Below are 72,089 nucleotides of genomic sequence, written 5' to 3'. Positions count from 1 at the left end.
CCGAGATCTCTCTCTCTCTCTCTCTCTCTCTCTCTCTCTCTCTCTCAACCCCGCCATGGGTGACTCATGCACAGAGAATGCAAGAGCTTGCAAACTTCAAAGCCGTAAAGAAGTGGAATGATGAGACTCCGCAACCCTAGACACGTGTTATCACTCTCTCCACAAATGATAAGCTCTACACATGGCCAATCCTTATCCCCACTTCTACCAACCTCCTAGGATACCCATCTTGTCTGGAGATCGGCCACATTCCCAACCACTTTAATCATACCAAATAGTGGTTCTTCATATAAACCCACAAAATGAACAAACCCACGTTCTTTTCATTAGAGGCAGCCCAAAATCTTTAATATTTCAACACTCGAGACATGTCATTATTAGAGTTACACACTCTTCATTTAAATGAGTACCCACTATCTTAATTCAACCAATCAACATTTTTGGCTTGAAAAAAATACTTAAAAATGCAACTCAATTATTTTTTCTATTTTAGTAAGCAAAAAGACATTGCATCACTATAACCTTTGCCCTTTGGGCAGGCCAAAAAATAGAAAGTCCTCTCCCACTCCAATTCTACAAATTGAAGGAGCACTCTGGGCTCAGCATTGACCAAGATTCTATACAAACACAACTCCATAATGTGGGTGCCCTATTTAACGGCGGGGCTATTAGAGGTCATTGACCGATGATATTGAGCACTGTACGCTGGACCTCTGCTGCGACCGGAAATAAGGAATCAGGATGTAACCGACGAGGAACCAGACATCTCTGACATCGTACGGCATAGCTAAATATTCTCTCTCCCAGACTCTCTCTCTCTCACAAGTCAAGGTGGAGACTTCGACGGGTGGGATTGGGCGATGGCATGGAGAGCACACCTACAAGCACCACCAAGCCAATCCTTAGAAGGCCACAAGCATGACATTAGCTGTGGGAGGCGCCATGCCCAGGCGTGCTCGAGTCCACAAGGTGAGGGCTATATTCGCAGCTCCTGCTTTGCCTCTTCTCTGCGGATCCATGCTCGCCTTGCTTGCCCTGGTAGCCCTCGTCAGCGGCCCTCTTCTTGACCTCGATAGTGCCTATCATTCTCCTGTTGCTCATGTAAGTAAAGGAAAACCTTCTGTGGATTGATGGTTGTGTTTATGTTCTCTTTCTGAAAGCTTCCTTTGTCTAGATGCTGGAGTCTCCTTCAGTTCTTTCCATATTGTCTCCTTCTCATGCTAGGAATGTGACGGTACGCCAATTTCCTTTCTATATCTAATAGATTTGCCGACGTGACAAGAAATGTGCATGTTAGCCAGGATGCGTTGTTTTGTGTCACTTCATAAATCTGTTTTCCTCGCCAGTAAAGGTCCGTCCCAAGTCTCCACAGGAATTTCATCACTTTGATTTCAAGCGTTGTAAAATTACATAGCAGGAATCATTGCCATATCTAGCGAAGGGCTCTCAATCGGAATTCACTCTCTGTCAGCATCGTATGAAATTGCTGTCTAAAGCTCATCATCTGGTTTAAGATTATTTGTGGCAAAACTATGCCTTGCTTGGCTTCTCTTGGTTGAGTTTTCCTCTAGCCAGCGTGTTTAAAGCTCATCATCTGGTTGAAGAATATTTGTGGCAAAACTTTGCCTTGCTTGACCTCACTTGGTCGAGTTTGTCTCTGGCCAGCGTGTCTACTCAAAACGGGCAACTGCTGAAGCTGTATGGGCATCAAAGCTAGCACCCTACTTTTATGGTTGCAGCTCCCCCAAGAGCCAATCTTCAAGTAAGTAGAAGATTAAGTGCTCTGTTTTCCACCAAAATTGGGTTATGAGTTCGAAATTCATTTCGTATCCTTTTGTTAGATTGAGGATGCTCATAAACATCAATTTAATACCCAGTAAATTTGGCAGGTTTGAGTGCAAGATATTCTGAAAAACAAAATGACAGGCGGTATTGCCTGAAAGTTTATTTATTTTGAAGGCTACATAACTTGAAATTTACATTGCCCTTTAAAGGAAGAATTTTGCTTTCAGGAGAGAGGGAAGAGTTGTGTGATCTTTGGATTCCATCCTTCTGGTTTACAAGTGTTCATTTATTTCCAAGCTTACATTGACCATTTAGGAATTTAGGTTTGTTGCTCGGGTTGTGTATGCTGGAGATGATACTTTGTGTTTGACTGGATAATGCTGAGAAGCTCTTATGGTTCATGAAGGTGTAAAGTTTGAGTGTTCCACTGGTCCTTAGGGGACTAGAACATAGTGATCTGTCGTGGATGTTGGCAGTCCAGCTCATGGAGAAGAGACCAAGTCCCTGCAGTTCTAGAAATTGGTTGACTCTCTAGGTAATTTGTGACAAAGGAGTGGGGTGGCTCCCTTCTTGTGCAGCACGCATTGCACAAGATTCAAGCAGCAGATTCGACATACACTTTTGGAATAGTCGCAGCTAAACCAAAACTCTCAGGGTTGCTCCTCCGGCTCCTTGTCCTTTGTCACTTGACCTTTGAAAGGTCTCAATAGACTCACATGAAATGCATTGTGAATCTTTCAAGTATCTGCCAACTTTAGGTGGAAGGATAGATCATTGATCCTTTCTAAAATCTGGAAGGGTCCATAGTGTTGCCCACTTAGCTTTAGGAAAAGCTTCTCCTTACCCTTCTTCTTCCTGAGGTGTGTCTTTAACCCAATCGACACCCAACCATCTTTCTTAAATTGCAAGTCGCGGTGATGCTTGTCTTCTGCCTTCTTATGCCGTTCTTGAGACTTTTGCGAAGCCTCCTCAACGTTGGCAGAAGTAGTTTGTACAAATGATGTGCCTAGAATATCTTGTCCTTGGTGTACAAGATATGCAGAACCTTCTTGCCACCCGCGACGATCTCAAATGTGGCTTCCCTGTTGATACAATTAATGGCAAATATTTCTCCCAGTGAGACTTATTTTAAGAGATAGAACACTTCAACAAGTCTTCCACTAAGTTGGTTATTTATGACTGTCCATCGGTCTACAGATGGAGAATTTAAATAAAGTACCCTGGACATACTGCGCTCCAAACAAACTTAAAATCTGGGGTCTTTTTTTGAAACACTAGCTTTAGACATTCCATGTAGTTGAAAAATGTGTGACAAAACAGCTTTGCCAAATGATTAGCCTTCATTGTCCTCTTCTCTAGTACAAAGTGAGTCCGCTTACTGAATTTATTTACGATAGTTCAAATGTCATCATGCCCACCTGGCAGCCCGAGTCTTGGGAATAAATCCATAGCTATAGTCTCTTATGGTCGGTCTGGAATAGGTACAGTGTAATATTTTTAGCTACGACTATATGTGAATAAAAATGATATTTGTGCACACAGAATAGATTTGTGAATCTATTGGTACCAATTAATAAGTTAATAGACGGGTAAATTTTCCGGTGCAATGTGTCATCTGGAAATTTATTGGTGCCCGGATAGTATGATAAGTAGCCGGACGTAGTGCTGAACACATCTGAATAAGCACATGAATAAGATGGTGTCCCTAGTTTGCTCACAAAAGTCACTATTTAACATTTTTACTATGGCCGCCCAAGAAATTGGCCAGCTGCATACAGTACAATACGTCTTGGTGGGAGCAGGTAGTTTGGGCCGGGAGGAGCATGGAAAAAGCAGGGAAAACTTGTTGCAAATGGGGTAGAGACTTCGCCTAACACTTATTTTTAAAGTCTTAAGGATTAAAAAGCTTATAAAAAAGTGGTTGGGTCAGTGTGAAAGGGGTCAAAGTTAATAACATAAAAAAAATGAACGCGTAGCATGGAGTTTTAGGAGACGAGCACGTCGGCTAATTTTCGAACTCTCTCTCTCTCTCTCTCTCTCTCTCTCTCTCTCTCTCTCTCCAAGTGCAAAGCCAGATGTAATAGACTTGGGCACTCCAAGTTGAGAATTTACCGCGAAACCACAAATAATCACCTCAAAACAGTTCACAGTTCACAATTGATTAGACACTGGCCCGACGGAGTTCGTGCCTAGAGATATTGGCCCCAAAGACCGGCGCCCCTTTCGGTATTTCTTTTTGTATTAATCTGCAACTCAAAGTACAAGCAAGTCGTCGGGACTCACTCTCAGACTCTGCGTCCAAATGCTCTGAGCAGTGAGAGCCCAGACTACAAATATGAAGGTTTTCAAGGGATGCTAAAAGCAGAGCCCCAAAAGCTTTAAAAACTGTCCATAAAAAACTGCCCCTAAAATAAAGCAAGGCTTAATAAAAATCTCTCTCTCTCTCTCTCTCTCTCTCTATCCTTGCGTAAATTAAAGTAGCAAAGCTGTGTAGACTTTTTATTTCAGGCCCTGCGTAGAAAAAGCCAGCCCAAAAGCTGTTCGCAAATTGGAGATCTGCCACGTGGCTGTTGCTCGCATTTTGCACCGCAATTTCCGGGTTTGCAGGACTGCATTTCTGCCACCATTGAGAAAGGATGTGTGTGAATCCGCTGCTCCCTTGCAGGCTACCACGTCACAGATTTGTGACATAACCCCCTCTTGAAAGCATTGTAATCGCACTCAATTACGCCTGCAAAACAGACAAAAGCCATAAATTGTCTTAGCAAACATTGACTATTAGTACCGACGCACTAGGAACACACATCTAGTATATGTACCAATCGACAGTCACATCACACGACATCAGAGGACATCACTAGACATCACAAGACATCACATGACAAATTACATTCAACATTCATTCGAATCTCAGACCATGATTTATCGGCAATGTAATTAGCAATCGCATCTAGATCCACTCAAGACCTCATAGATGCCCGATTGACTAATCCCTATTGCAACCATGTCTATCGAGATGATTCATACCAAAATGCTGCAGTCATTTCGTCTCAGTTCCTGCACTTAAACAAGTCAAGAACAAATCAGTTTCATATTATCCGGAATTCCATTTCATAAAATCATATAGTAGAATATTGTGAGCTCTCAGTATCTTTGAAGCTCAAAGAGACATAAATGACTCTAGTATTCAAAAATCGAGGCATCTGTTGACAAAGGAGCGGAGTAACTCCCCTCTTGTGCAAACCCACTGCACCAGATCTCCGATCAAGTTGAATTCGGGGTTCCATTTGGAGTAGACTATGCTAAACCAAAAGCTTCAAGGTAAAGTCTCACAATCTGAGGAGTACCTGCTAGGTCCTCCTCCTCCATCCACTTCGCATCCAATGCAGGATAGTTCTTGAATTTAACCAAGAACCGCCTTCTCACTTTACCCTTATTCGTTCTATCCTTATGTGCCAATATCTGTTCAGGACCAAGGATCTCCTCGTTTTCTTCCACTTCGGGTTGCTCATCAGGCTCCCCGTCTTTAGGCACATCACCTTTAAAAGGTTTCAAGAGACTCACATGAAATGCATTGTGAATCCTCCAAGTGTCGGGTAGTTTCAGTCGGAAGGAGACATCATTGATCTTTTGGGAGATCTGGAAAGGTTTGTAGTATCTCATACTAAGCTTTGGAAAAAGTGTCTCCTTTCCCTTTTTCTTTCGCAGGCTATGCCTTCTCAAAACGTAAGAGCACCCAATCATTCTTCTTTAATTTCAAATTGCGACAATGGCGATCTGCTGCCTTTTTCTGTCTTGCCTGAGATCTCTGCAAAGCCTCGCGGACCTTGGCAAAAGCCATGTCCAAGTAGCGCGTGTACTCATCAGCTTCAAAAATCTTATCTTTCGTGGGTAGGAAGGGTGGAACCTTCGTAGCACCTTCAATAATCTCAAATGGCTCCTTCCCCGTCGAAGAGTGTATCGTGTTATTGTACGCAAATTCCACCAAAGGTAGATACTTTTTCCATTGAGTCTTCTGATTCGAGATATAAGACTTCAATAAATCTAAAACCACTGAATTGGCAATCTCAGATTGCTCGTCAATCTGCGGGTGGAAAGATGACGAGAACTGCAACCGCGTGCCAATGTTCTCCCAAAATGCCTTCCAAAACAAACTCATAAATCTGGGGTCCCTGTCAGAGACAATCGTCTCAGGCATGCCATGTAATCTGAAAATCTGGGCCACAAACAATCTCGCTAAGTGATCCGGCTTGACTGTTTTCTTCACTGGAATGAAATGAGCCTGCTTGCTAAATCTGTCAATAATAGTCCAAATACCATCGTGACCACTCTGTGTTCTCGGGAGAGAAAAAATGAAATCCATTGCAATACTTTCCCAGGGGCGGGTGGGTATGGGCAAAGGCTGTAACAATCCCTGTGCTTTATGCTTGTCAAACTTGACCTTTTGGCATACCAAGCAACTGCGCACAAACTTGTCCACATCCTTCTTGAGTCTTGGCCAAAAGAAGTATCTCTCTACCCCTTTCAAGGTGGTAGCAATGCCCCGTAAAAGGCGGACAGTGGCATTCGATCATAACCTTTTCCCTCAATGGCTGTGTAACGCACAACATGGTTTTCCTCATCAAGTAGCCATCCCGAATGGAATATCCCGCTACTTTCTGAGGTTCAGACAATACCAAAACATCATTTCTCACTACTCCACCCAGGAGTAAATTACCAATTAATGAAACTAGTATTCAAAACCAGAGTCAAACTATTTAAATCGGCACCATACCATCCATTTCAAACAAATTTCAAACAATACCTCCTCAAACAGAGTCCAAAAGTATCTAACTACAAAACAACTCGAAAATTCATTCAGTTTTTTTGTTTGTATAGCCAAACTTTGAGGACAATTGGCTTGTCCTTCTGCATGAGGGTAATGGTTCGGTTCCTAATGTGGAGAATCGCATCATTCTTGTCATGCCAAGGCATGCCCAAGAGAACATCGCAATTGCCCAACTTCATAATATGGAAATCGGCTTTTCCATGATAATCTTCGATAGTCACTGGAAGAGCACCAATGAGCGGTACCACTTTCTGAGTTGGCCTCGTGACTAGCTCGGATTCTACTTCTTTACCCTCTGCATCATAATCAAAGTGCATCTGCTTTAAGAATTCTGGATGGATGAAGTTCTCATAAGCTCCGGGGTCAAAGAAAATAAGGGTGTTCAAGCCGTTGAATTTGCCATATATGGCGACATAATTCATTTGTACTTTCAAGGCGTATGCCATAGATATCAGGGACTAGTCCAATAGCGGGTCTAGCTCTCTTAGCTGGAGGTGGCCCTGGGGATCGTTTTGTCGAGGGAGCAGAACGTTGCTCTGTAGACGTCGAGGCTCGCTCAGGACATGTAGTGAATGTATGCCTTGTTTGAAAACATTCAAAGCATTGGGCTTCTTGTAAAAGAGTATCTCATTGATGCTGTGTCAGATGAGGCTTTTGAGGTTGGGTTTCTCGAGACTCCTGAGAATTTGTTCGTTGTTGCTGAGAGGTTTGATTGGTGGCCGGAGTTAATTCTGTGGAAAACTTCAACTTTCCCTTCATCAGTTTGTAGCCGACTGTGGCATGGTCCATAAGCTTTTGCATAGTTGAAACTTGCTTGGATAGGCAATATTCTTGCCATGGTGATGGTAATTTAATGGTGTATCGCTTGCATTGGGCCTCCAAGGGAATGAACCTAAAGAAGGACACCGGAAGGTACACATCGAGAAACCTTTGGTTATAGTCGTTCATGGTTTCTATGGCAAGCATTTTCAAGTTGCCCCACTTTGCCAAAATCCGGACTTCAAAGAGAGAAGTCATATAATTGCGTGCAAAGACTATCTTGAAAGCTTGCCAAGTCCTTGGAGCATGCGGTTGTTTCGCGATTGAACTCCACCAGTTCATTGCATTATCTTTAAGAAATCCCGCTGCACGAGAAATCTTGGATTCTTATCTATAGTTCGCCAAAGCATAGATGTTGTCGAATTGTTGTAGGAACTGCAATGCTTTCTTCCGATCTTTCACCCCGGAAAAAGTGGAAACTTTGACAGTCGTGCCGCCATTCTTAAAATCTTTCGGTTGGTTAGGCGCGTATTTCGGTATGGATAATAAGGGTATCCATATGGGTTCCAACCATTGTAGCCTGGTGGCGGTGGTGGTGGGGGCAAAGGCGGTGGCAAAGGATTAGGGTTAGATGGCTGCACCCATATTCCTGAAGACTCCCCTAATCGGAATAGATGGCTGGGAACGTTGCCGGTTGGAAGCTCTCGTACTTTCTGGTGGCGGAGGAGGAGGTACCACTTGGGGCATCAGAGGGGGTAACATGTAATTCAAAAACTGTTGAAAACTTTGCAGCATCGGAAGATTCTATTGAGGATGCCACGAAAGAATGCCGTGAAGCTCGTCGAGGAGAAACTGCAAGTATTCTGCTGAATCCATGAACGCCATGTCTTGGGTTCTTTATATGGCTTATGCCCTGTAAGACAGAACGATGAAGACGGGAGCGCACCCGATGTGCGAGGAAGGGTGGCAGTGGCTAATAAGTCCGCGGTTGGGACACAAAGATTCTTCAAATAAAATTCCAGTAGACTTTGGAAGCGCCGGTTTGCTGTGTCTGCTCTTCGATGGGATCAGTATGCTTTAAAAAAAGTACATGCCTAAAGCTTTGTTACCACTGTCACGAGACGAGCACCACGCGCCAATAGAAAAGAACAGATTGAATAGACTTTTAACACTTCAATAACAACTGAATTGAAAGGGGGACATCACACGCGACACGGAGTGGCGGAATTCCACCCCAGAGAGTACTGGCCCCAAACCTTGGCGCCCCTTTCGGTATTTCTTTATATTACTTGAACTCAGTATAATGCCGGTACTCGTGCTCTGCACCTTCACATTGAAGCGTGTCAGAGACTGAGCCCTCTGCACATATTTAAAGGCCCTTGGTCTCAAAAGCAGTTACATAAAAAGCACTAAACTCAAAAGCATCTGGTTTAAAAGCGTTGCACTGAAAAAGCTGCCAGCGTGTTTTACGGAAATTCGTACAGGCTGCCACGTCAACACAGTCAGCGCAATTGCAGAATTCTGTACTGTTTGCCACATCATCAACTTTGACACAAGAAATTGTGTGCGTGCTGGTCCTGCTTTATTTTGAGTCACTTGGGCCCCATCGCAGTTGTTGGGCCCCATCTCACGGGGTCCCATAAGTTGGTGGGAACTTCTACTGGTTCTTCTTCTTCTGCTGATGGTTGGCTTCGTTCTTCAGTGAATTGACATGTCTGCAGTTTGTGACATTTTGCCCCACCCTTTCCCCACCCTAAACCTCCTCCTTTTCTATTGATCTCTCGCCTGTGATGTTTTTTGTTTTCTATTTTCTTTCTCACGCAAGCTTTTTCTTTCGTTTGCCTTTCTTGTTTGCTTGCTCTGTGTTGTGCATACTTGTGATTTCTTTTCTTTGTGTGTGCTGGGTGTTTTGTTTGCTTGCTATGCATGTGTCTACTTGTCTGCTTGTGGGTGGTGTGTGTGTGTGGATGATTGCGTGATGTCTGCTTTTGCCTGCTCTTTTGTTTAATTCTCTTGTTTTTGATCACTAGGCTGAGGTGTTTAGGGGTTGGGTGGTCAAGGAAGGCTGTATGGTTGAGCCCTTAGCCTCTTCTACAGCTTGTTCCATCCTTTGTCTTTGCTTATGCAGGTTGCTGAGAGTTTGTGAGGCTCTCTCTCTCCCAGAGTTTTGATGCAAGGTTTTTGGCGGTGATGGTGCTTATTCTGCTTGGATGCACCGTTGCTTACGGCCTTGGAGACGTGGAGCTGTGATGGCTGTGAGGCTCTCTCTCTCCTGGAGTTTTGATGCAAAGTTTTTGGCGGTGGTGGTGCTTATTCTACTTGGATACACCGTTGCTTACGGCCTTGGAGACCTGGAGCTGGCTTTAGGAGATTCTTTTGAGTTTTCGGCCTGATTGTAGTGTTTCTTCTTCAACTCTCTGCAACCTTCTTCCCTTACTTCCCTGCTCCTCGCATTTGTCGTATCAGCCATCTTTTGTAACTTGTATCATTGGTAGTTTTTCCCCTATAGTGCGTGGATGCTGAATAGCTCGGGGTTTTTTTCACTATCAGATCCATTATATTCTGTGTGCCTTCGGGCTGATGATGTCACAAATTGTTGACATGTCAAGCCACTGAAGAACAGAGCCAACCTAGAGATCTCGGCTGAGGGGCCTAAACCCTAAGAAGTAGCAGCAGCAGCAGCAGCAGAAGAAGAAGTCCTATCAACTTATGGGACCCCGTCCAATGGGGCCCAAGTGACATAAAGGCGTTAAAATTAAAGCAAGGCCCCCCACACACACGCGTAGAAAACCTGATGATGTGGTAGCAGCCTGTATGGATTTCCGCAATCTGCGCTAACATGCTGACGTGGTAGTATGTACGGAATTTCGCGTTTCTCGTTGACTGTTGATGTGGCACATGTACGGATTTCCGCAAAACGCGCTGGCAGCTTTTGGGCGCTAGTGCTTTTGGGGCCAGATGATTTTGAGTTTGTCTGCTTATCATGTAACTTCTTTTTAAGGCCAAGGGCCTTTATTTATGTGCAGAGGGCTCATTCTCTGGCACACTTCAGTACGGAGGTGCAGAAGGTGGAGTTCTGGCATTGTATTGAGTTCAAGCATTATAAATATATACCGAAAGGGGCGCCAAGGTTTGGGGCGAGTGCTCTCTGGGGTGGAACTCCACCTCGTGTGTCATGCATCTCTTTCAATTTAGTTGTTATTTGAAGTGCTTAAAGTTGTTCAATTTGTTCTTTTCCGTTGGCATGTGGTGCTCGTCTTGTGACAGTGGTATCTGAGCTTCAGGCGTGTGCTTTTCTGAAAGCATACCGATTCTACCAAAGAGCAGACAACAAGATGGCGTGAATTTTATATAAAGAATCTTCGTGTCCAGACCCTGGACTAAGTAGCCACTCCCACCCTTACTTCATCGTACATCGGGTGCGCTCCCGTCTTCATCGCTTTGTGCTACAGGGCATAAGCCATAAAGATCACTTGCAAAGAAGGATCAAGGATTGTTTTCAAGCCGTTGTTTTTCTCAGAGGCAGTGCCATGCAGTGGTGGATGTTTATAGCTACCAAGCCGTACACTCCAAGGACTTGGCAAGCTTTCAAGAAAATTTTTGCCCAAGGTTACATGCCTTCAAACATCTTTTTTCGGATTGCGGCTTCTGGCAAAGTGGGGTATCTTGAAATGCTTGCCACAGAAACCCTAGCATATTAAAACTTGAAATTTCTCGACATCTCTCAGTAGGTGTCTCTTCTCGAGTTGCTAACCTTGGAGGTCCAGTGTGATTGCTATGTCTTGGGACTACCATCACTGCTAGAGAAACACTGTCTGTCCAACAGCTCATGGACCATGTTGTGGTCAGCTACGACCTTATGGAAGAAATCTAATCCTAATCTTGGTGCAGGTTTCAGGGTGGAAAGTCAGTCGACTTTTCGAGCTCGATTGATGTCGAGATTGCTTTTTAAGTTTGAGTTCTGTTTGAGAACTTGTTGGTGATCCTGTTTGGAATTTGTTTGAAATGGATGGTATCCGTTTTGAACCTGTCTTGGTGTCGATTTGAATTGTTTGACTGTGGTTTAATACTAGTTTCAATATTTGGTGATGTTTACTACCGGGTGTAGTAGTGAGAAATGATGTTTGAGAATGTTTGTTCATACTCATGGCCTGGACACTCGTGGTTATTTGCGAGGAGAGTATTAAATGTTTGAAAAGTTTTATTTTTACTCATGGCCCGGACGTGGATGGTTATTACGAGGGGAGTACTAAGAAGTCTGAGCAGTGGTTACTCTCAACACCTCCAAACGACGCAGGGTGCAGTCTGAGGGGCGTTTGGTTGTAAAAGGCCTCTATGTCTCCTGGCTCGGACCTTTTTAGGTTATTTGGGAGGAGTGATGAGGGAGTCATTGAATATCTCCCAGCCCGGACCTTGTTAGGTTATGTGGGAGGAGATCGGCGACTTTATGTTTCTATGTCTTGTAACGTGCATATGTGAGCATTTGTGTTGCATTGTGATGTGTCAACCATTGAATATTCCTTATTGGATGAGATACTTCTGGGAAGTCAACGACCCAAGATATCAAGAGTTCCGATCTGGAATGAGACTTCTTATTAGATGAGATAATTTTGGGAAACCAACGACCCAAGATATCAAGAGCTCAGATTTGGAATGAGAAAACTGATTGTCCCTCGGAATTTAATGAGCTAACTTGAGTTGTTTTGCAGATATGCTGTAATCGGAAGCGATTACTTTCTTTTAAGAAGGGGAGATCTCACAAATTGCTGACGTGTCAAGCCACTGAATAACGGAGCCAACCTACAGATAATGGAGCCCACTGAATAACGGAGCCCCCCCCCCCCCCCCCCCCCCCCCCCCCCCCCCCCCCCCCCCCCCCCCCCCCCACGCGCACGCGCACGCCGCGCGCACACATAGAACTTGATGAGGTGGCAGCAGCTTGTACGGATTTTTGCAATCTACGCTGACATGTTGACGTGGCAATATGTACGGAATTCCGTTGATTGTTGACGCGCCACCTGTAGGGGTTTCCACAAAACGAGCTGGCAGCTTTTGGGCGCTAGTGCTTTTGGGCCAGATGGTTTTGAGTTTGACTACTTTTCATGTAACTGCTTTTCAAGGCCAAGGGCCTTGAAATATGTGCAGAGGGCTCATTCTAGTATGAAGGTGCAGAGGGTGGTGGAGTACTCGGTACCGGCATTGTACCGAGTTCAAGCAATTTAAAGAAATACCGAAAGGGGTGCCAAGGTTTGGGGCCAGTGCTCTCTGGGGTGGAACTCGGCCACTCCCCATCTCGTGTGTCATGCATCTCTTTCAGTTCAGTTGTTATTTGAAGTGCTTAAGTTGTTTAGTCTGTTCTTTTCCATTGGTATGATGGTGCCCGTCCCGTGACTGATGTAATACCTTCTTGCTTGTTATTTGGTTACATAATACAAAAGGGTATCAAGCCCCCTTCTTTATATATATATATATATATATATATATATATATATATATATATAGAGAGAGAGAGAGAGAGAGAGAGAGAGAGAGAGAGAGAGAGAGAGAGAGAGAGAGAGCAGAAGATAGTAGAGGTAGACATGAGGCAGGCCTCCTTGGCCTTTATGACACATTTGTAAATATGTAACATATTTCCACACACACACACACACACACACACACACACACACACACACACACACAGAGAGAGAGAGAGAGAGAGAGAGAGAGAGAGAGAGAGAGAGAGAGAGAGAGAGAGAGAGAGAGAGAAATGTTATATTAACGTCTTCAAAATCTGTTACAAAACAATGAATCTGATACCATGTTTGGGTATAAAAGAACTAAAAGAAAAATGCTACTACTACTAGAATCCATTCTCATTTGCACTCTGGATGTCGAGAGAGTATGGCTCGAATCCTCTGCTGTAGTCTCCGTCGATGTTGTGTAGCCCCTCTCCTCAATCGTGGCCGTCTGGATCTCCGTAGCTCCAGTGCTCGGTCGATGAGAGTGCCTGTAGTGGTCGAATGAGTGTGGGCCGAGCTCTGCAGTGATAGTTGCTCCTCTGGCTGTCCCATATCTAGTGAAAAGAAATCTGTAATCTGTCTCTGGAACTGTCTCTCTCTAGCTCTCCCAAGTAAAGTGTGTCTATATCTGTGTAACTCAAGTAGATATAGCCCAAGACATCTCTGATCCTTATAACTCATGACCCAGAGAAAGGACCGAAACCTCTCTGAATAAGCAGTGGAAATGGCCCCAAATCTCATAGTTAACTGCGCAATGACATATGTAATGTAGCTCTGTCTCTGGCTCTAGCTGGCATAAGCGGCATATCCTGCTGTCTGCTGGTATCCCTCTGAATCTACCAGTCTCAATCTCGAGCTGATGTGAGGATGTGCGTATCTGACCAATGGCAAACCGCAAACCATGAGACATATGTGTGTCCATGTAGCTGGGTCGAATCACAAACCCATCTCTTGTGAGGTGGAGAAGTTGCTCTCTATAGAAAGCCATCTTCGTGCCCAACTCTTGTGGCGGCTCTATCCATGTCCTCCTGGTATCCAGCTGGATCAGGTCCTGACTAATGAGTCTAGTAATCTCCACCCGTGTAAGAGACATCGAGGGTGTCTGAAGAGAGTACTGGAAAAGGGGCAGCCTGTCCATGGTGAAGCCATGCATTTGAAACCATGACGTCATCTGTGCATACCAGCATGAAGTGTCCCCCTGAAGAGCTAACGGTCTGGAAGACTCAAGGGCCAGTCTAGCAAATCTGTCTCTAGTAGTATCTCACAAGCTGTGCACTAAGGAGACTGATCTAGTAAGCGCCTCAATCTCCATAGGAGGGGCAGCTAGCTCTGCTCGAATGATAGCGTGGGGTACACAGGTCTTGGCTTTGATTAGTCGAGAGATCATAGATACCAAGGGCCTCTCCATACGTCTCCAACGATCCTGGCCTATAGAAGGTCCACCCCATACAACATAGCTGAGAAGAAGAAGAAGAAGAAGAAGAAGAAGAAGAGAGTTTTAACGTCGTAGGAAACCATCCTAAGAGACCTTAAAGATATATTTGACGAGGAGAGTTGAACTCAAGACCTGTTATTCAAGAGGGAAATGGCATAACCAATCTACCACACTTTAGAGAGAGAGAGAGAGAGAGAGAGAGAGGGCCAAACAGATCATGTAAGGTTTTGAAAAATTCTATTTGTTTGAATCATATTTGTATGAATGATACTATGAACGTATTCTTGAATGAGGTATAAGATTTCATTGTATGCTGGATAAGTGTATGCAAACGAGAATTGAGTACATCTGATAGACCTCTAGCAACTGTTTAGTCGTTCTCTGGATGCTGGAACTTGGCAGCATGTTGCTATGATTGACCAAACAAGTACCTTGGCAAGTATCACTTGTTGGGGTTACGGATAACTTGATCATCATGATGATAGTCAGGTTTCTAGCCACTGACATCTTGATGTCTCCGAGCTTTCAGGACAGCTATCAAAAGTTCAATCGAATGGTTATCTGTTAATCCAGACAAGTGGAGGACTCAATCAGCAGAGGACTGGGGTAGGTTTTTCTTTCAGTTCTGTTTTTGACGGCAGCATCATGACATCTTGTTGATGGCTACTTCCATCATGAGCTGATACATAGGTTCTTCTTCCCGCCATGAGTACACAGATTATTGATGCAGTGGTCGTTGCTCGAATTTTGAATGTGACCTTGGTAGTTCCTCAATTAGATCACAAATCATTTTGGAAAGATAGTAGGTACTATCTGGGTGTTTTTTTATGAATTATAGACGGTAATCATGAAGCAAGCTCCTTTTCATCATGCCCCTCCCAAAGCGTGGCTTTGCAGGCCCTTATTGACAGGCAGTTTCTTTTTGTCCAGCAACTTCAGTGATATTTTTTATGAAGACTGGTTTATCAATACTCTTGCACAAGATGTGAAGATTATCAAGGAATTGCCACCAAAGTTCAACAATAAGGTTTACTCCATGCGTGTTCCTAGGAGGTGTAAGCCGGAGTATTTTCTTTCCAAAATCCTACCCATCTTACGAAAAAAGAAGGTTCCTTTTGAGTTGCTTGTCACTTTTCCATCGTCTTAAATATGGAAGGGCTCTAATTGTTAGACTAACCCACTTCTGCAGGCCGTTCGTCTTGGAAAGTTTGACTATAGACTCTCCAACAGGCTTGAAGAGGATCTGCAAAAGCTTCGCTGCCGTGTGAACTATCATGCTCTTCGTTTCACACCCGATGTAGAGACAATGGGCCAGAGATTAGTAGAGAGACTAAGGCAAAATAGTGGTAGATACATTGCTCTTCATTTGAGGTATAGACATTAATTTAAGCTTTTTGCTCAAGATTTAGAAGCTTTTGCATCAAAGTTTAAACTCTGGTTAAAAATTCTTTTATCAGTTGAGTTGATTCATTATAATTTACATTGTAGGGTGATTCCTGATAATGCTGTAGTGCACATATGTAGGGTGATCTGTTGAATTGCTCATTGAATTTGCAGGTTTGAGCCTGACATGTTAGCCTTTTCTGGCTGCTACTATGGAGGTGGAGAGAGAGAAATAAGGGAGTTGGGTATGATGCGAAAACGCTGGAAAACACTACATGTATGTGCATGATTCACAACTTATGCATGCTTTAAGAAGTTTCTCTTAAAGACACATTAATGATTTAAAAACCAAACAGAAACGGAATCCTGATAAAGAAAGAAGAAATGGAAAGTGCCCTCTCACTCCTGAAGAAGTAGGAGTTATGTTAAAGGCTTTGGGATTCCAAAGTGATTCTCATCTTTATGTGGCTTCGGGAGACGTTTATGGTGGGGACAGCACATTAGCTCCTTTGAAGAAAATGTTTCCCAACTATGACACAAAAGAAACTCTAGCTTTGGATGGAGAGCTGGAGCCTTTCACTCAGTACTCATCACGGATGGCAGCTATTGATTATATTGTATGTGATGAAAGCAATGTCTTCATCACCAATAACAATGGAAATATGGCTCGCATCCTTGCAGGCCGTAGGTAATATTCTCAGTGTCTCATTTGTCTGGTTCAGTCAGTGATGTTTGACACATTAACAATACTTGGACACCTATTGATTTTGCAAGCATATGATACTGTATAGGCGTTACTTCGGTCATAAACGAACAGTCCGACCCAACTCAAAGAGATTGGGTTCTCTTTTTCTAGCTAAACCCAATATGACGTGGAATATGTTCGCATTGAAGCTACGGAAGGTGCAACGAGGTTTTATGGGAGAGCCCAAAGAAATGCGACCAGGCAGGGGGCAGTTTTTTGAAAACCCATCTGCTTGTATATGTGAAAAGTCAAATGTGAAAGAGAACATAAAAGTTTTGCAACAGCAAGAAGACATGTTAGATGATCACGAGGAGGATGGAGAGCAGCCTTTGAGCTTTTTAAATGGATCTGAAGATGAAGATGATGACTTGGATGTGGATCCTGATCTGGAGGACATCACCTTCATGCAGGAAGAAGACATGGATAGGGAAGATGATGAGCTTGGAGTTGCTGATGGTGGAGATGCAAGGAATATTACTTCTCAGCAAGAGTAAAATGTGGTGCAGTCATCTTCGCGACTTACAGCCTACAGGCTGCATTTTAGCTTGCATCCTCAAATTGGTGATTCCATAGGCCTATCATAGATGTGCTGCTAGCAGGGTGTTGATAATGGCAGATATCCAAGATAATTTTCCCAAAGCAGATCATTCTACAGATGCGGACTTGGGTTCCGTTTTAATGTGACATTTACAGCTCAAACTTCCAAGTAGAGAAAGATACGGACTAGGAAATTTATGAAATTATACAGTTGTAGCCATGCTTTTATTCATGGGCCATTTGTGGTTCTGCAACGAAGCCATTCTTTTCTTCTTTTCACATCAGCGTGTAACTATGGGTAACCCAAGGTACCCCTTTTTGTATAACTTGGAATTCACTAGTGTTTTGCATGCTGCCCTGCTTGAAGTCAGCGAAATACACACGAGAATTTTGCGAGGGGAAATCAAGGAAGTACATCTTCATAATTTCTGAATGCCTGTTAAAGATGCTACAAGTTCTCTTGTGTTGAAGTTTGTGGGCAATAATGGCTGTCAGCTACTTAATTTGCTAGAGTCGTGCTGTTAACCTGTTGGAATAAGTGACTGCACCAACTGAAGATTGATGTGATAAGTTGTCAAATGTGGTAGGGAGCTGGGAAACCTCTCTCTCATGCTGTGTCTCCCTGCCTGGCTAAATGTTGATAGGACTCAAGTGCAAGGTGGGCGTATCTGTCTCTGGGAAGTTCCCACAAGCGGGGTGTGGGGAGATGACGTCATGGTTCTAGGCACATGGATTCAGTATAGACAGATGGCCCCCCTTCCAGTACTCACTGGATGCACCCTCTCTGACTCTGACACAGTCCGAGACCACCAGGCTCATCCGCCAGGACCCGACTCAGCTAGACATCAGGAGGGCATGGGTATAGCCAGCAGAGGAGCTGGGCACGAAGTTAGCTTTCTACAGAGAGCATCTTCTCCAGCTTACGGCGAACGGTTTTGTGACGAGGCCTAGATACATGGACACCCACTTGTCTCATGGGATACGGTGTGCTATTGGCCAGATACGCACATCTTCACACCAATTGCGGATCGAGACTGGGAGATACAGCGGAGTGCCAGCAGAGGCCAGGACATGCACCCTGTGTGACATGGAGCTTGAGACAGAGATACACTACACATGCCACTGCCCCGTCTACTACGAGATACGAGGCCGCTTCCACTGCTTGTTTAGAGAGGGCTTTTGAACATTCTTTAGAGCCATGAAGTACAAGGATCAAAGATGCCTGGGTTTGTTTCTGCTCGAGCTGCGCAGACACAGAGAGCCTGATGAGAGGAGAGGCTAGCCAGTCTCAGAGACACATCATAGACTTCTTTAGAGGCACACTGATGGATTGAGCGACGACTGAGTTGGGGAGACCGAGACGCCCACGATTGCGGAGGACTACACAGCATCGACAGAGGCTACATCAGAGGTTTCGGTTCACTTTGGCCCGATATGCACGACGCGTGGTCAGACTGCTGTCATTGGAGGGGATTAATGAGATCTGTCTGCCAGCGACCAATGCTGGATCTCTTGTGACTTGTGATTTAGCTACCCCAGCTAGCTGCTTACTTCACGCCTACCAGCTTAGGACCCCATAGTACTTTTATTTTATCATTTTATCATTTTGTCATTTCATTTTGTTACTCTGACTTTGTATCAGATTCACCACATTGTAACATTGTAACGCTCTGGTCTTATAGGTCATTTTGGCTTTTTGAAGACGTTAATATAACATTTATAACATCTCTCTCTCTCTCTCTCTCTCTCTCTCTCTCTCTCTCAAAATTAGTACAAAATTAAATACAACTGGCCCGAAGGCCATAGGCAAGAGAAGAGCTGATGAGCTGATACAAATTGAACACTGGATACAGCGTCAAGGGGAAAGCCTCTCTTTAAGAGGGTAAAAGGTGCCCTTGCAACCTAACAGAAGGTAAGGACGAGGGAGCTCATGATATCTTTCGAAATGTATACCCTCAGTTCTGACATCGAAGACATGAACAACTCCAAGCAATGCAGTTAGTGGATGAATATGAGAAGCCATAAGGAGCAATTCAGGTATCAGCAAAAGACATCTAAGCTAGGGGGGAGAATCAAGGAATTTCAAATCTGACGTATGCCCAAGGGGAAAGGTCTCATTACAGGTCAGTCCACTTGATCAAGGAGGCTCCCAGAAACTTCGAGAGGAGAAGCTCAACAGAGTTGAATTAAATAAGGTAGTAGAGGAAACATGCCCAGGCTGAGGGATTTGCTTGCAGAGCACTGGAGAGACCACCCCCTGGGGGACAGCAAAATTAAGGGTGTTAACCTAAACTAGGAAGTATCATCAAGATACTCAAGAAGAGGCTCACACAAACATGGGGAGAGGGAGTAGTGTGTGAGTGCTCCATGGTTTAAGGTTTATTTCTTTTCTCATGTAATGCATTACAGAGACTCCCTCTCTTCTACCAAGGTAAAGGGTAAGGGTCACATTGGAATTCTAGAAGGAGGTGAAAAGTCAGAATGGCCTACATAAGTGAGGAAGTGCATGACCTACTCAATGTACCTCTTCATAGAATTAGCAAGTCATCTAACATATGTCAGCTTTGCCAATTGTCCACGTATACATAAGAGTGCTTGAGAAAGAAGTGTCCGTCGCTAGCCTGAAGGTTGTTGAGATTTATGAGGATGGCAATTTGATGCAACTTTTGTCAATGTAGCACAAAAGACCACATCAGTGACTAGGGATTTTTCATGCAAACCATCTTAGCACTAGTCACCGATACTAGGAACACATGAGAGCTCTCCCTAACAAAATTTGGTGTGCACCATGGATCGTGATCTATGGGTTCGTGGATCTTGCAAAATCGATCACATGAGCCGATCTTGATGTCTTCTAGAGATGTTCGGTGAAGTTCCAAGTGATTTGGATCACTTCTGGGGTGTTGCTTCACACTTTTGTACATCTCCAACATAGTGTTGGATCTTGAGCCTTGTTTTGTTTCGACTTTCTAACTTTTCAAATTCCTTGAGACATGTTTTGCTTGAGTTGTGACTTTCCAATTTCCTTGAGACATGAGAGTTTGGCTCACAATATAGTATAGTTGAAGCTTCAACTGAGAAAATTGCTTCCAAGTATCTGGTTGATGATGGATCACGATCCATGGAAACCCGCAACTTCTACTAGGACAACTTCCTTGTGTCCCTAGCACTTTGAAGCCTATGACTAAGTTCTTTTATCCCTACTTTCTTTCTTTTGTAGATCACATGTTGACAAGAAAATGTAAATCCCCATCCATCTTTGGCTATTTGGTGCATCTTTGGAGTAGCCTTGAGCTTGACATTTTCATGGAAGTCTGGATTGTGAGTAGACCACCTAGTTTGTAATTCTCTCTTGATGGAAGAGTTCTTCTAGCCTTGAAGTCCCATATATGCACTTGTCAAATCATAGCTCAAACATGTATGTTCTCACTTTGATTCTCATACCATTGAAGCATCTGTAGTGGAGTAGGCTCTATAACCTCGATGACAAACGAAAGAGACCTAGTGGAAAGAAAGCTTCAAGGAACAAATGTTGTGACATCAATAAACATCCCAATAGCTTCCACTTTTCCAAAGAAGGGTTTCTAATGTAAACGCTTTTCCACTCATACCTTGCAGAGTTGTGCATGAGTGTCTTTTGGCCTTCGCTCCACCAAACTTAAAACACATAGCATTTGATTCTTATCCTCACCTATACTAACAAGGCTAAGGGAAGGTACTGAGATAAGGCTCTCTTCAACTAGGCTGGCTTTGCCAAGGCATTACTAATTTGATTCTCATCCACTTGTGTGGGTATACTGACCGCCATATCGTCACTCGTATCTTTTTCTTGGGAATCTTTCCCATGGATCTCACAATTATCTCCCTAGCTCAACAACATTGTATATGCAAGCCTCGCACGCAACATGCTTCATGCTATTCAAGCTTGCATGTAAATTCTTGTTCAACAACCCTTCTAGCCAAAGCATGGCAAGTCTTTGTTGTTTAAGATTTTTTCTGTGTGAGTATCTAGCTATATACATCCTTATTCAACTTGCACAATCTTTTACATTCTTCCCTTTCTCATGTTTGAAGATATATATTTGTGACAATATGTTGTCTTTAATTCCTGTTTTAACAAATGAGGATATAAATATTTTGGCTAGAGTGTGAAGGTCTTGAGTACTCCTTGATTCTAAAGTTTGGAACCAAATTAAGGCTTTGCCCTTGAGTGTCATTCCAAAAGCCTCTCACTATGTGTGAATATCATAGACTCTTTTAACTCTAAGCACTTGCAGATGATCATAAAGATTCCTTGACCCATCATATTGTTCAACCATTCCTAAAACTCAACCAGTCTTATCTTCTCAATGTGATTTGACTAATTCTTCTAGTATTTAGTATCCCCGATGCTAGATTTGTGAACCAGACCATATTAGGTTGCGACCCATTTGGTTAGTTGTTGGTCACCATGTTGATTTGGGTTTGTGATGTTTTTTACTCCGTTGACCCAATCTTTTGGGATGAAATCCCCACTCTTGTGCATTGGAGTAGATGGATACAGTGGTTGGGATGGCTTCATATGATCCAGATGACCACTTATCAAAGATCCATAAGCAAAACTATGAGGCGTTGATATGAAGAATACATCTCTTAGTTTGCTCTCAAATATGCTCTTAAAGGTGGTGCAAAATTTCTCGTCATTTGCATATGTAGCATGTCTCTTAGTTGGGTTGGAAACCCTAATGGTGGGTGATTTGGCATGGTTTAGAATCATTCTAAACCCTCATGATAGTTGGTGGCTAGCTTACATTGGTGATCTATGCTAGAGTCCTCTTGGCATGCACAATCAATCTGTAAAATCACACAGCCACCAGCAAGGAGCGCATGGATTGGGATCCATGTGTTCCCCAATTTTTGAACTGTGACTGGACCACTCCTGAGTATTTTGTGCTAGTCGTCATCTACCCATTGATAAGGTTTTTGACAAATTTAGACGAAGATTATTGTAAAATCTAGTGTTCTACTTCATCAGGAAATATGTGGACCTTGGAAGGGTCCTTTGCATTAAGGGAAGGTTAAGTGAGAGGAGGGGGTGGTGATTTTCACCTAGTAATTAAAAAATGGTAGGAGGATGTCTATTCTGATCCCTTCATTATGTTATTGTCCACACACACACACACACACACACACACACACACACACACACACAGAGTTATCACCCATGGAGGTTAGATATGACCCAAGGGATCGAAAAAAAAACATTACAATAATTTCTTTTAAGTGAAGCGTAGAAATTACAATAATTTCTTTTAAGTGAAGCGTAGGTACATATCAGTTAAGTATTGACCATCAAAAGGGTAGTGGAGGAGAAAAAAGGACAAAACCTCGGGGGGGCAGGTGAGGGGGGAGTCAATTTTGGGAGCTGGAAATTCTTGGATGATGGCTTTAATGCTACGATAGATTTCGAATTTACCTTGTTTGTGGGCTTCATGCATCTTCTTGATTTCACTTGCTTTGGTCTTGAGTTGATTCGGGGTCAATTCTTTGGCGATCCACAACTTTTTTCCCATTAGGAGGTGAGATTGGCATGGTAGCTTCCGCCGCTCTTCTCTGTCCTTGAGTGTAAGGATACAATGCTCAAGGTGGCACATTTCTATGTGTTTCACTGAGCCAAAAGACAGTTTTTGGCTTGATGTTTAGTAGATGAAGAATGTCATTGAGCTTGGAGATTGCTTCGTTTGTGAACCATGGTGAGTGGAGTTCCCCAATCTTGACCAAGAGTTCTTGTAGCCGGTTTTCTTGTAAAGCTGTCAGAATTTTGTTGTCGATCTTTTTATATTTTGCCTCGTGGACTTCTTCTGGATTGCTTTGATCGTCTCGATGAGAGAGGTTTTGACCTTTCTTTTGCAAGTAGAGCTTGGCTCTCTACTTCCTACAAATCCTTGATCTTGCATGATCATTGTCATGAAGATTAACAATAAAAAAATATTTTCCATCTTAAATTGTCCACTTAACTTTGGGAAAACTAAAAGAGAACAAGTGAAGTTGATTAAAGTTATTATAGACTTAGTTCAGCCAAACCCTTGGCACAAAAGGAAAGAAGTCTATAAAATAGTAAGGAAAATTAGTGTTTAATTATCTCGATCAAAGATACACATCATGAAAGGATAAACCTATCCCGAAGAACCTTGATCAAAGGTACAGGACGAAAGAGGGTTAGTTACAACAATTATAAGTGTCTAAAAATATAACTTTTAAGTGGTAAATCTACTTATTAGACTCTAGTATGAAGCCTGGGAAGCCATAGGGAAAAATTAAATCTTACTGGAGTCAGTATAAATTTAGCAAATCTAAATTTAGAAGGTGTTGACACCTTGTTGACACCAAGTTTTTAATACCTCTAAGGGACCGTGCTAAGGTTTTACACAAGAGGTGAAGCTCCAAATCCCAAGGGTGAGCTTAATTTTTTACCAAAGTCTGTTCTAATTTAGCAAGTTCTAAATTAGAAGTAGGTAGACTCTAGTCCAGACAACTTCCTAAAGCCTCCAAAGGATAGTGTAAAGGTCTTCCACATGAGCTAGTTAAATTGAAGGTAAGACTATGGGTTTGATTAATGAGAGGGAAAAGTAATATACTAAGGTCATATCTACCCCTCCATTTTTAGAAGGTTGACTCTAGTCTTTCTCTTTCAAGTTTGGCTAGGCCAGATGTCCAAAGGATCACACATATGTTTAATGGGTAGTTGGGCAAGTGTGTGCATGTGTACATTATCCAAACATAAGTCAAGGAGGAGGGGCACGAGTTTTCTTCAAGAATAGAAGTGGGGCACAAGTATTATCATATGCACTTAGCTGCTTCCTTAAGTCTGTGCGTATGATTCGTCCATGTACCTAGTATTCCACTTGGAGATTTTTGGCAAGTGGAGGAAGGGTAAAAGAAGGGGCTCGTGGGGAAATTTGGCCCTTCTCTCTCTCAATTTTCAATCACACAAGGTGGCCAATCAATTACTCTCTCTCTCCCTTCCTCTCACATGAGATTTCAAGAGAAGGTCTCCTTGCTCCAACACTTGGCTATGAATGCAAATCCAAGCCACCAAATACATGAAAGTCCTTTCTATTATTCTAGCTATGCTAAAATATTGCTCATAGATTAAGCATACTAGAAAAGACTATTTCTTTCCTTGAAAAGTACTTCTCTTCACCCTCATCTACCTCCATCTAGACAGTTCTTTCTCCCCACTAGGGTGTTTAGGGCTTGGGTAGGAGGATTACACCATGTGTGGTGAATTGAATCATAAAGCTCATCATCTGCATTGGATCAAGGAAGTTGCCCAAGAGCACATGCTTGTAATGTAATCAGAGCTCTCATTGAAAGAATTTTAATACAAGAGTCCTTTTGGAGGTCAAACCGGCTCCAACAAGCAAATCTAGTCCTCAACGAGTTGTCAATCTTAATGTGTTTTTCTGTTCAAGATATGTTTCATGATTTGATGTACTAATGTGCACTACCTACAATTCTCCTCTAGAGAATCCTCTTCTTTCTATTAACTAATTCCATTGTGATTGCATGAAAATATTAGATTCTGCGACGTTGGTATCAGATCTAAGGTTTCTATTTTCTTGCCCAAGAGAAAAGGTCCTTGAGTAATCTATGAAAGGTTTGAGTTGTTCATTGCAATAGAATAAGTGGATATGGGATTTATTATGTTTGTTGGCAAGCACTCTTTGCAGGGTTCGAGGTACACCATGTGAAACTATGATCTTAATAATGAAGTCTTTTTAAACTTGCCTATGGATTAATCATTATTGAGCTATTAGGAATCTTGATAAGAACCAATGCAAACTTAGCAATGTTAAACCCACTCCACTACTCTTTGCACTTAACAATATTCTAAACCAGGTGTGTGGATACTTGAGTAGCAACTAAGATTTTGAAAGTGCCAAAGAAAGAGCGAGCATACACATACAAGGAACTCTAATCATGACACAACATAATCAAGGAAATATGATTAATGTATATAGCTTGAATTTAGCACATGATGTAACCACTGATAATGGTAAAAAAATTGTCAACTAACTTGTGGCAAGATTCAAGAAGCCATGGGTAATTCTACCCTACAAGCAGAGGTTGAAAGCCAACTACAAGTTCTTCAAGTTCCTCCAAGTACCCAAGAAGAGAGAGCTCCTATGAGGTCTCCTTTTGGAGGTCTCCTAGTGAGACCTCCCAAAGAGGAACCTCTTTAGGTAATGAAGAAGAAGTGCAGGAAGGAGCTCCACGAGAGTTTGTCTAAGAAGACGCTATGTGTCAAGAACTTTTAAGGGAGAGGTATAGAAATGATGGTCCCATTACCTCTGATCCCCAAGAAGGCGGTGGGCAAAGCAGTCACCAAGTCCTCCCAAGAAGAGAAAGTCATCAAGCACTTCCTCCCATGCTCATCCTAAGAAGGGGAAAAAGAACCCAAGAAGGAGGAAGCGGAAAAAGCGGTCACCATCCTCTCCTTCTTCTTCTTCTTCTTCTTCGTTGTCACCATCCTCCTATGAGGGGAGTAGAGACTTAGCATCCAAGAAAGCAAAAAGAGGAGAGGTACACAAAGAAGATACGTGCCATGGAAGAGGTTGCATAAGCTTAAAAAGTTTAAGGAGGGAGAAAATAACATCACTTACCTATAATAGAACCTTTGGAGAACTTGATAAAGTGTTGGCTTTCATCCAACAATTTGATGCGGCTTTTGGGGATGAAGATTTCTTTGAATCTTCAAAACTATGTAACATCTCCATGCATTTCCAAAACTAAGCAAGTCTTCATGTCCAAGGTGAAGCTCCAAAGACATGGAAGGCCTTGAGGATTGATATCATGAAGCAATTCCTCTCAAGTGATGCCAAAGATAAAGTCCTTACAAAATGGCAAAGCTTGAAGATAGAACCCTATTAGTCTATTCAAAAGTATGTGGATGATTTTTGGGAATTACATCTCAAAGCCATTGTCTACAAGAAAATTGACTTTGCAGTACAAAAGCAACAATTTTGTGATGGACTATTTGAGGGGATGAGTGATTATGTAAAACTTACAAAGGACCAAAACTATATCGCTATCATACATCACAGGATGGTTGCCTCAAGGATTCACTTCCAACAAGGGAGTAAGAAAATATCCAAGATTATGGAAGCTAAGAAACAAATTGAACAAAAGGGGAAGAACAACACGACACAAAAGTCTTCCAAGGCTAATAACAACAACAACAACAAAGCAAAGATGAAGGACAAAGGCTACAAAGGTAAAACAAACTTTAAACTAAAGAGGTAAAACATGATTGTATGGATAACAAGTGCTTCGAGTGTGCGAAGTAAGGACATGTTTTACGTGTATGTCCTAAGAGAATTGAATGTAATGACCCTCTTAGAGCTACCATGGTGGAAGCTTCAAAAGAGGAAGGCCATTGCAAAGGATCACAACTCTCTAATGCTTGGAAAAAATAAGAGAGCATGATGCTTTCATACTTTTTGATGCTGGCTCCACCCACAATTTTTAGCTCTATCGAGCTAGCTACTAAGCTAGGAATCCATGACTTTGAGATGGGGGTTTTGGTAAAAGCAGATGGAGTTTTTAAGGGGCAAGAGTTCTCATCCACTCTATTGATTAGGAAGCTAAGGCTCCATGTGCAAAGATATGTAGATAAAGAAGATTTCATCTCCCCACTCAAACATGAAGATGTTATCGTAGAGGCATCGCATGGCTTTCCTGAAAGAAAAATTTTCTTTTCCTATAGAGGCAAGGATGTTGCACGATGTAAATAGTGCAGGTAGCACTATACCACTCATACAGACTCAAGATTTGACAAAGTAATGAAAAGTCCTCTTTCTTGTTACATGGTTTTTGTCAAAGATTCTAAAGAGGATACACGTGTTCTTAAAGACGTAAGAAGTGAAACTAAAGAGGAGTCATAATTTGTGAGTGCACGTGTGCGTGCATGCATGTGCGATGCGGTGTGTGCGGGGAAGGGGAAGAGCACGAGACGGTGTGGGCAGAGCCACCTCAGGAAGTAGTAAGCGAGGAGCTCCTTATTCCTTCTATATAAAGAATAAGGGTATGTACACATGTGGACGACCGGCTGGACATCAGACGTCTGGCCCGAGCAAAAGGCGCAACGCCTTTATCTCAACAAACTCCCACTTAAAGGTGATGTGCCAATAAGTGAGACATACTAGCTAAACTACTAGTATGTACAAAGAAACTAGGTGAGATACTATCAACCTATGCCCACTGGCTCACTCTCTCGATCTACACTCAGTTGTATCGGCTGTGGTGGTAGGCTAGTGTGCGTATCCACTCTAGAGCCTGCATTTAAATCCCATAGACAACTCTGTATGGTCTGCAAAGCTTCACGAAGCATCATGCTGGTGTTAGTCATCGTACGATTGACTATCCCTGCTGCAAATGCTCCCACTACAGCTGCTAGATCGGGCCTCGACACTAACAAGACGAACATGAGACGCCCAAATGCTCACAAAATCTATGTAAACGTGGTTGTACTCGCCTCCCCTATGCTATCTGCAATCACTGCATCATTAGGACTACCCATCGCGTATGGATGTGTCAACACCGATTGAAGGGGAGAAGCCGGGAGCACAGTGGAAGAGGAATACGCACACGCACACTCACACACACACACACCACCATAGCCACACACAGAGGTTGAAGGGGGAGAGCCAACATACTGTGTGCCCCCTTTCTTTCTTCTCTACCTTATGCACTAAGGCACAATACACATTGTACTTAGTGTTAATGGCTCACACAAGTGTATAGCTGTACACTTAGGTTTAGTAGCAGTTAGTGATGGGCGGTCGACCACATGGCCACATTAAACATAACATTCTCCCACTTGATGGCCAATGTGGGAGACCATAAGAATGGAAGAGAACCACTCTTCACCCAATGCCCATCAACTCATGATAGTGCTGAAATTGATGGCTGGAAAGACTTTGTGAGTGCATCCGCTGTGTTCTTTGACGTAGGAATCTTCACTAAATCAAGGCTCTTGTTTTCCAGGCATTCACAGCTGAAGTGATAACGCACATCAATGTGTTTTGTTCTGGAATGAAACACTAGATTGTTAGCCAAAGGCAATAGCACTTTGACTGTCACAATGAAGAACTGGTGTACACTGCTCCAATCCAAGATCTTTCACTAGGCGAGCAAGCCAAATAACTGTTTTGCATGCGTCACTCAATGCAACATACTTTGCCTCTGTGGTAGAAATGGATGTACAATCTTGAAGAACATATCTCCAAGAAATAGCAGAACCAACAAATGTGTAAATCCAACCTGTTGTTGATTTATGACTGTCAACACAACTTGCATAATCACTGTCTACAAATCTCTGAATGGATGACTCTCCACGACCATAGCATGAATGCCTATCTTCTGCAGTGCCACTCAAGTATCTGAGAATCGACTTGACAACATCTCAATGCTTTTTACCAGGGTTAGATATAAATTTGCTGACAACTCCCACTGCATGTGCATGTCAGGTCTTGTAGCCACTATGCCATACATGAGACTACCACAAGCGAAGCATAAGGAACCTTAGCCATCGCAGCTTTTTCCTCAAAAGATTTGGGACAATCATTCTTTCTAAGTTTCAAAGATGCAGGCAATGGAGTACTCAAAGCCTTCCCCTTTTGCATGTTGAAACGATCAAGAACCTTGTGCACATACTCTTTTTGAGAAAGGTACAACAACCTCTTCTTACGGTCACGAGTAATGCGCATACCAAAATGTGATTGGTTTCACCCAAATATTTCATGTCAAATTAACTTTTCAGCTTGGTTTTCAAGTCAGCAATGTCCTTCTTGGAATGACCAGCAATAAGCATGTCATCTACATAAAGGATAAGCATAATAAGATGTCCATTGGGTTGTATTTTCACGTAAAGAGAATGGATCCTCATTACTGCGCTTATAGCCTAGGGAACACATAAATGCATCAAACTTTTGATACCATTGTCTAGATGATTGCTTCAAGCCATAGAGACTTTTCAGAAGCTTACAGACCAAATGTTCCTTGCCCTTTAGCACAAACCCTTTAGGTTGATGCATATAGATCTCTTCCTCGAGATCACCATGTAAGAAAGCTGTAATGACATCCATTTGATCAAGCTCCATATCTTCAGTGGCAACCAAAGCAAGCAACATTCTTAGTGTGGTCATCTTGACCACTGTAGAAAAGATTTCCTGGAAATCGACACCATATTATTGCTTGAAACCTTTGGCCACTAAACGAGCTTTGTAATTGTCAATCTTCTTCTTGTAGACCCATTTACAAGGCAATGCTTTCCTACCTTTTGGCAATGGAACAAGTTCCCATGTTTTGTTCTTTGCAATACTGGACATCTGTCTCTTCATGGCATGTTCCCATTGAACCTTATCATTGGCTAGCATAGCCTCTTTGTAACAAGAAGGCTCACCACTATCTGTCAGCAAAACAAAATCCACGCCTGGAACAAAATGTTTTGGTGGATGTGAGACTCTTTGCGATCTCCGTGGCTGATCAGAACTCGTACTAGCCTGTGTAGTAATTGGCTCGGGAGCTGTCTGCACAGGAGGTGATACATCGAAAAATCTCACGTTCGAAATTCAACCTCTTTCACTGGCTGTCTATGCATCTTAGTCTCATTAAAGACAACATCACTTCTACGGATCATTGATCAACTTTCCGGATCCCATAAACGATAGCCAAATTGACCATCTACACCATAGCCAATAAAGATGCATTTCTTGGACTTAGGATCTAGGTTAGCACACAACTCCTTGGGTACATGTGCATAAGCTTCATATCCAAATGTGCAGAGTTTTTTATAAGGCAATATATGTCTTGACCATAACTCCAAAGGTACACGAAATTGTAATGAAGCATGTGGTGATCTATTGATCAAGTACACGGCTGTGTATAATGCTTCAACCCAAAACGCTTACGGTAAATTAGCCTGTGATATCATAGACATAATCCTCTCTTGGATGGTCCTATTCATTCATTCTGCAACACCATTTTGTGTAGAGGTATAAGGAGCTGTAAACTCACACTTAATTCCCCTACTTGAACAGAAGTCTGTAAACTCTTTGGAGACATACTCTCCACCATTGTCTGAGCGCAAAGCTTTCAACTTATGTTCAGACTGAGTTTCAACACTACGTAAGAACTTCTTGAAGCAAGAAGTTACGTCCCATATTTAGACTTCATGGCATAAACTTAAACACGCCGTGTTGCATCGTCAATGAATGTAACTAATAGGACGCACCACCATGGGATTTAGAAGGCATAGGCCCACATAAATCACTGTGCACAAGCTCTAAGGGTTTTCTTTCTTTGTCAAAAGAATGTGTACGATGTGTCCGTGTTTGCTTTCCATATTGACAGTGCTCACAAAAGGGAAAATAAAAAAATGACAAAGACGGTAAGTAGCCCAAACGAGAGAGTGCTCCATTCCTTTCTTTGACATATGTACTAACCGGCTATCTCACAAAGCAATGGTTGGCAGCTCTGTTTACAGAAAGAACACTGTTTTTATCAGATGCATAAAGAGGATAAAGTGAACCAGCTTTAGAACCATGGGCTATAATAAGACAACCCTTTGCAACACACCAAGGCTGCTGATTAAAAGTGACTTTGTAACCCAAGTCATCAAGACGTCCAACCGAAATCAGATTGTGTGTCAAGGCTGGAACATGACACACATTATGGATGATAAACTTCACCCCATTTGCCATAACCATGGCAATATTACCTATGCCAACAATGTCACAAGAGTAATTGTCACAAAGTGTTACAGAGCCAATGGTTTCCTCCTATGTAGTAAACCAATGCCTATGAGGTGTGACATGCAAAGAAGCACCCGAATCAAGAATCCATGTATGGGATACTTCATTACTAACAAGGAGTTCAGCTGGCATAGAACTTTGTAAAGATAGAGTTTCTTGTGCATCATAAAAGACATCATTGTTTTTAGCCAGCATATCAATGTCTCGAGCATCACTGTCATCATGAACTATGTTCAGTTCTTCAATCTTAACCGAACTCTTTGGTTTCTCCTCTTTATCATAATAATCTTTGCCTTTACCTTTACCCTTCTCTTTGTTACGCTTCCAAGCATAACAATCCTTCTTTATGTGACCAAACTTATCACAATAATGGTATTGAACATTGCGGCGACCATGAGACTTTGATCTACCCTTTGATGCATCTCTATTGCCCTCTTTCTTGGACTCACGTTGTGAAGAACGGCCCTTATGTTGCTTATCATCCCTTTGCACATAATGAGCTTCGCCATGATGCGAGCTAGTCATGGTCTTCCAACGCACCTCCTCTGACAAAAGTGCACTAGTAACATCATCGTACTTAAGCGTACCATTAGGATCAGAGTTACTAACAGCTATGCAAAAGATATCCCAAAAGGGTGGCAACGAACAAAGCAAAAATATTGCTTTCATCTCATCATCAATGGTCATGCGCTGTGCACGAATCTGGGAAAAAAGAGAATCAAAATCATTGATATGGCTGGCAACACTAGCCGACTCCTTCATACGAAGGTTGAAAAGTTTTTGCATCAGGAAAGCTATATCCTTTTCGTAAGTGTCACATAATTTCTACCACAAAGCATGAGCAGTCTCGCATTTTAACACTGAAAAGTATACCGACTCACCAAGGTGCAGTCTAATTGTAGATCTGCATAGCTCATCAAGCTCCTCCCACTGAAACTGAGTCATGAGCATATCTTTAGTTCTAGCCGCATAGGTAATAGGTAACTTTTGCTTCTTTTTGGACAAGCACATCATGCATTTAGTCCTTCCAAAGCTGAAAATTAGTGCCATCAAACTTCTTTATGCCATAAATGTCACGATCTTTGCTAGTAGACATGGTGACAAAACTACCAAAAGATTTTGGGAAAATTTCGAGAGAGTCTCTTTTGTATTTGGGACTATGTCAACCAAAATACGAAACAAAATGACCAAGTCTGTCACTCACAAAGCATAAAAGAGAGCAATGCCTCTCAAAAGCACACTGTATAGAGATCAACTGAGGCGCATAAATTGTCAAACGGACCATAGACCGCCAACTTGGTGTCAGAAGCACCTATACCACTCTATACATGTCCTATGGCGAGGCCTCATAAGGGATGCTCCAGCTACCTGTATCACTGAAGGTATCTCCACATTTGAGAATACCCCAGCTCAATGAAAACCTCACGCTATTGACCCTCAATGACGTAGGTTATGCAGCAAAACGTATAGCCAAGTCTCAAAAATGGCTATCTTTTGGACCAAGTCTCAGAAATGGCCGAGACTGTCATACTAGCCAAAAGATGGCTCCACAAAAGTGTATAATAGCAATTTCCACAAAGATGTACAAGTTTGTCAGGATGCTCAAACAGGCGTCAAAAGCACGTGCATGCAAATAAACATCCCTGCGGGGAGTCAAACTGCTCGCAAAAGAGCTCAAACACTGTCAAAAGTGTCAACATATGCATGTACGCATAAACAACTGCTCCCACTGGAACCAGAGTATCACAAGCACTGAAGCCTGTAGCCTGTGAGATGTTGTCAATGTCGTAGGCTAAAAGCACACTTTGGTGGTACAAAAAGGATTGTCCTTGACAGCACCTTTGAAAAATATCTAAGTTACAATCTATACAAGTCACATGCAAAACTATACAATCTATACAAGTCACATGCAAAACTACCTATCATAATGTATATGAGTGGATAGATCTTCAAAAGAATAATCTAAAAACACAAGGTCCGAAAAGATTTGACCTAAACTATAAATATTTTACCAGTCCCCATTTTTTCATTGGTATAAGTAAAAAAGGTCCTTTTTTTGTACCACCAAACCATGCGTTTACCCCGTAGCCGAAGCCGAGTTCGAGGCCTAGAAGCACATAGAAAGCTAACCAAGCCGCTCTATGTACCTGTACCTGTAGTCGAAGAAGGCAATGCCGTCAAACTCCCACTCTATGTGTGTGTATGAGGCCACGTTGAAAGAGGCTACACACTCTTGAATGAGCCGTGGGCTCTTGTAGATGAAAGAGACTGCAACAATGGTACCTGTAACTGGCTATGGAAGCTCTGCAACACAAACTACCAAAAGAGGCCTGAAAATTTCAACTCCTGAACCGTAGCTCGAATGGGGTTTCTGATGGCTCGAATGGATCCGAAAGGGGGGTAAAATGGCAAGACACCTGCAGGAAACACTCTTGGAAAGCTGAATTTGCCGATGCCGAAATCGGAATCCTGTTTGCACTCTTGATAGTGCGCGTGCATGGAAATGATTTCGAAAATAAAACTGCTCTGATACCAGATGAAGGGGAGGAGCCGGGAACACAACGAAAGAGGAATACGCACACACACACACACACACACACACTCACACACACCACCATAGCCACACACACAGGTTGAAGGGGGAGAGCCAGCGTACTGTGTGCCCCCTTTCTTTCTTCTCTACCTTATGCACTAAGGTACAATACACATTGTACTTAGTGTTAGTGGCTCATACAAGTGTATAGCTGTACACTTAGGGTTAATAGCAATTAGTGATGGGCGATCGGCCACATGGACATTAAACCTAACACCGACACTGAGAAACCTACGTCCCTACCATCCATAGGCAAAACTGTGCGTCCTGGCACCAACTCATCAGCCTTTAATACGAGCATATCAAAGAACTCCATATTTGTTATCTTCGTCTGTGTCTCTAGGGGAGCAGACTTGCTCTACCTCTGCCTGCACAAAGTCTAACAACACCTGCTGTGTCTCACTAGTGCATTGTCGCTCTATCTCTGTCTCTACAGAGTCTACTAGCACATCCTACACAACTAAAATCTCTGTCTTGTGAGCATGGTGGAGCTCACCTGTTAAAGAGACAGGCCTCGTCTCTCGCTCAAAGCATGCCAACAACAAAACCAAGACTGCGTTGTCTCAAACCTCAGACACATGCATATGATATACCATGCCGTTGCGGGCTCCTCTTAGCAATCACTAGTGAACCGCAATGCATCTAGAAAAATTGCTCTACAAGTAGTATTTGACAACCAAATTTTGCTAACTGGCTACTAAGATTAAGCTCTATCTCAGCTGAGGAACGTAGCGCACATGCCATAGACAAACAAACATCTCCTGCACCCTCTATGTCAAATGCCGAACCATCGGCCAAGTGTAGACAACCAAAACTCCCACTAGAGAAGGTGCTAAACCAGTCATGATGCAGTGTGACATGGAAAACTGCATCCTCATCTAACAACCAACGTGGAGAAGTATCACTTCTCAAAGACATGTAATTAGGAGGAACGTTAAAGGCAAATGTGTCATCACCGTCACTGGCATATGAAGCCACTGCTCTAGCATGTGTCAAAACCTCATGTGCACCATGCATAGATCTTTGCTTCTATCTCATACACCTGAAACAACGACGCCTAATGTGCCCTGTGTGACCACAATGCCAACAACATAAGTATCAGTAAAAAAACTAGATTGTCGGCTCTCATTGTCACACACATTTGTTGCCATAAGTGAATGCCAAAATGGCAACAAAGTGGGAGGTAACTCGACCACTACACAATCATGAAAATCATGACCAATCTCATCAAAACTGATGCTCACATATGCATAAAATAACTCCACAATCTGCTATCTGCAAAAGCATAAACTGGGACAAACTACTCAACCGAGCGTAGAGTGCATAACCGTATACACAAGTAGCGAGCAAACTAGCTCAAAACGCATCCCACAAGAGAAACTGCCTAAAAAGTCTGCAAAAGAACTGTGAAACCTGTGAGTGGAAAAATCTGTAGCGAGACTAGCATACACAATCCCCACTCCTATGAGAGTGGATACAAGAACACCAAACTAGGTCCAAACTGACAAAACCTGTCAAAATGAGAGTAAACACTCAATCATTGTCAAAGTGGGAATATATCAACCACTATAGAAGACGACATAACACTGCAAACTTTTATGGCGAGAAGACAGGGAAAAAGAACAAAATTTCCTTTGCAAAATGAGTCAAAACTCAACACAAACGGCAAGCCAAAAAACTATAGATAATTGCCAGAGTGGGAATCAACTCGACCACTAAACCATCAGAGAGTAAATTGCGAATATGCATAAACTATGGTGAGAATTTGGGAAAATTTTTGCAAAGCTTCCTCTGAAAATTGAGCAAAAACTCAAAAATTTCATCAAATACGCACGAAAACCCACTTAGTATCTCAGTAGCAAAATCCACAAATTACATACATAGCACTGCCCAAACCCTCGCAAAACGGCTCACTCCTGACCGAGTGGCTCTATAGACGTATACCTGTCCAAAAACACATTTAAACCTACGAAGCTGCTACATGCGAGCTATACCAAGCTCAAATGGTATTCGCATAATGCATACATAGCATGGAACTGCACAAGACCGTGCCAAAAGCTCTATGAAATACAATGTACAACCCATGAGCGAAACCGCTCTGAAACTGGCACACACTACCTCATCGATCGGTAAACACGTCGATCGAAAACGCCGTCCAAGAGACAAGTGCGCTCAAGGAAAAACCGCTCTAGAATGGTCCGTCAGAGCCATTTCTATCGGTATGTGCTGTCGAAGCCGAAAAACTGGGAGACTACGTGGGAGCCAAATCTGGTCCGGAATGGGTGCTAAAGGACAACCAATGCCGTTCTCGCTTTATGGTCTCCTACTGTGTCGAGATCGGGATGCCAATGTAATGGAATTGGCCTATTAACTTAGATTGTAGCAGAAAGAGAATAACAAAGTGAGCATTTCATTAAGGGAATTCTTTCTTGTAGGTAGAGAGAGTGCTTGAATGGAGAGAGTAACATTAAAAACATTTCCTAGCTAACATGGCATGAGCAATAACTTGATAAAGAGGGAGAATTAGAGACATTGACAACATTTGAGGACCGGACTTATGTGGAGCCGGTCCAATAGGCTTTTGTATTATAGATTCTCCCATCAAGAGAGACTTGGTACAATACAATCTTTGTGTTCCTTGTGACCTAGGTTATGCAATGAAGATGGAAAGCTTCATGCATCAAGGGTATACCATAGACTTTGCAAAAAGCATTAACTATCCCAAGCCTCAGTCCCAAGGCCTCAAACACCTTTGAAGGTGGAGAAAGCTAGCGGGGAATGAGGGTAGGGAAGAGGAAGAAGAAACATTCATAGGAGAAAGAAATAGTTCCTCACTTATCATCACTCTTCTTGCTTAGCATACATAATAGCATAGTAATGAAGATGGAGAAGATGTCAAGCTTAAGCATTGAAGCATGGCTCTTGGTTGGATTTGCATTCCATAGCCAAGAGTGTTGGTGTAGGCTCTCAACTTCTCTACTAGCTTGGAGAAGGAGATAGAGCTCTTTCTAATATCTAACCAACCCAAATGATTTTCTCATATTAAAGTGGTCATTTAATGTGGGAGAATAGACATGAACAAGGGTTAGAATATAGACATGTGCTTCGGGTCTATCTCAACATGGGGCCAATGGTCAAGGGGTCCAAATGAAAGATGATCTGTCAAAGAGAAAGGCTAGTTAAGGGAGATTAAAAACGTTAGGGCTAGCTTCATTAAAGACCTCCAATGGTTAATGTTAAAAGTCCTTTGACCTTAGGTAAGCTAGGGCTATGCTTGAGGTGGGAACCCGGCCCAAGCTTGAGGTGCTTTTCGTGCTTGCTGCTGACTAAGACGGTGCTTGAGGTGCTTGTCGTTCTTGCTGACTAAGGTGCTTGAGGTCGTGCTTGCCAACTAAGGAGCTTGAAATGCTTGTGGGAACACTGCTCAAGCTTGATGGCGGCTTTGTCGTGCTTGCTGACTAAGGTGCTTGTGTCTCATAAATCAAAGGAATCCCTGCAAAGGAGGGGGCGAGCCCCAAAGCTAGGGGGATGAGAGAGAACACACACACACACACACACACACACACACACACACACAAGGTAAGTCAAGCCTCAAGAGGCACCAAAGGACACATGTCAAGCCCCCTACACATGTTACCCTCATGAACTGCCTGAATCCTATTGGATAGGCTTAAAAGGGGTCCAATGAGCATTTAGATTAATTAATTAATCATCCAAGCCGGGGAAAGAAGGATACTTGTCCAAATGTTACACCTATTGCTTGAAATGACCACCTAAGGTGATTGGCCAAGCGTGGCAAGGGCCAATAGGGATCAAGCAAGAGGGAGATGTGTGTGTGTGTGTGTGAGAGAGAGAGAGGGGTCGACCAAGCAAGAGAAGGGCTGATTTTTGACATTTCTCATAGTCATTCTCACACACACATTCTCATTGCGTGAAGTGCAAAGTGCAAGGGCTCCATCTCCTTCTTCAAGCTAGTAGAGAAGTTGAGAGCCTACACCAACACTCTTGGCTATGGAATGCAAATCCAACCAAGAGCCATGCTTCAATGCTTAAGCTTTTCATCTTCTCCATCTTCATTACTATGCTATTATGTATGCTAGGAAGAAGAGTGATGATTAGTGGGGAACTATTTCTTTCTCCTATGAAATGTTTCTTCTTCTTCTTCCCTACCCTCAACCCCTGCTAGCTCTCTCCACCTTCGAAGGTGTATGCTAGTAAGAAGAGTGATGATAAGTGAGGAACTATTTCTTTCTCCTATGGATGTTTCTTCTTCCTCTTCCCTACCTTCATTCCCTGTTAGATCTCTTCACCTTCAAAGGTGTTTGAGGCCTTGGGACTGATGCTTGGGATAGTTAATTCTTTTTGCAAAGTCTATGTTATGCTCGTGATGCATGAAGCTTTCCATCTTCATTGCATCACCTAGGTCACAAGGAACACAAAGATTGTATTGTACCAAGTCTCTCTTGATGGGACAATCTATAATACAAAAGCCTATTGGAGGGGGGACTACCTCCAGGTTTACTGCTCCTCAAATATTGCCATTGTCTCTAATTTTCTATCTTTTTCAAGTCATTGCTCATGCCATGTTAGCTAGGAAATGTGTTTAATGTTGCTCTCTCCATTCAAGCACTCTCTCTACCTACAAGAAGGAATTTCCTTAATGAAATTCTCACTATGTTATTCTCTTTCCGCTACAATCTAAGTTAATAGACCAATTCCATTACAGTCGATGTGGCGGGAGAAACCATCGTTGATGCCGTCTTCCACCCTTCCACCGCCGGGCGGAAGTACGCTAGCCGAATAGCCACGTGATCGATGTTGAAACCGATGCATCGAGCCATCAATGCTCGAAGCCGATGTTGAGCCATCGAGAAGAATGCTAAAGTTGAGCCGCTAAATTAGTGTTGTAAATTGGTACCAGTAGTCGATGCTCGAAGCCTAGAGAAGAAATGTCAAAAAAATCGTCGACATCAATGTTAAAAACTGATGCTGATGCCAATCGCCAATGCTCGAGGCCGATGCCGAGCTAATGTGAACCACTGAGAAAAATCGCCAAAAATCAAAAGCGTAGTAGTCGATGCCAAATGCATGCCGGAGGAGAGCCGATGCGCTCTCTCTCCTTCCCTCGGTCTATGCCGAAGCCGCCGGAGGGTGATGGGTTGATGCCGGGTGATGCTCGAGCTTATTCGTCTTGGCAGATGCCGCTTGTGTACGTGCACGTCTACATGCGGAGCATTACTATCTTCCTCTCTCTCTCTCTCTCTCTCTCTTTTTTTAGTGTGTGAGCATGTGAGCATGCCCTTACACACATAGCTTTAAAGAGATTATAAAAAACTTTGAAGCCTCTGTCAAACTCAAGATTCCAGAAAGTTGCTGATTGCCGAGAGAGAGAGAGAGAGAGAGAAAGAGAGAGAGAGAGAGAGAGAGAATGTATGTGTGTGTGTGTGTGGACACACCACCACGCTTTCCTTTGCAATTGCCAGCGCTGCCAGAATGTCTGCAGTTTGCCCCTCGATACCTGCTCGATTTTGCATCAAAATGCTATGTCCAAAATTTCTGTGCAACTGCCGAATCCTTAAGTGCCTGCCGAGAGTTTTTCCTAGACCTTCAAGGCTTCAATTGCCTGGCTCCCAAGCCTTCAAGGCTTTGCACTATCTCTTCAAGTCTTCAAGGCTTTCGACTGGCTGCAGTTCGATGCAATGCTCCCAACCTTGCAATGGTTTCACAAGCCAGACAAAGCTCTCTTTTGCCTGCTTTCTCAAGATTCAATTCCTTTGCTTGAGTGGGTGCGCTCCTGCTCGTGAGCCCTTCAAAACACCTCGACCTGCTGTCGCTCCCCGAGTTTTGCCAAGCTCAACTGTCGGCTGCCCCAATGTCGAGCTGCAATTGAGTGTGTGTGTGTGTGTGTGTGTGTGTGTATCCACACCACCACACACGCTGCTTCCCCTGCTCTCACTGCCCGACTGCTTCTGCCTGCCCCGATTTTTTGATGTTCCTTGCAATGTCGATGTGCTCCAATTTCCCCCTTCACAGATATGCTGCACATGGCTCTCCTTTCTTGGTCGATTCCTAGATTCCTCTCAAGATACCTCACACGCCCGAGAGGTGCTGCTCGCGCGCCGAGAAGTCAAGATCTCACTGATCTCATCCGATTCATGTCGGATCCTCCCCAAATCACTCCGATCCGGTGTTGCAAAGCACCGAGCTTTGTGAGAGCTCCATTGCCACCGAGAGATTGTCGCTACCGTCGAGCCATAGCTCTGATACCGGGGAAGGGGTAGACCACAAGATGGTGTGGGAGGAGCCGCTTCAGGAAGTAGTGAGTGAGGAGCTCCTTATTCCTTCTATATGAAGAATAAGGGTATGTACACATGTGGATGGACGGTCGAACACCGAACGTCTGGCCCGAGCAAAAGGCGCACCGCCTTTACCCCAACAGAATTGTCTAATTTTCTAAATGAGTTTCAAGATTTACGGATGCCATTCATAGGGAGTTACCTCTCAAAAGAGGATAAGATGAACATACCATAGAACTTCTACCTGGTAGTTCACCTCCTATTAAGCCTCGTTATCGAGTCTCACAAGCTCAACAAGAGGAGCTTATGAGGCAAGTGAACAAGCTTTTGAAAAAGGGATGGTAAGTCCCTAGCTCATCTTCATTTTTCTTACCGTTCTAGTAGCATAAAAGAAAGATGACACTTATAGGATGTGCATGGACTATTGATTACTTAATAGGGTAACCATAAATAATATATTTTATATTCCCCGGATAGAGGATCTATTTGATAAACTACAAGGGCCTACCTACTCTAATAGAATAGATCTCAAAAGTGGTTATCATTACATAAAGATATAAGATGTCCTTTTGTACAACATTTGGCATGTATGAATACCTAGTACTCCATTTTGGGATTTGTAATGGGCTAGCCACCTTAAATCAAATGATAGAGAGGCTCTTTAGACCTCATCAAAGCTTCACAAGATCCCGAGTGTCCTTTGATGACATTATCATTTACTCCAAGTCTATTGAAGAACATAGGCAACATCTTCATGTAATCTTTTAAGTTTTGAGAGATAATAAGCTTTTGGTTAATTAAAAAAAAAGGTGATTCAAGATGATTTTTTAGAAGAGAACCATAGGTAATGTAGGGCTGATTTAATAGCATCGTTCACACATAGTACATCAGATCATGAAACATAACTTAAAGAGAAAAACACATTAAGATTGATAACTCATTGATGAGCGGATTTTCTTGGAGCCGATCCACCCCTCCAAAAGGACTTTTGTATTATAATTCTCTCAATGAGAGCTCTGATTAAAATACAAGCATGTCCTCTTGTGGAGCTTCCTTGATCCAATGGAGATGATGAGCTTTATGATTCAATTAACCACACATGGTGTAACCCTCCTTCCCAAACCCTAAACAGCCCATCAATGAGACAGAATTGCGGAGATGGAGATAGATGAAGCGGATGAGAAGTACTGTTTAAGCAAATAAATAGTCTTTTCTAGTATGCTTACTCTATGAGAGAGCTTTTAGCATGACTAGAGAAGAAGAAGAAGAATTTCATGTATTTAGTTGCTTGGATTTGCATCCATAGCCAAGTGCTTGAGCAAGGAGTTCATCTTTTGAACCCTCGTATGTGTGTGTGTGTGTGTGTGAGAGAGAGAGAGAGAGAGAGAGAGAGAGAGAGTACTTGCTCGACCACCTGTGTGATTGAAAATTGAGAGAGAGAATGGCCAAATTTTTCCATGAGCCCCCTTCTTTTAGCCTTCCTCCACTTGCCAAAAATCTCCAAATGGAATACTAAGTGTGTATAATAACACTTGTCCCTCACTTCTATTGTTGGACCCCCCCCCCCCCCCCCTCCGAACTTATGTTTGGATAATGTATACATGCACACACTTGCCCAACTATCATTAAACAAGCTACTTTGGACATGTGGCCTCGCCAAACTTGGAAGAGAAGTACTAGAGTCAGCTTTCTAACAATGGAGAGGAATATCTAACCTTAGTCTTTTACTTCCTCCTCTCATTAATTAAAAATAATAGTCTTACCTTCAATTTTTATAGCTTATGCAAGACCTTTGCACTATCCTTGGAGCCTCTAGGAAGCAGACTTGGACTAGAGTCTACCAGGCTAATTTAGAACTTGCTAAATTAGGACGAACTTTGGTGAAAAAAAAACTTACCCTTGGGCTTTGGAGCTTCACCTCTTGTGAAAAACCTTAGCATAGGTGTTTGGAGGTACTACAAAGCTGGTCTCAAAACTTGCTAAAATTAGACCTGCTAAATTTAGATGAACTCTGCTAAGATTTAATTTTACCCTAAGATATCTCGGACTTCATACTTAGAGTCTAATGCGTGAATTTGACCACTTAAAATTTACATAGTTAATTTCTATTTTTAGACTCTTATAATTGCTCTAATTAATCCCCCTTGTCTGTATCTTTTATCGCGAAAATTAAATACAATTATCCTTGCTCTTTTAAAGACTTGTTTCCTTTGGTCCCAATCATTTTACTACTAATTCTATAAGCACTTTAATCCACTTCACTTGTTCTCTTTTATTTTCCCCAGACTTATGTGGCCAATTTAAGATGATTTTTTTTTTGAAAATTAGAAGTTAATTTTCATGACATTACCTCTCCCTTGAAATCATAGTCATCATTGACTATGGAGTAGAGAAAATAAAGTCATAGCTAGTCCTCAGCTAGTCCTTCTACTTTGGCTACAGGATCGATCCCCTTTTACCCGTCGAAATCCTTCCACATTGGTGATTATTTCCACTTAGTGCTTGCAAGACTTAACTATCACAAGTATGTCTTTACTTAGCCTTTACATCTTCCTATATTAAGTTGACAAAATCTACTTGGTGCTTGAGAGGCTAAGCTGCCGCAAGCATATAATCTACCTAACCATTAATCATTTCTCATAGTAAATTGGCGAAGTCTACTTGGTGCTTGAGAGAAACATGTCTTCCTCAAGCATGATTCATTGTATGCATATACATAATTTTTTTTATGAATATAAAAAAGAAATCTTATAGTCAAAACAAGATAAATTTCTTTAAGAAACATTTGTTCATATATGGTTTTTACCTTTGACATGAGTTGAACAAGGTTTATATCATCCTTTAAGTGGACACCTTGCATCTTCAAAAGTACAATTCTTAAATTAATAAGATACCATCAAATAGTCTTACCACTTTGTAAACCCTTGTCTTCATGTCATAGGATGCTCTTAGGATGCCTGATCTCTTCTTGACCTTCAAATTTGGGTGGATCTTCAATTACCGGGTCTTTGCGTGGCCCGCCCTTATAGTTTTAAAAGGCTTACATGAAAGGAATTATGATGAGCCAAGTGCTAGGTAACTTTAAGTTATAAGCGGATTCATTAATTGGCTTAAGGATTTGAAATGGGCCATAATATCTTTTTGCTTGCTTAGGATAATATTATGATGACCCATTGGACACCCTTGTTTCCCCTTGCATGTTCTTTTTGGAATTAGGGTTGCAGAGAAATGCGCACATCTTGGAGTAGACGATGGAAGCTCAAGGCACACAATAGAGAGTGTATTACTTAGTGTGCAATGGAAAGATAGATAGCCCTAGAGTGATGGGAGTATATACAATGCACGGGGGGGAAAACCTCCTAAAGAGGGGAAAAATGCCCCGGCGGTCCTAGTGTGTTCACACACATCACTACCACATGTATATGGTAACAAATCCCCCCTGGAGTGATGCGGTAAACGAGAGCTGGCACATGAGTAAAGGGAAGTGCCATGCCCTGAGGACATGATTAGTCCACAAAGGGGAGTAAGCCCAAAGCTTTGCGGAAAGCTTCAAGCTTCTCACGAGACAATGCCTTTGTGAAAAGGTCTGCAAGGTTGTCCTGTGTTGGCACATAAGCCAAGATGATCTCTCCTGCTGAGAGCCTCTCCCTGACATAGTGGTAATGCACCTCAACGTGCTTTGTGCGAGCATGGAAAACTGGGTTCCTCGCAACTACCAATGCGCTCTGACTGTCAGTGTAGATAGTGTTGGCAGTGTCCTGTCCAACACCCAAATAAGCCATAAGGCGTCTGAGCCATACACACTCAACCGTAGCTGTGAAGACTGCCCTGTACTCAGCCTCACAACTCGAAGTGGCCACAGTAGGTTGCTTCTTGCTCAACCATGATATACATGAACTGCCAAGCCTGAAACAAAAACCACTTGTGGACACTCACGTGTCAAAACAACCAGCCCAATCTGAGTCTGAAAAAGCATGTAAGTCTGGCGGCAATGATCCCCCCTTGGGATAAAACAAGCCAAGATGTAAAAGTGCCACTAAGGTAGCGGAAAATCCTCTTTACAGCCTGCCAATGCTTAGACCCTAGGCTATGCATAAATCTGCTAACCTGTGAGACTGCAAACTGAATATCTGGCCTCGTGTTGCATACATAAATGAGGCATCCAACAACAGCTTGGTAAAGAGTGACATCAGCAGGATCGCCAGCATAATGTAGACTCAACTTCAAACCTATTTCCATGGGAGTGGCAATAGGTTTGCAATCCTCAAGTCCAAACTTACATAGCAATGTCTCTATGTAACTTTTCTGACACAAGGCAATACCACCATCACACTGCTTAAACTGTATACCCAAGTAGTGATGCAACAGCCCCAAATCTTTCATCTTGAAAGTAGCATTCAAATCAGCCTTAAATTCAGCAATATGTCTCTCATTTGGTCCAGTGATCAACAAATCGTCTACATAAGGAACCACAATGAGAAATACATCACCCTCATGCTTTACATACAATGTGCTTTCTATTGGACTGTTACGAAAGCCTTGTTTGACCAAATGAGTGTCAGCTTTCTCATACCAAGCACGAGGAGATTGCTTCAACCCATACAAATCCTTGTTACATTTGCACACTTTGTCCTCTTGTCCTTTCTTGACAAAACCCTGAGGCTGCGTTACATAAACTTCCTCAAATATGTCACCATTCAAGAAAGCAGTAACAATGTCTGATTGATGTACATCCCAACCAAAATGAGCTGCCAATGCACATAGAAAACGCACAGTAGTCATACAATAAGTGGTAGCAAAAGTCTCTTCATCCGGATTGTGTTTCAACTTGTATACCCACTTCGTACCAATGGCCTTTTTGCCAGGAGGCAAATCAGATAAAGTCCATGTGTCATTTTCTATAAGTGCACCATGTTCTGATTGCATGGCAACCATCCAATCCTCTGAATTTTGTGCTTCATCAAAAGATAGAGGCTCCTCAACATCATGTAAGCTAGAGATAGCCAAAGCATAACAATCTGATGCATAAGATGCATGGCAAGACCCTCAACGAGTACGACTAGACAAAGGTGCATCCAATTTACTGTCATGCAAAGTGTGCACCAGCCATTTTGGCATACCTCTAGCCTGCTCTGTTGGAATTAGGGTTGCAGAAAAACACACACAGCTTGGAGAAGACGAAGGAAGCTCAAGGCACACAATAGAGAATTTGTTACTTAGTGTGCAATGGAAAGATAGATAGCCCTAGAGTGATGGGCGTATATATAATGCACCGGGGAAAAAACCTCCTAAAGAGGGAAAAAATGCCCCGGCGGTCCTAGTGTGTTCACACACATCACTACCACATGTATATGGTAACAAATCCCCCCTGGAGTGATGCGGTGAACGAGAGCTGGCACATGAGTGAAGGGAAGTGCCATTGCCTGAGGACATGATCAGTCCACAAAGGGGAGTAAGCCCAAAGCTTTGCGGAAAGCTTCAAGCTTCTCACGAGACAATGCCTTTGTGAAAAGATCTGCAAGGTTGTCCTGTGTTGGCACATAAGCCAAGCTGATCTCTCCTGCTAAGAGCCTCTCCCTGACATAGTGGTAATGCACCTCAATGTGCTTTGTGCAAGCATGGAAAACTGGGTTCCTCGCAACTGCCAATGCGCTCTGACTGTCAGTGTAGATAGTGTTGGCAGTGTCCTGTCCAACACCCAAATAAGCCATAAGGCGTCTGAGCCATACACACTCAACCGTAGCTGTGAAGACTGCCCTGTACTCAGCCTCACAACTCGAAGTGGCCACAGTAGGTTGCTTCTTGCTCAACCATGATATACATGAACTGCCAAGCCTGAAACAAAAACCACTTGTGGACACTCGCATGTCAAAACAACCAGCCCAATCTGAGTCTGAAAAAGCATGTAAGTCTGGCGGCAATGATCCCCCCTTGGGATAAAACAAGCCAAGATGTAAAAGTGCCACTAAGGTAGCGGAAAATCCTCTTGACAGCCTGCCAATGCTTAGACCCTGAGCTATGCATAAATCTGCTGACCTATGAGACTGCAAACTGAATATCCGGCCTCGTGTTGCATACATAAATGAGGCATCCAACAACAGCTTGGTAAAGAGTGACATCAGCAGGATCGCGAGCATAATGTAGACTCAACTTCAAACCTATTTCCATGGGAGTGGCAATAGGTTTGCAATCCTCAAGTCCAAACTTACATAGCAATGTCTCTATGTAACTTTTCTGACACAAGGTAATACCACCATCACACTGCTTAAACTGTATACCCAAGTAATGATGCAACAACCCCAAATCTTTCATCTTGAAAGTAGCATTCAAATCAGCCTTAATTTCAGCAATATGTCTCTCATTTGGTCCAGTGATAAGCAAATCATCAACATAAAGAACCACAATGAGAAGTACATCACCCTCACGCTTTACATACAATGTGCTTTTGTTGGACTGTTACGAAAGCCTCGTTTAACCAAATGAGTGTCAGCTTTCTCATACCAAGCACGAGGAGATCGCTTCAACCCATACAAAGCCTTCTTACATCTGCACACTTTGTCCTCTTGTCCTTTTATGACAAAACCGCGAGGCTGCATTACATAAACTTCCTCAAATATGCCACCATTCAAGAAAGCAGTAACAATGTCTGATTGATGTACATCCCAACCAAAATGAGCTGCCAATGCACATAGAAAACGTACAAGAGTCATACGACAAGTGGGAGCAAAAGTCTCTTCATAATCAATGCCTTTTTCCTGTGCATAACCCTTTGCAACAAGTCGAGCCTTATGGCGATCGATCTCACCATCCAGCTTGCGTTTCAACTTGTAAACCCACTTCATACCAATGGCCTTTTTTCCAGGAGGCAAATCACATAAAGTCCATGTGTCATTTTCTATAAATGCATCATATCCTGATCGCATGGCAGCCATCCAATTTTCTGAATTCTGTGCTTCACAAAAGACAGAGGCTCCTCAACATCATGTAAGCTAGACACAGCCAAAGCATAACAATCTGATGCATAAGATGCATGGCGAGAGCCTGAATGAGTACGACCAGACAAAGGTGCATCCAATTTACTGTCACGCAAAGTGTGCACCGGCCATTTTGGCATACCTCTAGCCTGCTCATTTTCATCCCTTTCTTCAGCAAGTACATCATGTACATCTGCATCAGTAATAGGCTGATCTAAAACATTTTCAGAAACCCCCATAGGCTATACATTTGCCTCATTGGAACTTACATTCGTATTTCCACCACTGAAAAGAGGCAACAAAGTGTCATAAATGTCCTGTGAGCTTACATTACTGTCTCTAGTACATGACAGCAAGGGCTGAAGAGAATCTTCCACAAACACTACATCCCAAGAAACCAGAATACGTTTTGTTTGCGGATGATACAACCTATAACCTTTGCTTTCAGCACTATAACCAACCAAAATACATTTGACAGCCTTATCATCCAATTTTCTGCGTTGCACTTGTGTCACCAAAGCATATGTCAAACAGCCAAAAACACGCATGTGCTCAATAGAAGGCTTTCTATCATGCCATGCTTCACATGGAGTAATAGACTGCAAAGCTTTCGTAGGACACCTGTTAAGTACATAAGTGGAACACATGATGGCCTCAAGCCAAAAAGAATGCAGCAAAGCTTGACTTTTGACCATACATCGTGCCATTTCCGTCAGTGACCTGTTTTTCCTCTCAGCAACACCATTTTTCTGAGGTGTATAAGGCACTGTACATTGGTGTTTTATCCCACGACTAGCCAGAAATGCATTAAATTCATGAGACATATACTCCCCCCCTCGATCGGAACGGAGGGTGCCCATAGTACATTTCGAGACATTTTCAGCCATAGCCAGAATTTGTTTGAAGCACATAAAAACTTCGGACTTCGCTTTAAGTTGAAATACCCATGCATGCCTGGAGTAATCATCAATGAAATTCATGAAGTACAGGTAATTGCCCAAGGACGGAGTTTGCATGGGTGTACAATCATCACTATGCACAAGCTGCAACCTGCATGTGGCCCGAACTGTGAACCATCCTTTGGAAATTTAGAACGCTACATCTTACCCAAAATAGAGACTTCACAAACATGTTTGACAGGTGCTTCAAGAGGCGGCAAAGAAGCAACCATATCAGATTTCTGCAAATGTAGCAAACTGGCAAAATTCAGATGACCAAACGTGCATGCCAAAGTTTTGCATCTGAAATAGCCCTTGAATCTGCAACAGCATTTGCAAAATTTTGTCCACACTTGTCATACAAAGTGAGCTTATACAGCCCATGACACAAAAGCCCAGATGCAACAATTTCATCACCAAAACTGAGATCATGAACTGTACATCTGTCATCCACAAATTTGACTACAAGTCCAAGTCTAGCAAGTGCGGATACAGACAAGAGATTCTTCTTGATCCCAGGTACATAAAGTGCATCAACAAGTGTGAAAGAACTGCCATTAGCAGTAGTAAGCACAATCTTTCCAACTCCCTAAACTGGATAAGAGGCATTGTTGGCACAAGTGACTGAATTCCCATGAGGGACAGACTCGAGAGAGGTAAACAATTCACGATGTGAGGTAATGTGCTTTGTAGCACCACTATCGAAATACCACACATGTGAATCTGCAGCAACTAACAAGCATGCATCATGGACAACAAGATTGTAAGTGCACTCTGCGCTAAAAGCCCATTCTGCATCAACATCAGCATCACAGTCTCCTTTCACAAAAGACTCAACAATGGCTGCATTTGTAGTGGAACCAGCATTTGCAGTGGAACCACCCTCTTTCTTCTTAGCCTCTTTGGCCTTCAACTTAGGACACGACTTGATAAAGTGATCATTGGCTTTACAATAATGGCAACGCATCTTCTTTTTGCCCTTATCGCCAAAATTGCCAGACGAAGTGCTGCCAGCAAAAGCATTAGGAACAGAATTTTTGCCACTCGTAGCAGAACCATAAGAAGTGGCTGCATTACTATTACCACCCTTTCTTTGAGAAGCAATAAAAGCCTGTTCAACTGCACCCTACCTAGTCCTGTTTTTTCTATAAAGTGACTCTTGCAACAGCAATGTGCATAATGCATCAAACTTGACAACTTCAGGATTTCCTTGGGTCATCAGTCTCCAAGTACTAGCAAAAGTCTGGTAGGAATCTGGTAAGGCATCAAGAACAGTCTGCACAAGGGAACTGTCTGAAATGACTTCACCTGCAGAAATAAGTTACTCATTGATATCCTTGACACTAGCAAGGAAAGTGTCCATATCATCTTCCTCATGCATAATCTTCGATTCCAGCTCTTTACGCAACAAAGCAATTTTAGCCTCATTGTGGCTTGCATAAAGACCTGCTAGAATATCCCAAGCGTGTTTTGCAGATTTTGCTGAACGGATGTGAGGAACAATGGTGCTCTTCAAAGACAACGCAATCAATGCATGAGCTTGCGCATCCTTAACATCCCAACGAGCTTGTTCTCCCGTAGGCAAAACAACTCTAGCAGTTGAAATCCTTGTAGCAAGACTTGCAACATTCTCAACATCGCCTACATCCTCAGAACCAGGACGTACATCAATGCCCTGCACAATATTCTAGATGCCCTTTGACACAAGAACATGTTGCATCATGTAAGCCCACATAGGGTAATTGTCCTCATCCAACCTGTCTTCAGCAGCAAACATCTTGAACACATCTGTGTTGTTGTCAGCCATGATAAATGTTGAACCTGATGTGAAAACTTCCCGAAAAGAGGAGAAATGAAGCGGGAACAACACGTGCTATATAGCAAAAACAGTAGAAGACTGCAAGGCACCTGTTATGCAGAAAACAGCACCGACAAAAATTCTGCACAAAATGACAAAATAGCCTGTGTAGACCTGCCTGTAGTGGAAACGGAGGCCGAAATGAGCCCAAATTAGAAATCTGAGCAGGCTAAGCTCTACAAGCAATCCCAAAATAATTGTCAACTTGTGCACGCTCGCCAAACCTCATTGTAATAGGAGAACGTGAGCAGGAGTGTGCTGGAGCAGCTCGCAACTAAGCCCGGGAGGACGTAACCTACTATGATACCAATTATTGGAATTAGGGTTGCAGAGAAATGCACACAGCTTGGAGAAGATGAAGGAAGCTCAAGGCACACAATAGAGAGTGTATTACTTAGTGTGCAATGGAAAGATAGATAGCCCTAGAGTGATGGGCGTATATACAATGCACGGGGGAAAAAACCTCCTAAAGAGGGAAAAAATGACCCGGCGGTCCTAGTGTGTTCACACACATCACTACCACATGTATATGGTAATAGTTGTATGGCTTAGGAACACCTTGGGAAACTTAAGCATTAGCCAATCATTCTCTTTCAAGGTCAAAGGCGCTTCTATGCTTATCAATTGCAACGTTTTTCTTGTGTTGCATGATGGATATAATTTTCTTAATCTTGCTAAAGGATTCTTTAAGATCTCTACTATACTCATCAATATCAAAGATCTTCCTAAGTGTCTTTACTATCAATGGGAGCTTGGGTATTCCTTCAATAACTGTGGAGGGTGCCTTTTCTTTAGAAGTATGGATAGTATTATTGTATGCATACTCCACTAAGGGAAAATGATTTTCCCATTGCTATCTTTGATCTACCTCTGTAACATGGGCTTTTAGTAGATGAATAATGGTCGAGTTTTCTACCTCACTTTGGCCATCCTTTTGTGGGTGATAGGCCGAGGAGAAATTCCGGTTAGTACCAAGATTCTCAAAGAGACATTTCCAAAAAGTACTGGTCATTTGGATCTCTCTCTAGATACTATGGATGTTGGTAAACCATGATACTTAAAGACTTGTGATGTGAAGAGGGTTGCCATATGGTGTGATTTAATATATTTTTTGACCAACATAAAATACGCTTGTTTACTAAACCGTTCTACTATTGTCCATATTCTTGTATTCCCATGAGTAGACTTTGGAAATCCAAAGATGAAGTCCATGGATATACTCTCCCATGGGGAATTGCGTATAGGTAATTTCTGTAGCAAGCCAGGATACTTCCCTCTATCATACTTTGTCTTTTGACAAAAAATGCATTTGGCAACATAGTCCTGTATCTCTACCTTCATTGTTGGCCAATAAAAGTATGCTTCTAGTCCTTGAGAGTAGCTTGAATTTCTCTATGTCCCGAATAAGGGAGAGTATGAGACTAATACATAATTTTTTAGCACAATCTATGTGTAACACTTAACCTATTTCCATAGAGAAGATAACCATCTTGCACATGGTATGGTTCCTCTTTCTTCCCTAGTGCAATAATTGACATTACATCTTTTAAGTCTAGATCTATAGCATATTCATCTATCATAGAAGATAAATCTTTGTGAGTATCTACTAATACAACATTCACCTTTGGTCTACGTGAATGAGTATCGACCACTTGGCTGTGCTTACTAGGTATGTGAAAAATATGAAAGTTAAGCCACGAAAGAAAATTTCCCTACCTTGTTTGCTTGTCACTCAATTGAGTTTGCATCATAAAGAACTTGAAACTTTGGTGATCTGTGCGCAAAATAAATAGAGTGCCTAAGAGATAATGCTTCCATGCATCTAAAGCATGTAAGATAGCTAGTAGCTTTTTTTCATATATGCTTTCACTTTTTTTTGGATTAACATAAAGCTTATTATCTGTCAAATCTTGAAATAATACCTAAAGATGTTGCTTATGTTCTTCAATAAAGTTGGAGTGGATGATAATGTTGTTCTTCAATAGACTTGGAGTAGATGATAATATCATCAAAGAAATTTTTTGTGAAGCTTCAATGAGGTCTAAAGAGCCTCTCTATCATTTGCTTGAAGCTGGTTGGGACATTATTAAAAGGGAAATACTAGGCATTCATATAGGCCAAATGTTGTACAAAAGACCGTCTTATAAAAAACAATTCTTATTTGATGATCACTTTTGAGATCTATTGTACTAAAGTAGGTAGACCCTTGTAATTTTTTTTGAATAGATCCTCTATCCTCCTACGAACATGAAAACTATTCTTTATGACCTTATCTTATTAAGTACATGATAGTCCATGCACATTCTATAAGTACCATATTTCTTTTGTACTAATAGAACTCATAAGAAAAATGGAGATGAGCTAAACCTTACCATCCCTTTTTCCACAAACTTGCTCACTTGCCTCACAATCTCATCTTGTTCAGCTTGTGAGACTTGGTGAAGACAAGGTAGAAACTCTATGGTATAATCATCTTGTCCTCTTTTGGGAGGTAGCTCCCTAGGAATGTCATCCGTAAACACATCTTGAAACTCATTTAGTAACTTAGACAAATTTGAATCCTCTTTAGTTTCACTTCTTACGTCTTTAAGAACATGTGCATCCTCCTTAGACTCTTTGACAAAAACCATGTAACATGAAAGAGAATTTTTCATTACTTTGTCAAAAGCTTGAGTCTATACAAGTGGTATAGTTCTACCCACACTTTACATCAAGTGCAACATCCTTGCCTCTATAGGAAAAGAAGAATGTTCTTTTAGGAAACTTCATAGTGGAAGCCATGCAATCAAACCATGGTGCCCCTAGGATAACATTATTCATGTTTGAGTGGGGAGATAAAGAAATCTTCTTTATCTACATAGCTTTGCACATGGATACTTAGCTTCCCAATCAATGGAGTGATTGAGGTCTCTTGGCCCTTAAAAAAGCCCCATTTGCTTTTACCACATTCCCCGTCTCAAAGTCAAGGAGTCATAGCCTACTTCTCTTAGGACATACACATGAAACATGTCCTTGCTCCCCACACTTGAAGCACCTATTATCCTTATGATAACGCTCTTCCTCTTTAGATGAAAGTTTTAAGTTAAACCTTTTGTAGCCTTTTTCCTTTACCTTTGCTTTGTTGTTGTTGTTATTAGCCTTGGGAAGAATTTTGTGTCATGTTGTTCTTCCCCTTTTGTTCAATTTTCCTCTTACCTTCCACAATCTTGGAGATTTTCTTATGGAAGGTGAATCCTCAAGGCAACCGTCATGTGATGTATGACCGGTGAGATAGTTTTGGGCATTTGTATGTTTACGTACTCACTTATCCCTCAGATAGGTCAACATAGAATTATTGCTTTTGTAGTACAAAGTTGACATTGTTGTAGACAATGGCTTTTAGATGTAACTCCCAAAACTTATCCACATACTTTTGAATAGACTCATAGAGTTTCATCTTCAAACTTTACCGTTCCATGTCTTTAGAGCTTCACCTTGGGCACGAAGACTTTCCCACCATTGCAAGTATGTCTTTACTTAGACCTTACATCTTCTCGAGTAAATTGGAAAAAATATACTTGGTGCTTGAGAGGCTAAGCTGCCACAAGCATGTTATCTACCTAGCCATTAATCATCTTCCATAGTAGATTAGCAAAGTCTACTTGGTGCTTGAGAGAAATATGTGTGCCACAAGCATGATTCATTGTATGTATACACTGGAAAAAAACTTAATAACATAAAAAAGAAATCTTAGAGTCAAAACAAGACAAAATTCTTAAAGGAGCATGTTTGTTCATACCTGTTTTTTACCATCAAAACTGCTAGGAATTGCATCCTGAAGGCCTTGACCTAATGCTTCTTGGGAACACCAACTGTCCTCCCCCGCCTTCCAGTTGTTTTTGTGTGCTGACCACGCACACTCAAGCCCCAATAATGACAAAGACCACGGTGGTTCCTGATCTTTTTCAGCCTTTCCAGGTCATCTCTCAACATATCAAGTTGATTAGACACCACTTGAGAAGATCAGCCATCCTTGTAATCTTTCTTCCTGTTCAAGAACCAATCAGGAATCTTGAACTGACGAGGATTGGCAATGATAAACATGAGGGTTTCAATCTCTTGAGCAGAAAGCTCCCTTGCTCTCTTGTTCATGTCTGCATCCACTTTCTTGCAAATGAGGTTAGAAAAACATCGTTTGATACCCTTAATAGATGTCAGAGCAAACATGATCTTCTGCTGTCCATCCACATTGGTGTTGAGAACACGAAAAATGTGCTGAAATTCCTCATTTGCAACTAGTGACATCTTCGCTCGCAGAGTTGTGCTCGTCGATTTGCTACGGGAAAGAGGTTGCGTAGAATTCACTCTCTCTCTCTCTCTCTCTCTCTCTCTCTCTCTCTCTCTCTCTCTCTCTCTCCTCTCTCTCTCTCTCTCTCTCTCTCTCTCTCTCTCTCTCTCTCTCTCTCTCAACCAAAAACTAAAAAAATTGATGGAAATAGTCTGCGCTGCAGCTGAAGCCTAAGTTGACCACACCTCAAAGCCCTTTGTCAGCACTCTAACAAAGCATGCATCATTCACCTCTCCATGGCAAAGCCAGTACAGCCTGCTTGGTTTGATGTGAGAGTGTTTTATGTCAGAGAAAGCTCGTGTGTATCTGACGAAGCCCCCGATTCTCTCCTCATCGTATACCCTCTGATGTGGAAGCTGCCGTGCCTAATGTCCCATAAGCTCATCCTTATCAATAAATCTCAAATGGTAGATCCCCAATTGTTCTAAGGTTGTTGGTTCTCACATAGGTCCTGCATCCACACTATCTCTTCTCAAAACAAAGCACGCTCTCTGGCAGTGAAATTCTGCCCCCATTCACTTCAAGCTCTGCACCAAGGTCCCTTTGAGTATGAATCAACAAAGGATGGGCACATTACTATGGCTTCCGCACCTTGCCATAGTAATGAGGCAGGATGGAGTATGGAGTGCGCATGTAAAAAAAAACTACTGGAAACAATCCTCATCGGATGGGCACATTACTGTGGCTTTCGCACCTTGCCATAGTAATGAGGCAGGATGGAGTATGGAGTGTGCATGTAAAAAAAAAAACTACCGAAAACAGTTTGCGTCGCCGCAGACTGTTTTCAGTAGTTTTTTTTTTAGTGTTTGGGGGGGGGGGGGGGGGAGGGAGGGGAGAGAGAGAGAGAGAGAGAGAGAGAGAGAGAGAGAGAGAGAGAGAGAGAGAGAGAGAGAGAGAGAGAGAGAGAGAGAGAGAGAGAGAGAGAGAGATTGTTGAGCTTGCAGATATCATACAAGAGAGAGCTCCAGACTCGCAAGCAGGCAAGAGAGAGAGTGAGAGAGCAATTTCTTGGCTCAATATTAATATTGTGAAAATTGTGTCATAGCTTAATATCGTGAAAAATACACTTGCTTAATATCGTAAAAATGTGTCGCATCAACGTAATATCGTGCTCGTAATTGCCGTTTTCCAAAAATGCGGGAAGGCAAGGGGAAAATGAGAGCATCTATAGCGCAAATGTAAAGAATTTCATTGGCTCATTGGGATACGCAAGCGCGAGAGAGAGAGAGAGAGAGAGAGAGAGAGAGAGAGAGAGAGAGAGAGAGAGAGAGAGAGAGAGAGAGAGAGAGAGAGAGAGAGAGAGAGAGAGAGAGAGAGAGAGAGAGAGAGAGAGAGAGAGAGAGAGAGAGAGAGGGGGGGGGGGGGGGAGAGAGAGAATCAACATGGTGGCGGCCTCCAAAACTATTAAAAAAAACTCGAATTGGCAATAAGAAAAATTCTCAAAGACAACTATACACAACTCCTACTAATCATATGAATGGCAACAACCAATGTGCACTGCACGGAAATTCAATAGCCTTGAACTTCCTTGTTGGCTTGTAGCACCACTCCAACACAATTGGATGCCACAATAAGTTTCAAGGCTTCTGAGACATGAGGAAGGGAATCTCTTCTACAAGGATTTCCAAAGGCATACTACAATAGCAGAAGGCTTCAAATGATGTCCCAACATTGACTGCAATACCATAAGGCTTCAAAAGAATTGAGCTCCTTGCTTGTCCTACCAAAGGAATTAAAAGAGCTGATATAGGTATACATCATAGGGAAAGCTTAATTGAGGGTGGGTGCTTCATATGTGAATCTCCAGCCGTGACCAAATTGGAATCCACGATTCTTGCCTGACACCTTTTACTTTCCTTAGTAAGACCTACAACCTTTTGAAAAGGACTAGGGTGCTTGCCTCTCACCCTTCGTGCCTGACCTTTGCTTTCTTTGAACAACACAGAGCCCTTAAAATATTCACAAATATGTCTCTCTACAAAGAATATCATAAGGTGGTGAGTCCTGTTAATCTTTAGTTCCGCACTTGTTGTTTTTAGCAGCTAGGCAAGCAATTATTCCTCCATGATCCCTTTCCGGCCTAGGGTATGGTAAGTGTTCTTCTCCTAGGGGTGCTCCTAATCCATAATTCTTGGTTGGTCTAGCAGGTGGTCATTCCTCTCCTCGGACCCTTTCTTCTTGTTCTTGATGTGGTGCTTCAGTCTTGGTCGGATTTAACATTCTTGTTCTACTCTCTTCTTGGTACTTTTGATGGAGTGGTGGTATTGGTGGTGCTCCTAGCCCTAACATGGCTTGCGAACCACCTTTGTATAGGTTCAGTTTTGGTGTTGCATACTGTTTGAGCCATGCTTGAAATGATATCAGTGTGGTTTGTTGGTCTTGAATATTGGGCAATGGCTGTGATGTGGTGTTGTAGTCAAGTGAGAAGGGATTTGTGGATTTGCTAGGGGTTTGTATGGGCCTTTGCTTCTCTTCGAAAGCCTACACTAGGAACTCTGGCGTTATCACTCTTCCTACATCCATGGGTGGATTGGCTCATACTCTCGTCCGTACTTATCGACAAAAATTATATGGGTTCCTATTGCAGAGTCATATGAAAACAAGTATAAGACTTTTCTTTGCTTAATTCATTTACATGGGGTTCGATGCAACGGTAGTAGGAGATGATTCTCACATCTTCGTGCTTGTAAATCCCAATATTTTCATGAATTGTAGCCACTCTTGCCACTCTCTTGTCATGAATGTAAAAGGCTCTAGGAAGGTTAAGTTTAGGAGGCAGTTCTTGAGTCTCCATAACCATCTTCCCTTTTGCTATGTTGTCTCCATACAGATTGTCGTTTTCTAGATCTTTGACAATGAGGTAGTGGTTCCCCTCTTCATCACAAAATCTATCACCATCATTGTTTACTAGGCTTACTTCTAATCCTCTAGTAGGCCGTTCTTCATTACAGATGCATTGTTGTCCTCAAACATCCACATATATTAGGGCTCCATGGGCGTTTGTTCCTTTAAGGAGGGTTTTTGGGAGGTGCTACCCCCCCCCCCCCCCCCCCCCCCCCCCCCTCACATAGTCCCTTGTTGTTGGAAGCCTCCTAGTTGCTGGTTAGCATCGAGTAATATGATTTGTCTGAAGAGGTGTCGGTACCACTACCCTCTTCAATGATTGGTGCTAAGGGATCTAGCTTGGCTTGGTTTACACTCTCCTCTGTTGATACTAAACTTTCTTGGTCCGTTGTTACTCTACCTTCTCTCAGAAGATACCTTTCTGATCTCAAATACATGAAAAAAAGACAGATACACTATTGCAAAATCCCAAACTCTTACTTGTGAGGTCAGTTAGTCCCTTGTGCATCCTTTACTCTTGGTAACTTGGATACATGTATACACAAGATCAAGCACTTTGCCTCTTGGCCTTTTGAGTGATTAGTCCAAATTTCTCTTCAAAATCTTTACTAAAATTCAAAATTTGTAGAAATTTTGAAACTTAGGTCAAGAATTCACAAATTAAAGCCTAATCTTTACAAGCTCTTTGAAAGTGATTTTGGAGTCTGTTTGATTCAACCAAGGTATTTCTAGAATCCTGACAAGATGGCCTACAAGTTGTAGAGTCAAATTTCCCAGTAGAGTCAGATGGCAGTACTGCGGTAGCTATCACTGGTGAGATTTTTGAAGCTGGTCAATTCTTGTTGGTTGGTCTTTACCTATGAGTCTTTTGACACCCTGTAAGAAGTGTTTTGACACTTTTTTATGCTTGTTGGATCAATTATCAAAAGTTGTCCTTGGACATTCAGTCTTTGGGTGATTAGAGGGACTTTTACTAATCCAAATGAGTAAAGAAAGGTATATTTGGGATCCTTGCACTACTAGGAATCAAATGACACCAACTTGGTCCCAATTTGGCATAGGTGGCAACTACCACGATAGCTGGCTTTTGTGGAATTTTAGACTTTTGACACTTCCAGTGGCTTCCCAATCACTTGTATAGTCTTTTTCACCTATGTGTCACTTGCAGTTTTGATTTTTGACCTGCCAAAAGTCAAGCTAGCTCCCCGGGCCTGATCACTTAAGCAATTTTGGCTGGTTTTATCCAATATTTGAACCTTTTGGACTTGTGGAAGGTGAATTTGGCAAGTATGGAGTCTAAGGATCCTGATGGTATGCCATGGCTGTGAAAAGGTGATAGGTGGCATCAACCATGATAGCTACCACTGGGCTCTGATTTGAGCCTGGTCACTTCTTGTGGTTTCCTTACCTTTGGGGCTTCTCAGTGACACCCTGTATGACTTGAAATGATCACTTTTTGGCCTGTGTCCAAAGTTTCAAGTTTGACTTGGCCACTTACGCAAAATCTGCTTAAACTTGCAATTGATTACTCAAAAATTAACCAAATTTCTAGACATGCCCTACTAGAGTGCATGCAAGTGTACGAAAAAGAATTTCTCAAATCACACACTCCATTTTCAAGTTATGCTCACTTCTTGCCTGTTTAGTCACTTTTGTCATCAAAAGTCACAACTTATGGCATTCAAAAGCAACTTTGGCTTGTCCAAACAACACCAAAATGTAATGCTAACCTAACTACTACTCCTACAATTAATTTTAAATAACAAAATATAAAGCAAAATGGAGTAAAAAGAGGTGATAGTGGGGTAGATGACATTGGAATTCCTGAATCTAGTCCCTACTTACCACAACCGCCTACCAAACACAATCTACAACGGACTCAATGCACAATGCACCAACTAAGGAAGAGGAAGCTCGTTACACAAGTAAGGGTATAGACATGTTGCACAATAGCAACCATACCCTCCTTTTACTTGAGATCAACAAGCCTTCCCTTCCAGTGCAGTCTAAGACGTTTTGACATTGCGTCGATGTGTTCCAATGTAGAGGACTGCATAAATACTCAAGTTCCCATTTGAAAGTCGTTGGTACCCAACAACATTCAAGAGCCTTGGTATTGTGAATTAGAATCTCTTCTATCTCTCGTTTGGGTCTTCTATGAGTGGTGGAACTAGCCATCTTTGGTCCAACCTCACTGAGGAGCTTAGGTTGTAGAGAAATAATGGTAGAGAGAGGAAGTGAGAGGATTGAGTAGTGTAAACAAGAGAGGGAAGGGATATCTAAAGAGAGAAAAAAATATTTTCTAATATTAATATAGTTTTGGGGTAAAATTTGAGAGGAAAATGCATCACTTGAGATTTTCTATTTTTAGTGTTTTTTCTACACGGATTTACTTTTTTAAATTTCAATATTTAAGGTCTTTTGTACACAAATTTGCTTCTTTATTTACGAGTGGTTGGGTCATTTTCCCTCATTTAGGGTCCCTCTCGAATAATGGAAACCTAACCTCCTCTCTCTCTCTCTCTCTCTCTCTCTCTCTCTCTCTCTCTAAAGGGTCCCTATGATTGGCAACACTGTCTCATGGTGGCCCAAGCAAGGGGTAGCACCTTCACATGGTCCTCACAGGGTACCGTCAACCGCACCCTTCACAACCATATGGCTATTCCATAAGCCTCATAACCCTAAGCTAAAATAAGGGGCCTCTCATCCGTGAAATAAAATGTCTTCTACACCAATCTCTTGCACTTGCAAGACCTTTCTTGCGGTGGTAATTGCACTAAAGAGGGATCTTATCACTCGTTAAGATGCAAGGATCCCATCCCTAGAGACCTAGATTCAAGACTTCATCAAAGAGAATGCTCAACTCAAGAAATGCTTGTCAGAGAATTTAATTCTTTATTAGAGAAATTTAGGTAGAGTAGGACTAATTTTGTAGCATCATTTACACTATTACATCAAATCACAAAACATAACTAGAAAAGAAACACACATTAAGACTGACAACTCGTTGAGGACCCGATATGCTTGGAGCCTATCCCCCCTTCAAAAAGACTTTTGTATTATAATCCCCTCTTTGAGAGCTCTCATTACAATACAAGCCTATGCTCTTGCAGAGCTTCCTTGAACCAATGAAGATGATGAGCTTTGTGATTCAATTAACCACACATGGTGTAACCCTCCTTCCCAAGCCCTAAACCCTAGTGAGGAGAAAGAACTATCTAGATGGAGGTAGATAAGGGTGAAGAGAAGCACTCTTTAAGCAAAGAAGTATTTTTTCTAGTATGCTTACTCTATGAGCAAGCTTTTAGCATAGCTTGAATACTAGAGAAGAAGAAGAACTTTCACGTATTTACTTCTTGGATTTGCATCCATAGCCAAGTGCTTCGTCCCATGTGAGAGGGAGAGAGAGAGTACTTGATTGGACACCTTTTGTGATTGGAAATTGAGGGAGAGAATGGCCAAATTTCCCCATGAGCCCCCTTATTTTACCCTTCCCTCGCTTGCCAAAAATCTCCAAATGGCATGCTAGATACATGGAACAATCATGCAGCTAAATGCATATGATAACACTTGTCCCCCACTTCTATTCTTGAAAAAACTTGGTCATCCCTCCCCCTTGACTGATATTTTGATAATGTACACATGCACACACTTGCCCAACTACCCATTAAGCATAAGTGAGCTACTTTAGAAATGTGTCCTAGCAAAACTTGGAAGAGAAGGATGAATCAAGTTTTAAAAAATGGAGGGGCTGATCTAACCTTAGTCTGTTACTTTCCACTCTCATTAACTAAAATCATGGTCTTGCCTTCAATTTAACTACTTCATGTGCAAGACCTTTGCATTATCCTTTGGAGGCTCTAGGAAGCTGATTTGGACTAGAGTCTACCTACTAATTCAAAAGTTGTCAAATTAGGATCGACTCCAGTAAAAAGGTAAACTTACCCTTGGCCTTTGGAGCTTCACATCTTCTGAAAAACCTAAGGATAGTCCTTTGGAGATACTATGAAGTTGATCATGAACCTGTTAAAATGAGACCTACTAAAATTAGATTGACTCTGGGAAGTTTACCCTAAATCTTTTGATACTTCATATTTAGAGTCTAATGTGTGAATCTGACTACTTCAATTTTGAATATTTAAGCTCTATTTTAAACTCCAATAATTACTCTAATTAATCACCTTGTGATAGATTTATCTTTTCTTGATCTATAACTTTGATCAAGATAATTAAATAGAAATGATCCTTGCTCATGTATATACTTCTTTCCTTTGGTCCCAAGCATTTGACCAAACTCATTCTATAAGCACTTTAATCAACATCACTTTTTCTCTTTTGTTTCCCCAAGATTTGAGTGGCCGATTTAAGATAAAGAATAATTTTTTATAACGTTATAAGTTAGTTTTCATGACATTACCTCTCCCTTAAATCATAGTCATTCTTGACTATGGAGTAGGGAAAATAAAGGCATAGCTAGTCCTTTGACTTTGGCTAGAGTATCCTTTTTTACCCCCCGAATCCTTCCATAGTGGTGACTAAATCCAGTTTGTGATTAGAAGACTTAGCTATCGTGTTGGAAATGCATGGAGATATTACGTAATTTTGAAGATTTTGAGAAATATTCATTTCCCAAAGTCGGGTCAATTGTTGGATAAAAGCTGACACTTTATCAGTTTCTCCAAAGGTTCCATCGTAGGTAAGGAAAGTGATGTTCTTTCCTCCCTCTTTGAACTTTTTAAGCTTGTGTGACCTCTTCCATGCCACTTATCTTCTTTGTCTACCTCTACTCTTTGCTTTCTTGGATGATGAGTCACTACTCTCCTCATAGGAGGATGGTGAAGATGAAGAGGAAGAAGAAGAAGAATAAGGAGAGGATGGTGACCGCTTTTTTTTCTTTCTCCTTCTTGGGTTATTTTCCCCCTTATTAGGATAAGCATGGGAGGAAGTGCTTAATGAATTTATCTTATTGGGAGGACTTGGTGAGTACTTTTCTGCCGCCTTGGGGCTGCATCACAATCAGAGGTGATGGGACAATCATTTCTATACCTCTCCCTTGTAAGTTTCTGATGCATAGATCTTCTTAAAACAAACTGTCGTGGAGCTCCTTCCTACATTTCTTCTTCATTACCTAAAGAGGTTCCTCTTTTAGAGGTCTCACTAGGAGGCCTGATAGGATCTCTCTCTTCTTGGGCACTTAGAGGAACTTGAACAACTTGTAGTTGGCTTTGAACCTCCATTTGCAGGGTTAGAATTTGTAGCCTTTGTTCTTCACCTTTGTTGTGTTGTTGTTGTTATTATCCTTGGCATAATTTTGTCTTTCGTTCTTCCTTCTCTTTTTTTCAAATTTTTCCTTAGCTTCCATAGTCTGGCATCCTTTCTTACTTCCTTATTGTTGTAAGTGAATCCTCAAGGTGATCATTTTGTGATGTATGAGCACCCAGATAGTTTTGGGCCTTTGTGAGTTGACATACTCACTCATCTCCTCAGATGGGTTGTCACAAAATTGTTTCTTTCGTTCCACAAAGTCAATTTTCTTGTAGACAGTGGCTTTGAGATGTAACTCCCAAAACTTATAGCACCTACTTTTGAATAGACTCATAGGATTCCATATTTAAGCTTTTCCATTCCATAAGGACTTTATCTTTGGTATCACTTGAGAGGAATTGCTTCATGATAGCAATTGTCAAGGCCTTCCATGCCTTTGGAGCTTCACCTTGGACATGAAGACTTGCCCACCATTGATGTGCCCATCTTTGGAAATGCATGAAGACGTTACGTAGTTTTGAAGATTTCAAGAAATCTTCATCCCCAAAAGTTGTATCAAATTGTTGGATGAAAGCCAACACTTTATCAAGTTCTCTAAAGGCTTCATCATAGGTAGGAAATTGATGTTATTTCCTTCCTCAAAGCTTGAGTGACCTCATCAATGCCACGTATCTTTGTCGCTTACCTCTCTTCTTTGCTTTCTTGGATGATGAGTCGCTACTCTCCTCATAGGAGGATGGTGATGACAAAGAGGAAGAAGAAGAAGAAGAAGAAGAAGAGGATGGTGACTGCTTTCTTCGCTTCCTCCTTCTTCGGTTGTTTTACCCCTTCTTAGGATGGGCACAAGAGGAAGTTCCTGATGACTTGCTCTTCTTGGGAGGACTCGGTGACCGCTTTGCTCATCGCCTTTGTGGGGCTGCATCACTTCTGAGGTAATGGGACTATCATTTCCATACTTCTCCCTTGAAAGTTCTTGTTGCATGGAATCTTCTTGGACAAATTTTTGAGGTTCTTCTTGCATTTTTTCTTCATTACCCAAAGAGATTCCTCTTTTGGAGGTCTCACTAGGACCTCACAAGAGCTCTCTTCTTGGGCACTTGGAGGAACATGAAAGAAAAGAATCTAGGCATATATGAAAAAGAGCTAGCTATCTTACATGCATCAAATGCATGTAAGTATCATCTTCTAGGCACTTCATTTATTTTGGAAATAGATCACCAAAGTCTCAAGTATTTTATGACACAAAGTAAATTGAGTGACAAGAAAATGAATGGGAAAATTTTCTTTCATGGTTTAACTTTTATATTTCTCACGTACCTGGTAAGCACAACCAAAATCTATTTTCTATGATAGAGGTGTATGCTACAGATCTAGACTTCAAAGGTGTAATGTCAACTATTTCTCTAGGGAAGAAGAAGGAACCATACCATGTGCAAGATGGTTATCTTCTCTATGGCAATAGCTTATGTGCTACACATAGCTTGCGTGAAAAATTTATGTATGAGTCTCATACTCCCCCTTATGCGGGACCTAGAGGGATTCCAGCTACTCTCAAAAGACTAGAAACGTGATTTTATTGACCAACAATGAAGGCAAACATACAGGACTATGTTGCCAAATTCATTGTTTGTCAAAAGACAAAGTATGATAGAGGGAAGCATCTTGGTTTGCTTTGGACATTACCTATATGTAATTCCACATCGGAGAGTATATCCATGGATTTCATCCTTGGATTTCCAAAGTCTATTCATGGGAATACTACACCCATTTAGTAAACAAGCACATGTTATACCAATTAAAAAGTCTATTAAAGCACAGTATATGGAAACCCTCTTCATATCATAGGTCTTTAAGTACCTTGGCTTACCATCATCCATATTATCTGCCAAGAATGACTAGAATTTTTGAAAATTTCTCTTTGAGAATGTGGGTACTAAGTTAAAATTCTCCTTGGCCTATCAACCACAAATGGATTGCCAAATTGAATTACCATTATTGATATAATAAATGCCTATGTTTTGGAGGTAGATCAAAGAGATGAATGGAAAAAGTATTTGTCCTGTGGAGTATGCATACAATAATACTGTCCATACTTCTATAGGAAAGACATCCTTCCAAGTTATTGAAAGAAGATCTAAGCTGCCTTTGATAGTCAAAAAACTTGGGAAGATCTTTGCTGCCAATGAGTATAGTAGAGATTTTAAATAATATTTCAATCTGATTAAGAAAACTATATCCATCACAAAACAAAAGCAAAAGGCTATTGTCCATAAGCATAGAAGAGCCTTGACTAATGATTGGCTATTCAATAGACAAGGGGAAATAAGGATGTCCAATGGGTTGTCAAAATATTATGCTAAGCTAGTAAAAAGATATTATAGCCCATTTTAAATCCTTAAGCCAATTAATGAATCAGCTTAGAAGTTAAAGTTGTCGAGCACTTGGCTCATTCATACTGCCTTTCATATAAGCCTTTTAAAACTTATGAGTGTGAGCCACCTAAAGGCCTAGTAATTGAAGATCCACCTAAATTTGAAGGTCAAGAAGAAATCCTACATTTTGAGAGCATCCTACGACATGAAGTCATGGTTTTTTAAAGTGGTAAGGCTATCCAACAATATCTTCTTAAATTTAAGAATTGTCATTTTGAAGATGCAAGGTGGATGCAAGGCGTCCAATTAAAGGATGATGTAAACCTTGTAAATGCTTATAATGACTCATGCAACAATATTTTTAGAGTTCAGTTGGAGGCCTTCTTCTCTTTATCAATTGGTATTGTAATTCCATGAGAGCATTTTAAATTATTCTTGCCTTGAATTACGTATTTAGTGAAGTGAATGATTAACACTTTTGGAATTATGTTTCAAAGAGAGAGAGAGAGAGAGAGAGAGAGAGAGAGAGAGAGAGAGAGAGAGAGAGAGAGAGCGGGAGTGTCGGCATCAGTGTAGGGAAAATCAATTTCACAAACGTACAAATTTCCCTTCTATGGTATATTCAAATAGAAAATTTTCCCAAATAACATACATTTTTTTCAATTTAACTATTTTCATGAATTTTCCAAGCGGATTTTCTCCTTCTCCCCCTCCCTTTAACTAGCTATTTTGAATTTTCAAGATCCACTGCTCACCCAGAAACTAAAAAATAAGCTTACTAGAAACAGTCCATGCCGACACAGACTATTTCGACACGGTGCTGACTGTTTCCATTATGTTTTTTTTTGTTTTTTTCTAGAGAGAGAGAGAGAGAGAGAGTCGGCACCAATGTTTGGGGAAAAACAATTTCACAAATGTACAAAATTTAATTTATGTAGATTCAAATAAGAAATTTTTCCAAATAGCATATATTTTTTACAATTTAACTCTTATTTCATGAATTTTTCAAACATATTTTCTCCTTCTCCCCCTCTCCTTAACTTGGCATTTTCATTTTTCGACATCCAATGTTTACCCAAAACATTTGTGAGAGAAACAAGTGATAAAAGTGGCTCAAGGCTAAGCTGAGGCACACTTTTCTCGAACAGTGGTCGACATGGTAGTGGCATCAAACTTCCAATTTAACTTTGGTAGAGAGAGAGATGTTTCTCAAATCACCTACAAACCCGAGAGAGAGAGAGAGAGAGAGAGAGAGAGAGAGAGAGAGAGAGAGAGTCGGCATGGTACTGACATGAAACCTTCATAAACTAAAAAAAAAGCCCTTGAAACAGTCAAGGTGCGGATTTCATGGTTTTTTTTAAATTTTTTCGAGGTTTTTTGCCACTACCATGCCATCTCTCTCTCTCTCTCTCTCTCTCTCTCTCTCTCTCTCTCTCTCTCTCTCTCTCTCTCTCTCTCTCCAATCCAAGTAATCCCTTCTACAACTATGACTATGCAGTGTTTGATGTCTAAGGATATTCAAATGTGGACTTATTAATAATCTTGTTGGAAGCTTCACTAGTCGCTTTAAGAACTGATTCCCCCAAAATCTAGAAGGGTTGGAGTTGCATTTCTCATATTTAGTGTAGACCTCATTATCTCTGTGAAAACTGAATGGACTCCTTATAACTTCGTTTGGTCAAAAATCAACCTACAAATTTTCTAAAAAGTTCCATCTCTTTGTTCTACAAATCTGTTTTATTCTTCATGCAATAACGTCCAATTTGTGACACCAAGGATCTACAACTAACTAGATACAATCGTATAAGCATTGATTATCCATTATTAATCGAGATAACACATAAAAAATTAGCATAGGTATGTATAATAGTGTGTATGTGCACATGCTATGTCCATAGTTGATGAGGAGGCGTGGAATGAGATCTAAACTAGCGCGGACTGTTTCCAATATTGATAGAATGCCACATGAGATGCTGCTAATAACAAAGCTCAATGTTAGTGAGAAAGTCGCTCAGTTTTTTCTTTGTTCGGGAATGTTAGCTCACCGTTTGGCAAGACTTGGGAGATTCTATGCTTAGATTGATGGATCATCGCGTAGGATCAAACCATCTCAAGTCCAGAAATGGGTTAACAAGAAATATTTTGGGAATAGAGATCCTAGGGATCACGTGGCAGCATTTGTACGTGTCATTAGAGATAAGGAAGTCCTAGACTTTCCAACACAATCTGTGGGATTTGGTCTAGCTTTAGAAGAGGATGCCACCACCTGGTTTGATTCCATAGAACGAAGAGATTTCAAGACAATGGAGGAGTTGTTTGACAAATGTATCAAGGAATTCTCTTAAAGAGGGATAGCTCACAACACCGTCTTGCAAATCCATAAATTCAAGCAAAAAGAAGGAGAATCCATACAAAAAGTAGCCGTACAACTAAAGAGATACGTGAAGTTCTACCTTGTAGAAGAATTTTCAACCCAGTCAAGGCTCATGATCAAAGAACTAAGGAACGTACATCTCCAAAAGGACCTTCACATGAAAGGAGCTTCTTTCACAAAATAGTCATCTACCAAGTAGAGAGCCTCTTTCATCAACTTACACAAAGTTATACCGCAACACAGGCATTTTCTTGTTAATATAGCCAAAATGGGGCTTCGACCGGCTTGTAGTAGTGGTCAAGAAAAAGCAATGGGCCAAACCGGCCGACATCCCACAACTCGAGGGTGCCAAATTCTTGACAAAGTTTGCTTCATGCTTAGTCAGAGAGCGGGACTCAGCGAGGATGCCCCAAACTCAAATCAATGGGCAGAAAGAGTACGGCAACCAAAAGCAAAGAAGGTAGCAGCACCATCTACATTTGCACGTACCACAAGAGCTAAAAATACAATTCAATTTTAATATGTGAGAGATGAAGGGGCCACTATTGGATTAAAGACTAACGAGGAAAAGATAAAGCTCTAACAGTTGGATTCCACCACTCAAGAAAGGAAGCCTATATCAGCATGCACCAAAAGAGTGGAGCAAAGAGAACAAAAGGTTAAAGATGAACAAGAGAGAAAGCTGAAAGTGGAAGAAGAGAGGAAATAGAAGCAAAGAGAGATTGCTCAAAGAACAAGAGACACAAAAAATTTTAGAAAAGAAGAGCAGGCCCAAATTTTATTAGATATGATGAGGGCCAAGAACAAAGCACAAACGGGCCAACCATCAAAGAGACCAACGAAAGAAGGAATAGAAGGGGAGGAGCCTAAAAGGATGAAAACTTAGGATCACCATGAAGAGAGTGCCTCTGCCAGAGAACTGAGAAGAAAGAGAAGATTAGATCGCCAACAATTTGCTGAGACCACTACAAGAGAAGAAACTTTTGATCAAGAGAATTTCATAGATATGATGGACCATATCTACCAGTAGAAGGAGTAGACAAGGCAAGGGTAGCAACAAGAAACTCAACAACAAGTAGAACCTAAGATACCAAGCCTTGTGCCTACAAATCTCATTCACGTAGAGTCCCCACCCACAAATGAACGGGCAAATGAAGGCTTACAGTTAGAGCTAGCAAGACAAGTCCACAAGGAAAGCACAGAGGTAAATATTCCATACAGACCCCTCACCGAGGAAGAACATGCCAAAAAGACCATCCAAGATTTGTTAGCAGCAGGCTACACCTAGAAGAGACATAGGCCGCGGTAGAACTACCAAAGTATTTCTTAAAGGAACCTAGCCCAAAGCTGAAAACACCCAAGCAAGCACAGGTGAAGATGATCAGTAAAGAGGGCTTACAAAAAAAGCAAGAAAACCCCATGATGACTAATCAAGAACAAGAGTTAAAAACTGAACAGGTACAAGATGGAGTAAATCAGCGTGAAGGCTTGCTAAAAATACAAGAAAACATCGAGATGGCTGGTTTACCAGCTTTAACAGAAGCTCAACAACAACAACAGGTAAACCATGCAGTGAAGGAGATCCAAGAAATGTGGAGAAAACACTACAGAGCAGGACTGAAGTCTTTGCCCATCCTCTCAAGGAGACTCCCCATGGAGATAGACCAGAGAAAAGACTCAAAATTACCACTCCATCGGATCACTCTTACCAAGATAGATGAAAGCAAGGAATCTGTGCCAAAAACCACTACAAAGATTACACAAGTTGCTATTCAAGGGCCAATCATCCAAGAATCAATGTCTAGTATGGCCAAGGTAGCACTAATATCCAAGCTAGTTGAGGATTTAAACAAAGATATCATGCAGATAACTCTCAAGTATGAGAGAGAAGAAGAAAACAACACCGATCTCAACTTAGTGATGGTCATCATACAAAAAGAAATGGACAAAACAAGGAGTGAAAACAAGGAGTAGGTCACGACCAACACTCTCCTAGTAGAAGATCTCCAAAGAAGGAACGCACAGCTACAACATGTCAACAGAGAGCTAGAAAAATACAAGGAAATGTATGAGAAGAGAAGATGTCCAAGAAAATACAAGAGGGCATAGCTTAAAGCAGTAAGATTGCCTTGGAACAGAGAGAAGTAGTATAAACAATCCCACCAAAGTGCCAAAGAATTTACGCTTGCACAAAAGGAAAGGATCTCACTAGATGTACTAAAAAGCCAAATAGCTTATCTGAATAGATAGCTAGAAGCATTCACAAAAGATACCTTGCTCATCCCAACAAGCAGTTTTGAGCAGAATGATATTTACAAGAAGTAGATAACAGATTTGCAATTGGCCTTGAGGTTTTCCAAACAACGAGAATCATTTTAGAAGAATCTCTACACACCAAGAGTAAAGCCATGGAAGAGGAAGGAAAGGCAAAGGATGAAAGCATCGAGATGCTGATGAAGGAAGTGGAGGAGCTAAGAAAACAATTATCAATGTTGTTCAATAGAGCAGTTCCACAACCTCCCACAAAGAGAAAAAGGATCCTTGGAAACATGGCCAGATTTTGAGCAAACGAAGAGACAGAGAGGGAAGATAGGAAGTTCAAAGACCCGGTAGATGTGGGTACTTCAACTGAACCCCACAAATTGCCTAAGAGTACTCACAATTACGGGAGGAACATTGGGTAGTGACTAAGGAAGTTGTGGCCAAGAACCTCCTCTACGAGCACCATCTATTGAAATCAGATTTATTAAAGTACATCACTCCAGAGCAACTACAAGAGGAGGTTCCTGAGCCAAAATTTCTCTATCCACTACTCAATGGCTAACGATAGAAAATAATAAAGAACTGCTACCATCAATTTTGGCAGATACCAAGGGAAGCTACAAAGACGTAGAAGTCTTAGAATGGACCACATAACAAATCAAGGAAGCTAGACCTGAATGGAAAGAGAAATTCATGGGGGAGAACAAGCAAGCAATCATGGTAAATTCATTTTCCCCACCCACCTTCAGATTGAGCCAACATATTGACCAATCATCGGGAAGAGAAGGTGGGTTGATTTCAAGCAGATGCTTGTATCTCACCCCACATGGCTAAATTACCCAGTATTTCCCAAACCAAGAGAGACACCTTCACTTGCCTATGTGTGGAAGGTCATAAAGCAAATGATTAGCTTGGCTTGAGGAAATCCAGATATCGCATGCAAGATGATCCTGAAAATATGCTATATGCTCTTAGCATGCATCAACACTTTTAGGAACACAAAATCCACTAAATTTACAGACTATTATCAAGGATCATGTTCATGCCCAACCACTACATGCAAAAATTCAAGGAGGCATTCTATGCGGGCTACTTTGAGATGGACTCCACCCTGTTCATGCCCATCTACAAAGATATCATATTAAGGTTTGTGGCTTACACCCTACACGAAAGAGAAAACCCCTAATTAGAATCTACAAGCCACAATAAGAAGACCAAGTGCAACACATGATGTTAGCATTTTAATAGTATGTCAACGAGAAAAAGAAAAGAAAGCCCTTGCTAAAAGATTGAAGTCTTGTCAAGGACAACAAGAATCCAGGATGGGGGAGAACGGCCAATTCCCCCCAACACAATGCCATTGTTGACTTTGCCTAGCAATATTGATGAGGATAAATCATCAAATGATTTGGCTTCTACTAGCAATGGGATGACAATGATCGTGCCCAAAAGATAAACCCAATAATTATGTAACTATGTTCAATTATGTATTTAAACTAATTTCTTTTTACAGGATGTTTTTGACTTGAATGACTTTGCACTATGGGGTGGTGGTACTTGCTAAGCTTTTGGCCCTTAGTTGGTGCTTGCATGCTACATTGTCTCCCTTTCGTCATGCGATGTACACATTGTGCACAAGGAGCTCATAAAAGATGGATAGTTTAATCTAATGATTCTCAAAGCCTTGTCCAAGTTTTTGTGTTTGCTCACTATTGCTAATGTTGTCCACATGATTGTTTTGTAAAGAAATCTTTTGGCATATCTACTTTCACTATGGGCTTTAGGGGTAAGATGCTTGCACATGTTGCAATGCACCAATCCATGGATAGTATGAATCTTGAGGAAATGGCACAAAGTCTCTTGACAAGTGAATTGCCACAATCATCTAAGCGGTAGAAGATTATTGTGAAGCATCTCATGAAGGGCAAAAAGTGATGTACATTGGAGTTTCTATAAATGATAATGCAATTCACTCCTTAGTGTCTTCAATTGTCTCTTCAAAATTTTTTGTGTTCTTTCCAATTCTCAAATTTATCAATGAATTGACAATAGTGCTAATGTATTGATCACTTGTAGAAATCATGCTCCTTTGAATTTACCCTTATAGGGTGCTAAGTTTCAATTATTACATCGACAAGTCAATTGTATCAAAGCTCAAAGAGTCCTTATTGCTCACAACTACAAAGCAAATCTCATCTCTGTGCCCAGTGCATAGCATGCATTGAGGATTGTTATATGAATTAAACCATCTTGTTAATGGGGTGCACATTGAATGATACAAGTTATCCACCTTAAGTGTGATATTGGGTATACAATAGATGTACCACAAGGGCACAAGATTTAGCAAACCATCATTTATGTTAGCAGCTATCTCACACCCTTGTGGCACTACTAGTTTACCTTTTGTATGCCCATTTTGATACTTATAAGGTCCACTTTACTATGCATAGATCAGACAATCTAAAATGTATCATTGCACACAAAAAAATGTAGATTCCACTGATTTGTACCTACCTAGGCAAAAAGCCCCAAGTTATGCACATTTATTGAACGTACAACCTACACATCCTACATGCACCACAATTATAAAAGCAAAACACTAGCAAAGACACTACACCAATATATGTAAAGGCACATGCTCCAAAAAATGACCAAGTGTTCACAGGCACAAGCAAGTGTCATTTTCAAACCACATGAACATTGACTATGATATTTCTAGTCGTCTATGCATGATGATATCATATTTATTCCCAAATTGGAAATAGAAAGATCCAATTGATATACCACACGGGCGTGAAAATCACTCATTCATACCTCATGTTCTAGCTTTTCTCGTGCCCCTCTGGTAGGTTTACAAATGAACATTATTGTCTATCAAATGGCTTTGGGTGAACATTGTGGGTCTATTGATTGTGCATTTAAATGGTGGAAATGAATTTAATTGTAGATTGTATCCAATGCATGCACTTAGCCACTACATCCACTGAATCCTACCAAGCACTTTGCGTGCACCAAGATTGAAAATATGTACAATGATAGAAAGTGTGAGGGGGACCACATATCATACCAACAGGTGCATGGAATCCCATGAGTTTTCCAAGGTCAAAGTTACAAAATACTTTTCATATTTCATGCATTAGTTTCATTATGGGATGTTCCTTATGCAAAACTTATGCTCCAAAATCCATTGCACAAGGGCGTGAGGCTTTCCCATCCA

General features: G+C 41.7%; 1 protein-coding gene and 2 pseudogenes across 1 annotated transcript; 1 reads left to right on the top strand and 2 right to left on the bottom strand.

Annotated features, from left to right (window-relative positions):
* LOC147445200 (uncharacterized) overlaps nt 1-57 on the bottom strand; it is a 1,441-nt pseudogene extending 1,384 nt beyond the window's left edge.
* Nucleotides 58-658: 601 nt separating this feature from the next.
* Nucleotides 659-17,436, top strand: LOC147445199 (protein ROOT HAIR SPECIFIC 17-like). The gene is made up of 10 exons (XM_086524750.1): nt 659-1,101; nt 1,175-1,234; nt 1,666-1,762; nt 14,838-14,914; nt 15,026-15,114; nt 15,239-15,416; nt 15,498-15,679; nt 15,866-15,968; nt 16,048-16,379; nt 16,483-17,436. The coding sequence occupies exons 1-10, from the start codon at nt 919-921 to the stop codon at nt 16,928-16,930; spliced, it is 1,749 nt and encodes a 582-aa protein (XP_086380876.1). The 5' UTR covers nt 659-918; the 3' UTR covers nt 16,931-17,436.
* Nucleotides 17,437-53,256: 35,820 nt separating this feature from the next.
* LOC147445198 (small ribosomal subunit protein uS13z/uS13y/uS13x pseudogene) lies at nt 53,257-53,712 on the bottom strand (annotated as a pseudogene).
* Nucleotides 53,713-72,089: the final 18,377 nt, after the last annotated feature.

The sequence above is a fragment of the Adiantum capillus-veneris genome, chromosome 12, assembly GCF_014529385.1.
Source record: "Adiantum capillus-veneris isolate H3 chromosome 12, ASM1452938v2, whole genome shotgun sequence".
NCBI classification, from domain to species: domain Eukaryota; kingdom Viridiplantae; phylum Streptophyta; class Polypodiopsida; order Polypodiales; family Pteridaceae; genus Adiantum; species Adiantum capillus-veneris.
The sequence above is the reverse complement of the archived record's forward strand: the minus strand, read 5'-3'. Positions and strand labels throughout refer to the sequence as shown.

Coding starts and splice junctions, on each gene's coding strand:
- LOC147445199 (XM_086524750.1), top strand. CDS start 919: ATGACATTAGCTGTGGGAGGCGCCATGCCCAGGCGTGCTCGAGTCCAC. Junction 1,102..1,174: donor ATCATTCTCCTGTTGCTCAT/GTAAGTAAAGGA, acceptor TCCTTTGTCTAG/ATGCTGGAGTCTCCTTCAGT. Junction 1,235..1,665: donor CTCATGCTAGGAATGTGACG/GTACGCCAATTT, acceptor GTCTCTGGCCAG/CGTGTCTACTCAAAACGGGC.